Source organism: Tetrao urogallus (genome assembly GCF_951394365.1).
Source record: "Tetrao urogallus genome assembly, chromosome: 21".
Classification (NCBI taxonomy): Eukaryota; Metazoa; Chordata; class Aves; order Galliformes; family Phasianidae; genus Tetrao; species Tetrao urogallus.
This window is the reverse complement of record NC_136834.1, coordinates 104,296-174,480: the sequence shown is the minus strand read 5'-3', so window position 1 is coordinate 174,480 and position 70,185 is coordinate 104,296. Positions and strand designations below refer to the sequence as shown.

The 70,185-nt window shown below is 49.0% G+C and overlaps 2 protein-coding genes across 2 annotated transcripts; both read left to right on the top strand.

Moving 5' to 3' along the window:
• Window positions 1–9,585: 9,585 nt before the first annotated feature.
• On the top strand, window positions 9,586–14,952 carry DDOST (dolichyl-diphosphooligosaccharide--protein glycosyltransferase non-catalytic subunit; the record flags this gene model as incomplete). Its single annotated transcript, XM_079545576.1, has 11 exons — window positions 9,586–9,742; window positions 10,249–10,359; window positions 10,481–10,567; window positions 11,058–11,161; window positions 12,039–12,133; window positions 12,470–12,563; window positions 13,026–13,174; window positions 13,468–13,615; window positions 13,938–14,058; window positions 14,204–14,310; window positions 14,803–14,952. 11 exons carry the CDS (start codon window positions 9,586–9,588, stop codon window positions 14,950–14,952), a joined length of 1,323 nt encoding a protein of 440 aa, XP_079401702.1.
• Window positions 14,953–16,672: 1,720 nt separating this feature from the next.
• On the top strand, window positions 16,673–48,999 carry LOC306954428 (protein DDI1 homolog 2; the record flags this gene model as incomplete). Its single annotated transcript, XM_079545520.1, has 12 exons — window positions 16,673–16,810; window positions 20,685–20,814; window positions 22,158–22,388; window positions 24,708–24,834; window positions 26,805–26,932; window positions 27,543–27,671; window positions 28,312–28,415; window positions 28,833–29,022; window positions 45,353–45,430; window positions 45,753–45,809; window positions 46,745–46,813; window positions 48,749–48,999. 12 exons carry the CDS (start codon window positions 16,673–16,675, stop codon window positions 48,997–48,999), a joined length of 1,632 nt encoding a protein of 543 aa, XP_079401646.1.
• Between the last annotated feature and the right edge of the window lie 21,186 nt (window positions 49,000–70,185).

Genomic DNA, 70,185 nt, shown 5'->3' with positions numbered 1-70,185 from the left:
GGCAGTGCTCTGCTGCAAATGGTAAGCTCTGCAGTTAATAACCCACTGCTGTAACTGTAAGTGAAATACCCCAGGGCAGTGGGTTTCCTTTGTTTCTCATGCCTTTATTTCTCATTACAAACCTTTCCCCCGTGCATCAGATTATTCATTGTTTAGGTATCCTCCACATCCACATCCATAAGGTTTAATTCCTGATTAAATTCAAGGTGAGGTTTTGTAGAAGTTTGCCTAGAAGTGAGCAGACATGGTTCAAACTGTTCCCTGGTGCAAATTGGAGCTCGGAGCGCCGAAGGAGCAATTCCCTTGAACTCGGGATGCAATCATGAGGAATGATTGGGGCACAGGGATCTGAGTGCTGTGGACAATATGCCTGATTTGATGAAAGATGGGTATGAAGCTGAGTGTGGTAAGGAGCTGGTGAAATTGCAGGGTTCCTAAAGTGTCTGCCTTACTAACAGGAGACTTGTGGCATCACGTTAGTTCAAGGAACTAATTTGGATTTTGTGTTGAGGTTTAGTGAGAACTACTGGTGATGGGTGGATGGTTGGACTGGATGATCCTGTAGGTCTTTTCCAACCTTGGTGTTTCTGTGATTCTGTGATTAAGTGCCTTTTCTGGTTCCTGACCATTGAGATGCTGCTTCCTGAGTAGCGCCTAACTTGGAATGATTTTCTTGCAGATGAGAGAGGGCAGGACCACCTTAGGGCCGCAAAACTTAATGTAGTGAACCAGGCAGGAAGCAGGAGACAGTCAGAAACTGGAACTACAGGAGAGCAGAGCAAAGAGGCCACTAAAATCAGCGCTTCCCTCCCTCTGTGCTCTCAGTCCTCGCTGATGGCAGGTGCAGACACATCCCCACCACAACTCAAAGCTGACCAGGCTGCTGCAAGGCTCCCTGGGAGGGAATATGAGGCCCTGATGGTAGCATGCTTATCTCCAGCTGACAACAGCTATGATGAATGCCTCAGTCGTGTGCTACGCAAATCGAGTGAAAAACATCAAGAACAAGTCCTGTATCAGGGATGCTCTGCTGAGGGATATCAGGAGGAGATTAAGAAGCTGAAGGCCATTCTAGCTGAAGAAATGAATGTGAATAATTTGTCAGGTAAGAAAATCTCAGCCTTAGAGCTGTTTTATCTTTGACCAAAAAAAGTGGTTTTGCAAGTAAAATGCTCACCAGATCTCACCTCATCAATTGCAGGAAGAGGTGTCCATTCTGGTAATGTGCTCTTCTTTTAGTATTGTCAAAATGACCTTATTCCAGCAGTAAAGAACATATTAATTCTCTAATAGTTTCTCTAGTTTTCAATAATGACTAATTTTGTTAGAAAATGCTGATAGGATTCAAATCCTTGATTCTTATTGGTTAGTGTGGGTAGAATTTGGTCAACAGAAAAGGGATTTCAGTTGGCAGAGCAAAGGTGGTGGAGAAATAACAATGTAAAATTAAATACAATTAAATACAATTATACTTTTTTTTTTTTTTTTTTTTTCCTTAATTAGCATTCAGCTTCTGTTATCCTGAACTGTGAACTTTTGGCACTACAGGAAGTTTTTGCCTCGCTAACAGCATTCCTTACAGAATGCTCTGTCCTCTCGTCAAGGATTCACCCTCAGCAGACCCACTGTGCTGGGCAGCAGGAATAGGAAACCTGGGAGCAATCTTTAGGGACCTGATCATCTCTTGAGAGTTGTGACAAAGGTCAACTGTTATGAGAGGCTGAAGGATTTTTCTCTTTTCCCCTTTCTGCTGCCTTTCAAAAACAGCTGAGAAGACAGGAGGAATTTCCCTGCACTTTTTAATCTCCTTCCCAGTATATTTTATCTTCCAAATCTGTTAACATGGTTTGGGAAACAGATCTCCTGTTATTCTGACAGAGATCAGACATATTTGCTTTCATATACCTGAAGCTCCTGCTCTGCTCGGCGCTGATTCCTCTCCCCACACCTCTGGAGCTGGCGGCCAGTGGGCATTTTAGCAGCACAGATTCTGGCACATGAGTGCAGTGCAAAGGAGCACATGGATGGCGATATTCTTTGCTGGCAGCGAGCTCCTTTGTTCTGTTTCCAGGCAGTCCCACCCAGTAACTGTGCATGATTTTATTGCTGCTTTGCTTTGCAGGGCTTCCATCTGCCGAGGCTGCTCACTTGGAAGGGAAGCCAGCTCTCCTCCTGATGTTGAAGCAGAGAAGCAGCTGATCAGAGAAGTAAGGCAGCAGGGATTCAATCGTATGATATGTCCTACTGTCTTTGACTGAAGTTTGTGGATTTTTATAGTACATACTGCAAATAGGACGTAGAGGTGTGTGGTTCAGCTTTTCCAGTATATTTGTCATCACATTTTTTTTTTTTGTCCTTGGCTTGTTTCTTATGGCCTTATTTACAATATCATTTCCTCTCATTATTGTTCACTCCACTTCCACTCCAGACGAGTGGGGCTTTCCAGGATTTCCTTGAAGCACATATAACAAGAGTGAATTGCATGTGATGTTTAAATTAGTTCCATCAATGGAGGGGGGAAAGACATTAGGAACAGAAGGATGAGGAGGAGAGATGGAGCCAAGTGGAAGAATAAGGAGTTGGTAGAGAAGATAGAAGTAGAGGGACCAGAAGGAAGTGAACTTTGTCCTCACTTGTTACAAAGCCCTTTCCAGGGCACCACATCTGCCCAAAAAGCAGTTTGTAGGGCTAGCCTGTCACCTTTCATCAATGCTGCATCCATTTCAGCCACAGGAAAATGTCAATGAGTACAGTTTTACTGGGGTGGATGTAAGCTGTGACCTTGTGTACAGGCAGGAGCAGTGCTGCTGCACCAGGCTCTGCTGTGCCCAGGAGAAGGAAGAGATGCTGGCCCAGCTAAAGGCCAGCATGAAGTGAAGCAGAAGTCCCGTGCCTGCCTTGAATAAGGCATCATAACCTAAGGATCTGCTGTGGTCTCAAGCTGTCTGCCCTCGAGGAGAACCTCAGGAAGGAAGCAGATGTGGATTAGGCAGGGTGCAGAGCGCAGAGTGATGGTGCTGTTCAGACACACAGAGTGCACAGCACAGAGCCATGGTGCCCTGGTGCTGTTCAGACACTGCGGGGTTGCCTTTGGGAATGAGCTGAAACAGAAGGTTTCTTGCAAACTCTGATTTGTGGCAGCCACTGCAGCCTCTGAAGAGGCCCTGACAACTGCTGCAGCAAGCGTCGCAGCCCCTGCTCTACCTCTCCCGTATTGACAGCAGGAGTGTGACTGCCTTCTGAGCCATTTGCGAGACTCTGTCCCAGCTTCCCTATTTCCCTGACCTCTTTTCCATGTCAAGACCAGCCTGGCCCTGCCCTGCAAGCCCTAAGGCAACAAAATGGAATTTTGCCCATGCAGCTGTGAGTTCTCTCTGCCTTAGATCAGCATTCCTCTTGAACAGAGGTTTATGCTGCAGAGCTGTCTCAGCAGGCAGCAGCCTTGATCTGATTGGCTTCCCACAACCCACATGCCCCAGACAAGCAGGCTGCAGCAGTATCTTCCGTCGCATACAAATCTGATGCAGCTCTTGGTTTCCTGGTGGATTATCAACACCATCGCTTTGCTGCAGGGCAGGTATTCCTGTCACGCGCCTATAAAGAGTTGCCAGCTATCCAATTCATTATCATTTTTCATTTATACTCCCGCGGTGCCTCAGAGCATGTTTTGTAATGTGCTTACACAGCACGTTTTGTCCAATATTAATCCTTGCAACCATATTCTAAATTCTTGATGCTACCACTTTCTAAGGTGAAAGGTTTATTGTTTCCCCTCTGACTACAAGCGTGTACCCCCTGCACTTCTGAAATAGGTTTCTATGTGAATGTGAGGTTCAGGGTTTTCCCAGCCCTGTAAGATCTGTATTCCTTGCCTGACTTGCCCTCTAGGTCTCTGATGGTTTTTACTTACCAACCTAAGAAGGTAAATAACAAACAGACTTCTCCCAGCCAAACAAACAGCTTTCAGCTTTTCCGGAAGGTTTGGTGATGTTTTCACAGATTTATATTCTATGCAGAGCTCACTATTTACATTGCAGGTATTTGCTCTTTTATTCTTCAGCTGCTGTGAATTCTGAGACTAATCCTACTGAGACATCTTTGCCTGAAGACTCCTGCTGCAGCAGATGAAGAACTGACATCAGTCAAGGTTCCCTGCAGTCCACTTCTCCCTCCCAGGCTGAAGAAACCCAGGTGGGCAGTGTCACTCTTCGACTCTTCTAGGATTCACCCTGCATCTTTTCAGAGATGCAGCCTTTTGTTTCTTCTTGTCCTCAGGACTCAGCAGTGCCTCAAGCTGTGCGAGGCGCTGGCGATGGGAACGCCGGAGTGGAGGAGCTGTCATACCAGAAGGGACTTCAGCCCCTGTGGAGCAGCAGCAGGTACTTGCCAGCTCAGTGGCTGCTTCTGATAACTGCCTCCTGTTGCACACAGGCAACAAGCAATCACAGAATCACAGAATTGTAGGGGTTGGAAGGGTCCTCCAGAGATCATAGAGTCCAACCCCCCTGCCAAAGCAGGTTCCCTACTTTTGTCTTTCCATCCTGCTGGACCCTGCCAGCAGTCACTGCTGGCTGCCCTGAATCCTGCTTGCACAGCAGCATGACTGCTCAACTTCAGCTATGTGTTCTGTGCAGTGCAAAATCAAGCAGATGCACATTCTTTATCCCCAGATTAACTGTGTCCATTTGGAGCAGACAAATAGCTGCTAGGTGCAGTACTCTGATGCCTAATGCCATAATGATGAACTCTCATTGAGAGTTCTCCTGAGAGACTCTCCATTGTCACTGAGATCACTATCACTTCTGCCTTTAACTCATGCATCTGAGAGTACCTGCAAGACTTCAGCCAGAGCTGGCATTAAAATTGCCTGGGAACAAAATGTTATTGGCAGCATTAGACCCGGGGCCTGAATCTCATGGCTGGGGTGTGAGGGGTGCAGGGTCACATCTCCACGTCGCTGATCTCTGTCAGCTCCCATGACACACGCTCACTGTGATGGGCCTCTCCCACTGCAAAAGGAGCTATTAATAAATCTAGGATAGCACTGTCTGCAATTTGTGAGGAGTTGTGTCTGTTGATGGAGATGGCTCCAAAGAAACCATTTGTTTTGACGGTATATCAAATTTTAATAGTCTTAGTGCCTGAAGTTTTTCTTCCTGTGATAAGGGAGGAAAAATGCCAATTGCATTGTTAAAATCAGAGTTGGCTGCAGATTAGGCAGGAGGGTTTGATTCCACAGGTGTGGAATTTTCAAAGTCACCTTTTAAATGCTTTATACCACAGTGTGGCTGAGAGTCAGCAGAGCAGGATTCAGTCCTGCATTAAGCAAACAAAACTGAAAGCTTTGGCAACTGCAGGGAAGTAGAATAGCAGGTCATCTCTGGTGGAGAATGAGCTCTTTCTGATGGGTTTGAAGATCATTAAGAGGCTATTATCAGTAGAGGCTTTATCAGCAGTAGGATTTTCTCCAATCTGAGTCGGTGCTGGTGAGCCTGAGCTGTTTGCCTTGATACAGATGTCAGTGCAGACAAAGAGAGCAGCTAGCAGCTCAGGAGTTCAGTGTGCCTTGTCTGAAGAGGCACCAGCAGCACCAGGAAGGGGTGCCTGGAGTTGTTTGCCACACCAGTGCAGTGGCACAAGGGGCAAGCAGCCTGGGATCTGAATTCACACCAGAGATTAGCAGAATGCCTGCACTCAGCACTCTGTTGAATATTTATCTCCCTTCCAGGAGTTTTACTGCTGGTGTAAGATTGCCAGGACTAAATCACTTTTGCCCTTAAGAAGTCAGGCTGGTGCACACCCAGACTGGCATAAAGGGAACACTGCTACGTTTGTCGAAGAGTTTGCAGTGTTCCATTGTGCCTCAGGCTACCTACAAACCCCTTGCCTGCTTGGATAGTCACAGTGCTGGGAGAACAGCAGTCCTGGCTCCTGCAGGGCTTGCTTCACACCCATGTCAGTGTGTGGGGCTGTGCAGTGTGAGTGTGAGATAAGCTTGGTTTAAAACATGGGCCTGTGCCTGCACACAGGTGGCTATGCTGAGGTAGCCCACATCATTTAATCCATCTGATAGTACTGCTCCAAAGAAGAAACTATATTATCGCTTACAGCCTTACCACTGCAACTTCTGCCATTTGAAATATATTTGCATCATTTCAGCACCTCCTGTGCTTGCTCTGAGAGCCTTTCCAAACGAGAAATAATAATTGAAATATAAATTCCACATTGGAATTTATATATTGGAATTTATTAAAAACGTTGTTTTTTTTTTTAATAAAAAAAGCAATTCTGTGCATGTAGACACACTCTCAGTTGCACTTGTTATTCTGATCACCTTTGTCATCATGTTTCTGACATGTATACTCACACGGAGTTCATATATAGCAAACTGTTATGACACATGGAATTTGCCAGGATTACTCGGGACAGCAAATCTCCCAAGGAGTCGCTATTTCTGTATGGTGTTGTCTCAAGCATCGTTCAGGTACAGAAGTTCATCCTTCACAGCTACACAAATGCTTCCTTGTAATGCTCAGCAAACAGAAGCACCAGAACAAGTGGTAAGGGGGGAAGAGGCTGAAAACAAGGACCTCAAGGAGAAGCGTAACATTGGAAAAAGTTTGCAGATGAGCAGAGGATGCGGCTATGCTGCAGAAATTTGATGATGACAGCAGTGATTTGGTTCTTCTTAACGTCCAGGAGGAGGTTTGAGCCAAGAGCAAACTTCTGCAGAAGATGCAGAAGGTGAGCCTGCAAAAACAGTTCTCTGTTTCCAATTCGGGGAGCATTCACTGGGATTATTCTCAGGATGGCTTTTTCACTCCTTAGTTCCACACTTCCTCAACCATTTTCCCTTCTCTGCTTATCCGTTTTTTAATGTTAATGAGATACCTTAGGGTAGTATATTTACAGAATGATGGCACCTGTGTCTAACATGCCATGTGTGCATGCGTTAGTACCTACGATGTTGATTAGACCCAGAGAATTTCTGGAGTGGGAAGGGACCCACAGGGATCACCGAGTCCAGCTCCACTGCACGCATTTTTAGGAACTGCTGGAACAAACTTGCTCCACGACTCCAGCGTTCTCAAACTCCCCCCCTTCCCCAAGGGTTTTAAAAGCTGGCCTCCTTGTTGTGCAGCAGGACACCGAGAGGAGCTCGTCTGTTATGGGAGAGGATGCGACTCCCTCCACTGACTGACACTGCTCACTGCATCCTCGGCAGCACCCGTTCTGATCACCCAAGAAAATGAGCTGTGCAAATATATTAAAAAATATAAAAATCTCTATATAAACGCATATTGTTTTTATATACATAAGCAGCACCCTTACATCTTAGGCATGCTTGAAAATCACTTTTGCTCTGATTACATGAGGCAGAATCAGAGGAGTTTTGAAAACATGCGCCTATGCCTCAGAAATCTGCACGTTAAGAACTTGCTTAATTTAGGTTACCAAAGAAGTATGGCACCTTTTTCATCTGAAATAGGAATCCTGTGACTTTGTTAGCTCAGGACAGGGAACACATGGTGAAAATTTAAGCCCATTTGAAGCCTCAGTAATTTATGGGATGATGTGTCAAGTCTTCCATTTAAACAAATGTGGAATTCTCTTTCCAGATAAAATCTCATCCCAATTATTAATTATAAGTTAGAAAGCACTGAAGCTTTTGTTTTTAAGAGTGGGCGCTAACAGTAAGTGCTTATTAACTTCTTTATGTTTGAATTTTGCTAAATTGTTGGCTTCGGTTGAGTGTAAATCCAGATCATGGAACCCCTTTGGTGTTCTTGGTTTGCCACCATTGCTCTTCTATAAGCACCTTCTCACTCTCGCGCAGCGGACAATGAAAGTGTAAGCTGCTGATCTACTTTGGCCAAGCTTTGGTTTTATCACATACCTCTGAATAAACCCTCTGACTAATTCCTGTTTCTGCGTCTAACCAATGTCTGTGCTTGTAGTAACCCCCACTTCTCTCTCTGCCATAATCCCAGCTAGTCATTTTGTTGTTTTTATGACGCAGCTGCGAGCTGCTGGGACAGAAATCAAAGATCTGCAGTCAGTTTGAGCTGGAGAAGATCAGTTATCTCAGCAGCAACCACAGTCTGGAGCAAGACATGAGGCTCTCCCAGCAGCTGCTGGATCAGGTGCAGTCCCTCATCCAGCGAGACTGCAACTGCAGCAATGTGGGGGAAGATCAAGTGCAAGTCTGTCTGGGATGAGGAGTCTGGCTGCTGGAAAATTCTGTCAGAGCCTGACACTGCAAAAAAAACGCCTGCCTGCAGGTAAGAGGAGTGTCAGGGCCACAGTGCCATCCCATGGCTTCTCCTGGGCTCATCAGCAGGTCAATAAATGGCAATTGGACCGCACTCACTTGTGTCATCTGTGTACAGTGGAGGCTTCTGCCTTTCCACCAAGTCTAAATAACAACTTAATGAGGACAAAACTCGCTGGATCTACACAAAAATTTGGGCGAGTAGGTGATACAAACTGGAGAGCTGGCACAGGATTCCCTGCTAAGCTGTCAGTTTTCTGTGTGCCTTCACTAGAGAGTGAATTTCCGTTAGTGTTTAAACAAATCAGATGCCCTTTCTAAAGCTGTTTCTCCTAGGATCTCAGATCACTTTGATGTTAATGAAAAAGCCCTACAAAGGAGATATTACAGGGCTTGTTTAAAAGCTTGAGAAATTAAGGCAAGGCAGCATCTAGACTTGGGTGGGCTTTCCTGAGGCCTCACACCAAGCTTTGATTGGATTTTGGGTCCCTGTGTGATTCTCATCATCTGGAGCTGCCTCTGCCCGAGAGATACATTGCCCTCTATAAGACAAGACTCTCAAGGGCTCTTGTGACCGCTGTCTGATCCACATCCTCAGCTGCTGGAGGCAAATCACTGCACGGCTCCCCAAGGCTCCTGTCAGCCCAATCATTAGCGACTTGTTGGGATTGGGGAACACGTTACTACTGCAAAGAGGACAGCCCTTTAACGCTGTTTTGCCACAGCGCAACCCTGCCAGAAAGAGCTCTTTTGGCTGAGTGCAAAGAAGCAGCCCTGAGCTGTGCCCGTCCTGCCAGGGCTCTGAGTGCTGGGGACGTGGCAGGGTCAGGGCTGGGTGCTGTGTGCAGGCTGCTCGGGTATGTGCTCCACTGGTGCCAGCCGGCAGCTTTAGCAGAGGAGCCCCGAAGGCCTACGTCGAGCAGGAGCTGCCGCCTTTTAGACTTCCTAAAATCGCTCATTTTAGGCTATTCGGTTCCTTCCAGGTAGCAGAATGACTTATTGCTGTAAGTTTACATTATTCCCAGATGCTGATGAGGGCTTTACCCAAACGGGGCTGGGCTACATCCCTGCCACGCGGACGCTGCTATCGCGCTGTGCCCAGGACACGGTACTTTTCATCGCACGCTCGGGGGCCTGCGGGCTGCGGGGCGCCCGCCTCCATTTCCCGCAGCACCCCAACCCTGTGCGGGCGGCGTCACGTGACAACTTCGTTCCTTCCCGTTTCCAGCGGGGAGCTGGCCGTCGCTGATTGGATGGCCGGGGCGCTGCGGTGGAGCCCATTGGCTGATTCCTTGCCCCGCCTGTTTCCCAGGATGCCCCGCGCTGGCGAGAAAATGGCGGCGGCCGCGGTGCGGCTGTGGTGGCTGCTGGCGGCGGTGGCGGCGGCCGGGGCTGGGCCGCGCACCCTGGTGCTGCTGGAGAACGGCAACCTGCGGGACACGCACTCGCTCTTTTTCCGTAGCCTGGCGGGTAGGGTGGGGTGTCCTGAATGCTGTGTGCAGCGTTGGGGCCTTCGCTGCGAGAAGCACGGGAGCGGGTCTGGAGAGGGCAACGGAGCTGTGAGGGCTCTGGAGCGCAGCGCTGTGGGGAGCGGCTGAGGGATTTGGGATGGGTCAGTCTGGGTAAGAGGAGGCTCAGGGGAGATCTCATTGCTTTCTGTAACCCCAGAAAAGAGGCTATGTGAGGTGGGGATGGCCTCTATGCCCACTAACAGGAATAGGTCTGGAGGTGATGGCCTCAGGTTGTTCTAGGGAGGTTCTGGTTTGATAAAAGAAAACTTTTTTTTTTTTAGAATGAGTGGTGATGCTTTGGTACAGGCTGCCCGGGGAAGTGGTGGAGTCCCTGGAACTGTTCAGGAGCTGTGAAGATGTGGCACTGGGGGACATAGTGGGTGTTGTGGGGCGTGGGTTGGCTGTAGGACTGGATGATCTCGGTAGTGTTTTCCAAACTTATGATTCTGTATGTCATGGCTGCAGATAGGGGCTTTGAGCTCACTTTCCGGACCGCAGATGATGCTGGCCTCTCCTTGATCAAGTATGGGGAGTTCCTGTATGACAACCTGGTCATCTTCTCACCATCCATTGAGGGTATGAGCTGGGGAAGTGCTTCAGCAGTGATTCAGGGAGGGGCTTGGGGCCGTTTGGGGGTGGTTGTGAAAGACAAGGCTCTGGTATGGGACAGTCATGAGCTGTTGGTGTGCACTTGCAGATTTTGGAGGAAACATCAATGTGGAGACCATTACTGCTTTTATTGACGGTGGTGGCAGTGTCCTGGTGGCCGCCAGCTCAGACATTGGTGAGTGTGGTGCCTGTTGGGCTGTGGAGAACATCGCTACATGTCAACCATGTCGCACATACTTGCAGCAAACAGATCCTCTTCCTTGGAGCTCCTGAAAAATAAATGCAGTGGGAAAAACACAATACCTAATTAGCTCGTAGGTCAGTGTCCTTCAGCTTTGCACTTCCTAGATGTGCTGGAGAAATGCTTGAAAAGAGGTCTTTTCTGGTTATTTGTGGATGAGAGCCTTAAGTAGATGCACTTTGTGTGCAGTTATGAACCTCAAGATTTGTGCTTTGAGAAGATGAATGCTTGGCCTGGGGTGAGAAATGAAACCAGCCTTTATTTCCATTTTTGAATGGGAATTTAGCAGAGGGAAGTTGCAGTGCTCAGAGTTTGGCTGGTAGAGTGCTGAATGTGTCACTCTCAGCTAAACACATTTTGAGTGTTGAGACTGGGTTGCATTCTTCTGAGCCCTCTGCATTCTGGAATCTTGTTCTCCTTTCAGGTGACCCACTGCGGGAGTTGGGAAGTGAGTGTGGGATAGAGTTTGATGAAGAAAGGACAGCTGTCATTGACCATCACAGCTATGATATATCAGACCCAGGCCAGGTGAGCATCTTTATCTGCAGGTTTGGGGTTTTGTTAATGTGAACATGTATGTAAAGGTTGAGAGAAGAATCTTCTGTCCTTATTTTCCTTCCTTACTTCCATCCCTCCTCTGCTGTTCACAATAAAGTCCTACGTACTGTTGCTCAACAGCATTCAGTGTTGCAGCAGGCAGAGTGCTGGCACAGCACTGCAGCTCTGTGTGGGGAGTCTCTGCCCTGAGTCCATCTTTCTGAATTTGCTGGATTTGATCTTACTGCTACACTGGGGAGTGTCAGTGTCACTGCGTCTGTTTCATCCACTGAAGTGTGTGTCTGGTTAGTTTGTGGTAGGTTGAGAAGAAGAACTTTACAGGTGACACTTTGAGATGCAGGAAGGGTAACTTTTAGTGCTGGGTGCTATTGAGAGATCTTTGTGGAATTGCATATGTTTCCATGTTTTCTTTCCTCTTGTTAGTCAGTGCTTAAACATGAAAACCCTCTGTTAGGTCTGAACTTACTCTGATAGTTCTTATTTAAAAGAAACTGTTTAAGTTGTATGTGGATGCTGTCGTATCTTGAAGGTGAAAGCTACTCAGATAAGTCAACTACTGTAGTGTTTCCGGTTTTATCAAAAGGGAGTTTTATATTTCCTGATGTATCTTCATATTTGATTTACTGTAGTTAAACAAAAGAGCTGCTTTTCTGATTTTCTTTTTAATGAAGTTGTAACATTAATACAATGGCTGTTCAGTTTTGATGGCCTGTAAAAACAAAGTTGACTTTCAGATAGAAAGAGAAGCTGTTGCTTGCTGTTCTAAAACCTGACAATTACTGGAAGTGTATGTAAATACATTTGCCTGTGCAATGCATTTACACAGATCTCTCTTGTTTCCTCCAAGCACACGCTCATAGTAGCAGATGCTGAAAATCTCCTGAAGGCCCCCACCATCGTGGGGAAGAAGGCAATGAACCCCATTCTCTTCCGAGGAGTTGGGTAAGACCTGCCACAGCCAGGTGGCTGCTTTTGGGGAAGCAAAAACCTTGGTGCTGATGTGAGCTAGGGGCTGGGTTAGCCTAGTGTGAGCAACCTGCCTTCGTTTTGGATAGAACCAAAAGAAAATTTCCAAAACAACTTAGGTTTTGCCTCAGTGATGTTTCTTCATATAAATTAATGAAGTTTGACAGTGTATCTCAAGAAAGTAGTTCATTTCTGTAAGTGTGCAAATTCTGCAGCTTTATAACCACTTGCAAGGATAAGGAGGTTTGTGCAACTCAGTGCCTGCAGCTCCCTCTGGTTATTGATGCCACTCTTTGTGCCTCTCCCCACAAGGATGGTGGCTGATCCCGACAACCCGCTGGTGCTGGATATCCTGACTGGCTCTTCTACCTCATACTCCTTCTTCCCAGATAAACCCATAACTCAGGTACATTCCTTTTACTTTTTCTCTTCCTTAGTCAAGTCCCTTAGATTCCAGCAACTTTGAGAAATTGATATTTGCATGGTTAAACTCTTGGTTGATTTTGAAAGTCAGGCTTCCAGATGTCTCCTCGAGAATCTTCTTCCTTGCTTTGTTGGTGGGAAAATGTCCAGTGTGAGTGATACTTTGATATAGGCTGATACTTTTTCCAAAGTAAACTGCCTTTAAGCGACTTCATCCCAAGGAGAGTGTAGATGCAAAACATTGTAAATTCCATTCCTGGTTGTTCTGAGTAGTTAGCTGAGGTGCTTGGCTTCTGTTGAACTGCAAAGTGTGCTATACGTGGTCAGACTTCTCCATCTTAAAGCAAACTTGTGGTAGTAATGAAATCAAATAACTTGGAGACTGAACTCTTCTTTAATTACCTTTAAGTTGACTAAATGCTCTTTCAAATGTGCTTCTTTTCAGTATCCACATGCAGTTGGGAAGAACACCCTTCTGATCGCAGGGCTCCAAGCAAGGAACAACGCTCGCGTTGTTTTCAGTGGCTCTCTGGATTTCTTCAGCGATGCTTTCTTTAATTCTGCTGTGCAGAAAGCTACTCCTGGCTCCAAACGGTACACCAGCCTCCTGGCATCCCTTTGTGAGGCGTACCTGGGGGGCTGTGTGATCAAGGAAATAGGCCACAAATGTTCATGCTATTTGAAACAGCAAGAAGCTTGAATGCAAATAGTGCGTGATGGGTTCCTTTGGCTTTGAAGTGCTTTGGAAAGAAATTCTCTTAAACTCAGAATAGCTTTTTCTTGTTCTGGTTTTGCTTTTGGCATGTAGTTTTTTTTTGGGTTGTTTTTTTTGTTTTTTTTTTTTCCAGAGTGATTTTCATGTTTTCTTTGTCTTACCTCGTCTCCAGGTATTCACAGACTGGTAATTACGAGCTGGCTGTTGCCTTGTCTCGTTGGGTGTTCAAGGAAGAAGGTGTGCTGCGCGTTGGGGCCGTGTCTCACCACCGTGTGGGGGAGCTGGCACCTCCTAATGCTTACACCGTCACCGATCTGGTGGTGAGGCTCCACTTGGGGGGGCTTGCTTGGAATGTGCTCCTCTGTTGTGTGGGCAGGAGGCGACATGGAGCTGAAAAGTACAGCTGGATCCATTTTCATACTCATACATACTTTTCATACATAAGTATTCATACATACTTATTCTTTGACTTCTGAGAGCTGCTTTGATTACTGATACCAGAATGTGTTTACCAGAGGGGGAACTTAACTTACTGGGAGAATTCCTTAGTCTCTTTGAGCTGCTGTAGTCATATGCTGGGCTTGAGCTTTGTTTTTAGCCATCCCTGCTGCACCCTGTTGATGTGTTGTGGGTTTGTTCCAGGAATACAGCATTGTCATCGAAAAGCTTTCCAACGGAAAGTGGATCCCCTTTGATGGAGATGATATCCAGCTGGAGTTTGTCCGCATTGATCCATTTGTGAGAACTTTCTTGAAGAGAAATGGTAGGCTCCCCCTCACCTCTTATGCCTTGTGGTGGGATGCTTTCTCTCTTGGTGTGGTGGTTTTGTAGCAGGAAGACCTGTGAAAGCTTTCGCAGCTTCTCCCATTGCTTCTGTCAGCTCAGCTTTGTCACAATCTTTTCCATAGGTGGCAAGTACAGCGTGCAGTTCAAGCTCCCAGATGTCTATGGAGTGTTCCAGTTTAAAGTGGACTATAATCGCCTGGGTTACACTCACCTGTACTCCTCTACCCAGGTAAGGAATGGCAGGAATTAATTACGTAAGAAAAGAATGGGTTTTTTTATTACTGCTAAGTTGTGTTTTATCTGAACATACAATGAATTTCAGTACTTCTGATTTTTTTTTTTTTTTTTTTTTTTTTTTTTTTTTTCTTATCTTTTGATTTGCTTTTTGAGATTTGGAAACGAGCTTCACAAAAAACTGGTAGTGGTTTCTTCTTCCTTGAGCTGGTGTTACACATTTACAGTGAATGCCCACATAGAAATAATCTTACTGTTACAGTGGCTTGATCTGTGCATGTGGTTGGAGCTGTGGAAGTACATGGGACACTGAGAATGGTTTTCTGTTTTGGCTGAGGATGTGGTTTCATCCTGGAAATGAATCGTTCGCTTGCCTTTTCAATAATGTAACAGGTTCTGGGGATTGGAGGGAGTCAGCTGGATGCAGGACACTGTATCTGTCCTTGTGTACCACCAAACTCAGAAAGAATGCCTGCTTCTTCCTTAGGTGTCTGTGCGTCCCCTCCAGCACACGCAGTACGAACGTTTCATCCCCTCGGCGTACCCGTACTACGCCGGAGCCTTTTCCATGATGGTGGGCCTCTTCATGTTCAGCATTGTCTTCCTGCACATGAAAGAGAAGGAGAAATCCGACTGAGCTCCCTATGGGAGGAAGAGCCTTTTCCCTGTTGCCATGCACAGATGGGCAGCTCTCAGGGGCCTTACTGTAACTGAGGACTGGTAGGTGCAGCCCTGGTTTGGTCTTTTTTTTTTTTTTTTTTTCTTTTCTTTTTTTTTTTTTTAATCACATGGGTTGACTAATAATAGAGAAAATGAACCAGATATTTGCGGGGAATCTGTAGTCAGAATGTTTGCAAATGTGGAAATGTGTCAACTCTGGTGTCATTCCTGGATTAGCTCAGTGCTGCTGTTTTGTTTACATGGCCCCTTGGTTGGAATTATTTTGGTTTGAGATTAATTCCATTGTTGAAATAAAGTCTTAGTCCTCTCACTGTGCATTGAAGCAAGCTGATTATTGTGGTGCTCTGGCTGGAGGCCCCTCTGTGTGGTGAGGAGCAATAGGGGGGATCAGAAGTGAATGCTTTCTGTATGGAAAATGAGTGCCATGGGGAGAGGCGTACCACACAGAGCCCATCACTCCATCCACTGCTTTGCTTTTGGGGCTGGTGTTTTTCCATGACTCAACTCCGCTCCTGGAGTGGTGCATGTGCAGGGCAGGTGAGGATTTCACCACCACCCCCTGAGGTTAGCAGCCCTTTGCAACACACAGCCCTCATGCCCAGACACATGCACACTCCTCTGCAATAGCTTTGCCTTCCCATGCATCTCTCAAGCAAATTAAACACTGACATTTCACACTCTGGGGGTTGAAGAAACAACTTGACCTGGCAGCAATAGACTGTCAGCCTTTCTGGCTGGCCCTGCAGCCCTCTGGGAGGTGTGAGCAGGTTGGAACTTGGTAAGCTACAGAAACCTGGGGAATGCAAATCAAATTGTGCTGGGGGAATGCCTGTTGTTGCCTAGCTGCATCCTGGAGCTTGGGCTCTTTCCCCATGGCTCCATGGAATTTAGGCTTAAGGGCTAAACAACTGCTTTGTGAGCAGTATTGTGCCTTTGATGTGTTTTGTGGCTGTGGCTGACCTGGTGTTTTCTGGTTGTGAAATTTCACCTCTTGCCCACCTTTCCTTCAGCTGTTACAGTGGCTGATGCCTTGAGCTATTCAGGGCCTTTGTGTCTTCCCATGTTCCCAAAGCACCCCCCAGCATGGCATCAGGCAGCCCTTAAGTACATTTTTCCTGAATGCTGACCCCATGCTGCGCTCTTGAATGCCTCAAAAGGCAGCCAGAGGAGCGTGCAGCACCTGAAAAAGCACCAGGATTGCCGCTGTGCAAGCTGACTCTTGTCCCCATGGGCTGTAGGAGCTGCTAAAATGCATCTGGAGTGTTCTGGGACACCTTAAATGCACATGGATAAGTGCAGGATATCCCAGAAACCAACCCGGGGCGCTCTGGGTCTCTCAAAGCGGTGTCCGTGGAGCCCCAAAGGAGCTGGGCTGACAGACGGGCACAGAAGAGTAATGCGGGGTGTCCCACGTGCACGCCGCACTGAAGGCTGCACCAAACGGCGCTCCGATGGGCTCTGAGCATCCCCCGAATGCCTCACAAGCAAACGGGAGCGCTCAGGGAAAGCTCCCGAGAGCAGCGCAGTGCCCACAACGGAGCGGATGGGCGGGGTGCCGCCGGGCGCGGCTCCGCTCGGCGGTGGGGGCGGGACGTTTCGCGACGGCGACGCTTTGCGGCGGGCGCGTTGCGACGGCGGCGCTTTGCGGCGGGCGGCGGTTGTGGCGGCGGGCGGCCATGCTGCTCACCGTGTTCTGCCTGCGCCGCGACCGCAGCGAGCTCACCTTCTCCCTGCAGGTGGACGCCGATTTCGAGCTGCAGAACTTCCGCGCCCTCTGCGAACTCGAGTCCGGCATCCCGGCGGCCGAGAGTCAGGTCGGAGCCCGCTTCCCTCGCGCCGCCCTCTCTCGGGGGTGCGCGGCGTCCGCCCGAGGCCCGTCCTGCCTCTGGAGGGCGGCGGTTCCGCGGGGAGGAGCGCGTCCTTCGAGGCCTCGGATCCCGGGAGTGAGGAAGGCAGGGCCGGCTGCGGGCTCCTCGCCTCCTTCCCCTCTCTCCAGAGAACGTTTTGAGGCTTTCCCCCGTTTTCTGGGAGCTGTGGAGGCGGCTGTGGACAAAGCGCTGCTCCCACACGCGGGGAGCCGCATCGCGCCCGGTGCTGGGCTCACAGAGCTGCCCGGAGCCGGGCTGCGGCGTGCTGGGGGGACCCCGGAGGGAGTTTCTCAGTCTGCTCTCTGCCTTTTGTCACAGTTTGCTCGCAGGCGATGTGCAGCTGGACAAGGCAGTGTCAGCTCTGTCGCTTTATCTCGGCGTGCTTGGCAAAGTTTGTGAAGTTTTGTTTCCTGAAGTTTTTGCTTTGTGAGCCATTTCCCACTCTACATTAAGAAGGTGTTTTTCCAGTCAAGTGGATATTAGTCAGCGACGGAGGACTGTGAGACAGGAAAGCTGCGTGCCCTGCTGAGCAGGTTCCCAGTGCCTCACCTGGCTTCAGACTGCTTTCCTCTGCCCTCGTGAAGCTCTGATTTTGCTGCTTAGTGATGAGAGGCACAATGCTCTCTGGTTCTGAGATTGACATGCCGGTGTGTGGTGATTATTGTGCAGTAGAACCTGTGCTCAACACTGTGTGTGCCTGGAGCAGCTGTAGACAGTGGTTTGAGTTGGGAGACGCTCCTGAGAAAGTGTAAGGGGATGGTGTTGATGTAGCCTTTAACCCAAGAATGAAACCATTGCCTAACTTGTTTTCCAAAGCAGTAGAAAATCAAGATTATGTGGATCTTGCATTAGGAAAAAAGCTCTTTGCCTGTGAGAAGTAGAAAGGGAGCCACAGCGGTGTATATAGGGCTCCTGCCTTCTGGGCTTGCTTGCAATGCTGTGTTACAGCCGATGAGGCACCAGCATCTCTGATGACTCCTACAGCAGGTGACAGGGCCAGCCCCTGCTATGTGACAGGGACGTTCTCTGCCCTCCGGAAGCTATGAGCGCTTGGTAGCTCAGTGACCTTGTTTGCAAAGCTGCCCCTCTTGCATCACGGTGACCTGTCAGCTTTGCATCTATTTCAGGATAGCAAGGGCTCACGTACTTCTGTGCATGCTTTTGCTGGGAGTTCCCTTTGCATCTTTGCTCTGTTGCAATTAAACTGCCGCAGCTTTGTGATTACAGGGACTACAGGTAACATGGGTCAACTCTGCTTTTCAGGAGTGCTTCTGCTTGCTTTCTGTTCACCTGTCTGTTTATACATTATTCTGTTTCCTTTTAAAAAATTTTTTCCAAGTGTGAATTTATTGTTCCTTCCCCTGCTCTTTCTGTCTGGTGTTTGTGCAGTCTTCTTTGGATCTTCAGTAGAAAGAAGGCTACAAAACATAAATTATCAGCAAAGCAGTTCTGTCAAAAGATTTTGCATGCCTAAACTACCCCCAAAACCAGGGGACAGTGTGGGTCCTTGTGTTGCACCCATCAAATTTGGTTTTACTGCACATAACACTCATTGCCTTACGGTAACACTTACTGCTTCCTGGCAAAAAAAAGAAGATGCTTTTAGTAGCGAGGACCGTGCAGGGTCTGTAAACCACAGAGTGAGTCTGAGTCTTTATCATTTGGTGAAATTCATTCCGGGCACTGTAGTTTGGGGTGGAGATGACTGCTGAAGCCCACGGCTTTGAGGAGTGGAGGACTGGAGGGTGGCACAAGATAGTGTGTGAGCTGCAGCTGGGTTGTGCTGATAAGGGGAGGTATAGCAGGAAGAGCAGAGGGCAAGAAATTTGGCTCGCTGTTTTCTCTCTCGCATCGAGCAGATGCTTTTTGTGGAGAAGAAGAGGGAACCTGGAGTTAAAACTGACTTTTCTGTGTTGTTCTGGCAGTGGTGGTATATCCTTCCTCCCTCTATGTGTACGTTGGGTCGATTTGTAGCACTGTGGGCTTCTTTGAGAGAGGAATGTTCCTGGTGTATGAGCTTTATTTTGCTGACAACTGATTTCATGGGCTTTCTTGCTTCATGAAGATGTTCTCCCCGGTGCCACTGTGGAGAATCCACACTATGTGGTGTGGCTGCCTGCTTCCTGCCTGGGTTACCTCTGGATGAGCTCGTGCTGTGGCTGCCTGGCTGGCATACAGCTCTGAATGCTGCAAACTGCATAATTGGACTGAAATGAGAAATGAAATCAGTCCATTTTAGCAGCAAAGCGGAATGGGTCAAACGTGCTTTAAGCCTTGCTGCTGATGGATGTGGAGTGAGTGCTGAGCACTTACTGCACTGTCCGAGGCGTTAAGGCTGAATGTTTGTAAATCCAATCCTAGCAAGACGACAGGGGTAAAACCTCACCTAAACTGATTAGCTCATGTCTCTTAGAGCGTCTGCACAGAGAAACTGTCATTTAAGATTTGTGCGTGCAGCTGGGATTTGCTGCAAGCTTGCTTTCTCCACAGACAGCAGTGCTCAGAGTCAGGCCGTGTGTGTATGTGTGGTCATGTGAGAGGATGTGCCCATCACGAGCCAACCTTAATAATGCCAGTAACGCGTCTGCATGCCTTAGTGTAGTTTGCAGGTGGGTCTGTGTTCACTTTGAAGGGGACTCACAAGCCAGTTGAGTGCAGTACCGTTGATGCTGTAGTTACTGAGAGGGTAGAAACCTCATCTTTGTTGCTAATGGTGTGTGTTTTTCCTGTTCTGATAATTCTGGCACAGAAGCCGTAACGCTTAACAGATACGGTTACTGGGATGCCAAAGACACATCTTCAACAGAACTCCTGTTCTTTTAAGGAGAATGGCAGAGGTTTTGTGGAATCAGAAGCCCAGAATGTCATTCTGGTCATAGGCAAGTCTTGTGACGGTGCACATCTGCAGTAATTGCCTGTTGAAATTTCAAGGAAAGCATGGACATAATTTAGGACATCTGTAGGTATTACGGATCTAGTGTTAGTAGAAATGTTCCTACATAACGAGTAGAAATCTTTATGTTTCCATAACGATGGTTATTCATTTTTTATCTCAGTATGTTTTTATATTTGTTGAGTTAGATTAGAAAATCATAATAGAAAAGGGTGTGACTTTATGTATTATAGTCAGAAGAAATTGATTCCTTGATTCCTGCCACTCGTTGCAGTGATGTTTGGAGGCTGATGGGTCTGAGTTTGGGTCTGAGTGGACTTACATCGCTGAAGTAAAGCAAAAATGGCTGAGATAATCACAGAAGTCTCTGTGAAAAGCAGTTGTTGTGGGGAGCTGCGTTCTGGGTAATGGAAGAAATCGTTGCTCTGTAGATGATTCAATCCACTATCTGTCCTGATGGATACTGCCTGCATGTATACAGCTGAGTCTTTGGTTAGCAAATGCAGAGCTGGGTGAAGGTAACGCTATGGGAAGCAGTCACGACCTGGGTAATAACAGAGATGTGATTTTGGAAATGTGTGGCAAACAGGTCTGGTGTAAGCTGTTCTTTCCTTCAAAGATCTTGGCCTCTAATTAAGAGATGAGCCTTTCTCTGAGATGCTGAGCTTTGAGAAGTGGTTGCTGGCTTTGGATAGGAGAGATGCTGGGTACCTGCCCAACCGCTTCGTGTTGAGGTCTGCCTGTGCCTGAGGTCCAGGTGCTTGGGCAGGGCTTGTCTGTGCCTGTGCTCAGGGCTGCACGCCTGTTCTGAGGCTTGAGGTGGACCCACAGGAGTGGCTGAAACATGTTTCTAAAAAGAAAGTAAGTCATATCCTGATCTGCTTGGTCACACTTGTTGTTTTCTCCTTGCGTTCTCCCCGTGAGCAGATTGTCTATGCGGAGAGGCCTCTCACTGACAACAACAGATCCCTGGCCTCCTATGGCTTGAAAGATGGAGACGTGGTGATTTTACGACAGAAAGAGACCGTAGAGCCACGGCCCTCGATCCGTTTCCCAGGTGAGAAATGGTGCATTTGCTCTGAGCATCTGAAGGCTTTGCTGTTGTCTCATTAGTCTCTAACACCTTGCTAGGCAAAACTTCAGAGGAAGGGTAAGCTGTGGCTGGGGGACCTCCAGAATTAGCTGAAGGACTCATCATTTGGTGGTTCTAAGAAAGCAAAGAATGTTTCACCATTCTGGGGAAAGTTCAGAAACCCATGTAGCTTGCTCAGAACGGCGGTTTATGTAGAGGTGTGTGACTGTTCATATATGGCTGCTCCTTTCCTGTTCTGTGCAGTGGTGCAGGAATGTGTGCTCAGGGTGGCTCAGGCGCATTAAGGGGCTCTTGCAGTACATGCTCCCATCTGTATTCGGACAGATACACAGAGAAACTGCATCTTAACAAATGCAGGTACGCAGTCATGCACACAAGCAAGAGACTCCTTGAATATTGTGAGTGTGCTCCTGGTCTTACCTCTCTCCTGCCTTCTGCACCAATTCCTATCAAGTCCACTTCTTGAAAGGATTGCTGCCTGAGGAGGTCTTGGGTGAAGTTCTTGTCCTCCTGCTGTGGCTGGAGGGTTACCTGCAATGCACCTGCAGAAGTGTTGCTTTTTTTTTTTTTTTCCTTTCGCTTGAGTTTTTCTTTCTTTCTTTTTTTTTTTTTTTTTTTTTTTTTTTAATTTCCAGTCAGAGAGATTGAGAAGTGCCTTAGGCACTGGGTTTAGCCTTGTGTTCCTTCTGTGCTGTTCACATTTGTGAAGCTGGAAATAACTAGTGTGTGATTGAAAAAGTGCATTTCAGGGGACGCAGAGCAGGCCAGTTACATAAGGAAATGCCAGCTTCCCTCACCCAGTAATCTGGCTGTGTGGCAGCGTGCCTGTGTACTCAACACCTCTACAGAGTGGTGTGGTTAGGTTGGTATCTACAGATTATATAGCTAGAAACATTATCACGGTGGAGAGGGATAATCAGAAATAAATGAAAATGCTCACCATGTCCTAGGCTCACAGAAGAACTCCACAGGGAGTTATGTCCAGGAAGAGATCCTTCCTCAGTGGCAGACAGCCCTGACATGGGGTCCAGGAGAGGTGCAGCCAGGCTCTACCACTTCTGGTCACACAGCTGAATTGCCTTCACCTGTGCTCCCATGGCTGACTCTGTTTACCTCAGATCAATCAGAGGTTCAGGCCGTGATTCAACAGTTCCCATACAGCACCTGTTGCAAACTGCTGTTAAAAGGACCTGGTCTAAGAGCCTAGCATTAAGACTGACCTGTCCTTCCCATAGTTATTTTACTTACTTTTTTGAGCAGAACTGCAAATAAGAAGTGCTGATGTGTTTGCTCTCTTTTCCCTCCAGCCCTGCCGAGGATCGACTTCAGCAGCATTGCGGTTCCTGGGACGTCGGCTCAGCAGCGTCAGCCACCAGCACAGCGCCTTCGCCCGTCGCCTCCCGATGCGCCTTCGTTCCCTCAGGGTTTGGAAAACCCAGCATTGCTACGGGAGATGCTGCTGGCCAATCCCCACGAGCTGTCCCTGCTGAAGGAGCGCAATCCGCCCTTGGCAGAGGCGCTGCTCAGTGGAGACCTCGGTAGGTCGGGTTTTTCGCTGCAGAGGCGGTTCAGAATCTGTCTGCGCCCAGTTCCAATGCCAGTTACCATACCCCAGCTGCCTGGGGTCCTTGCTGCTGGCTTATTGATGGTGTTCATGCAAGGCGCTGGTTGGAAGCGCTGGTGGCAGAGTTCCTCCCTTTCTAGCAGTTTGGGTGTGTTTCTCCAGGTTGGGTTTTTGAACTGCTTGTGTCCCCTGCTTTGAAGTACATGCATGGATTAGCTGAGTTTCTGTGAGTGCAGGTGGCTCAACTCCTGATTTTTTTTTTATGCTGAGTCTCTGAATGCACTGCTTCCACTGCTGTGCTGTGTTTGCAGCACTCCAGAGGTCAGTGAGAGCTCAGCTGAGAGCAGTGTGCTCTGGGACCATCTCTCCTCATAGTGGTTAGCTGCTGAAGAAGCAGACATCAAAGAGAGAGTGAAAAAGGAACCAGTAGATGGTGTCTTTAGGGAGCGTTCCCATTAGGAATAGTCGTAAATGTTTACATCTCTCTTAATCTTGGAAGTGTAGTTTTGCAGTGGGCACTTCACATAGCATAGATGAATTGTAGTACAGCGTCCCTCATTTTCTCTGCAGCTGATTTTATTGTCTTATTCTTTGTCTGATTAAAGTTTTGATCTCTAGTCCCCTTTTAAGTACATAAAATGGTGTTTTGGGCATTGAATAATGTCCTTCTAAGCCTCTGCAAGTCTTTAGATAGGAAATAAATCTGGTTGAGCTTTGGGAAATGATTGAAGAGAAGAACCATGTAGCAGACTTGTTCCCTTTCAAGGTTACATGCTAGTGATTTATCTGTTAAAGAGGGGAGCTCACATGGATGTTGGTGACTACTGCATTGTTTACTTCGGACTTCTGCTCATATCCCTGTTAGTTGTGTTGTTCTCTGATGTTTTTTTATGCCTCCTTTGAGTGTTGCATCTGTAGTACAGAGCAGTTTTCTCATCAGCCGGAGAAGAATGTGCTGCAGCTGGCATGAGATGCAATGTCAAGCCAGGACACCCACATCTGGCTCACCTGCTGACCTGTTTTGTCTGTGGTGCACATAAGGCTTTACCTCAGGTGTGCGTCTTTAGTTCCAAATCGCTGCAGTGGGATGCCAGAGGGAAGTGCTTTTATCTGGTTGTACTCTCATTGTTTTGTACTGCTGCTATGAGTGTTTCTGTTCAAATTCTGATGTCCAAATGTATGAACAGATGTGTACCATGTGGCTGTGCTGGGTGCATTGTGGGCACATCAGAAAGCACGTGCTCTGTGGAAACTAATTAGATAAAAAAAACACTAGAACAGCCACCAAATGCTTTCCTGAGCATGTAATTGTCTCTGAGCCAGCAAGTTTTTTGATGGGAATTGCATTTCTTGAAGCAAAACCACAACCTTCTGTGTTTACAGAACTTAATTTATTGCCAGGTCTCTTTGACATATACTTGATCTGATCTAAACAGTAAAGAATAGTCAGAAGCCATCTGAAAAATGGAAATCTGAAAAACATGCAGCTAAACCTCCTTAAGCAAGTGCCTCTCCTCGCACTTCTTGACTGCAGAGTAGGCATTCACCTTTAGGGATAATAATACCTGTGTTGCTTGGGCTTAAAAGTAAGTTCTGTTCCTTTTTATGCCTTTGGATCTTGAGTTTGCTCTTTGCTGAATTTACAAACTTATTTTTCAGCGGATTGCTGAGTGGAAAACGTGGTAGATTTTGCAAGCTGTTCTTGTAGATGGGCTGTCTTGTTCAGAGCAGTGAAATCTCACTTCTCTGTCTGTTGGGAATTCTTCAAAATACACGTGCACAATTCAAAGAAGAAGCTTGAGGGAGAGTTCTGTATTCCTGATATCTGTTGCAGGTGTTTTTTTCCAGATTTTTGGAGTAGTTTGTAGGCAACCCTTCCTGCAAAAGAACAATGAGTTGCTGTTTCAGTAGCAGCTCTTACTTTTAAATACTGTCTCTTTTTTTCCCCCTGCCCCCACTGCCCTTTTTTTTTTTTTTTTTTTTTTTTTCCCTACAGAAGAGTGAGCACAAGAGAATTGAGTTTGTTTGTGCCCTACTGGCATTGCAGTGTTTGGGTAGCAGAACAAGGAGGACTGGCTCTGTGCAGTTCTTTTTCATCTCAGCAGATTCCCAGATTTGGCACCAACATTTGGGGTCCATCCATGCTGCCTTCAGATGAAGCCTCTTGTGCTTGTGCAGCTGATTCTATCTTTGATTGCACGTTGACACAAAAAGAAGCATTTGCTGTGGCAGAATATGATTTGTAAGAGTAATTACCAGTAAAAAGCATTCCTGTATGTCTTTATTACTGCAGATAAATTTACCAGGGTATTGCTGGAGCAACAGCAGGACCGAGCCCGACGGGAACAAGAGAGGATCCGACTGTATTCAGCTGACCCTTTTGATCTTGAGGCACAGGCCAAGATAGAAGAAGACATAAGGTAGCAAACCAAAGTCACTAGCAGGCTTTGGAGATCTTCATGGTGATTTTTTTTCCGGAGGGTGCTTCCCTCTGCCTTTGGGGTTATGCTTTGAGCCACCTTAGCAAGTGGTAGGATTGAGAACTGGGGACGTGTGGTTGTGCACAGATGAAGCAGCAGCACTGCTGTGTGTGTGAGGTCTCAAAACTGCCTAAGTTGGGCTTCTCTGAAACCAGTAAAGAGTTGTGGAAAGCAGTGAGCATATTCAGCTTTTTGCTGAATAGCTGCATCCTTCAGAGGTGGTACTTATGTGTCTTGGTTGTGTCTTGAACCTGAGGACCTGTGCTGGTCTTTGACCTGAGCTCTCTGCACAGCAGTGGTGTGTCTCCTCCCACGCCGGACTCTGCACCTCACTGCCATCAGAAGAGGTCTATAGAAACATGTTCTGCTCGTGAGCCCTTGCTCCCTCTGTCTGTCTTCCACGTGTAATTGCATGGGGGTGAGGCATGATTTCTTAAATGGAATGATGAATCCTTGAGCTGGAATGTGACTTGCAGTTTAGTCCTTGTTAAGGAAGTGTCCTTCTGACATGGGCTTACTGTTGATAATAGCAAAAGTTAATTTGTGAAGAGTCATTCTTGCATTATGACTGACAAGGTGTTGGTACTGGATAATGGCTTAGCATAGCAGTGCTGAAAAATACAGTGCGTGAATTTGTTGGTAAATCATTGCTTGGAGGCAAAGGAACACTTTCCTTGCTCAGTACATGAGGGAAAATTGGGGCAGATAAAGGGAATATGTCCAAGGTTGTGCAGCTATTGGGTAACACTTGGGCATCTAGCAGTCCCCAGGTTTCACAACCTGTTTAGTATCTCAGGTTACTGGAATTCTTGCTTAATCAGCTGTCCTCTGCCTGAGATTGATTGGGAGTTCCTGCAGGCATCCACAGTTTCTTGAGACACATCTGTCCTTCAGTGGAACATCAGGAACGGAGAAAACAGAATAATGGATTCAGCAAGAAAACTGAACCTGCAAATCAGCTGCACTATATCTGATTTAAATGGAATAGCAAAAGACAACATAATGTGAAGCTCTTTGTTTCACAGGCCACTAACAGCAGGGTAGCAGGGGGCTTTAGCTTCCACGTGAGCCAGGTCACTGTTAGTTGCTCTTAGCTGTTTTCCTCCCACACCAAAAAAACACATCTACCCATCCTGCTGTGGGAAGGCTACAGAAAATGCATGAGAGGAGCTTGGTTTTATCTTTGCTGTCTGAGGAGAAAACGTGAAATGGCATTAAAATGGGAAGCCCATGTCCTTTCTTAGATAAAGCTGTTTAAGATGTAGTCAGTGTGGATACCTGTTGCTTTCAAGGTTGCTGTCAGGGCCACAATGAGATTCTCAGTGTTTTTTTCTGTAGGCTTGAATTTGCAGCGAGGCATGTGCTTGTAGCAGTGTTCTCACTGCAGCTTCAGTTATAAGCCTCCTTTCCTTTGCCTGAGAGAGGCAAAATACCAGGGAAATGCTGGAGGATTTTAATGTTGAGCTGCGCTGTGGGATCCCAGTGTTGTAGCTACTGGCAGCATCTTCATCACATGCCCTGTTTCCTTCAGAGTGACTGATAAACTTGCTGGTGTTTGCTTACAAGTTCTCCATGTTAGCTCTGTGATGATGGGTTTCTTGCAGACAGGTCATCACGTGCAGGTGTGCTGCAGTGTGAGCTGTGCAAGGTGTGGGGAAGAGCAGTCCTCCTGGCTGCAAGGGAAGTGGCTTGGTATGTGTGAATTAAGCCAAGATCATTACTAGCAATCCCTCTGCTGAGAAGGCTGTGTTTAGCTAAGCAGTGTTTGTTGTGGTTTAGAAATGATGTTTGTAGCTAATGCAAACTGCAGCAGGTGGGGTTGTCAGGTCTGTAAATCAGAAGGATGCTCATAAGGGTTTGCTAATGAGAGAGGTCTGATTTTTTTTCTCTTTTTTCTCTGTTCAATTTAGGCAACAAAATATTGAAGAAAATATGACGATAGCAATGGAAGAGGCGCCCGAGAGCTTTGGCCAGGTGGTGATGCTTTATATTAACTGTAAAGTCAATGGACATCCAGTGAAAGCTTTTGTTGACTCAGGTGAATTACTCCTGCTTTCATCTCTTTCTCCATTCTCATTTCCCTCATTGAGGGAGAGAATAAACACTCAAAATTTTTGCCTGAAATATTTCTGCTTGTTATAAAGCACTGTTTTACAAGATTTTAAAGCACCTAATTAAAATCTCAGAACAATCTGGGCTTCAAGGCAAACTGCCAATTGTGGAGACTGTTTGTGGAGCAGCACAAATGAGTGGCTGAACACCCCAGGTCAAGGCTCCTGTGAGGATCTCTGGTGCCTCATGGCTGCAGTGCCAAAATGGTCACTGCTGGGCGTGTGCTTTATCTCAGTTTACAGATAGGGGAACTTTGCCAGCCTTAGTGCTGTACCTCCCATCCACCACGTTAAAGTACTCAGCTCTGCAGCAGTATGTACCTTACTGCCCACGCTCATCTGTGAGTGTATACATCGTAAATTCAAAGCTGTGGGTTTCATTAAAAAAAAACAAAAGCCTTTTATGCAGTGACACAGTTGCCTTGTGCAGGTGATGTGGTTTCCCTGCTACCGAGTCCAAGATCTTAAGCCCTTCCAGGAGAGTATTTTAATTTGTGATGCCCTGTCAAGACTTCACACAAATTCTGTTGCTGTTAGGTGCCCAGATGACCATTATGAGCCAAGCTTGTGCTGAAAGGTGCAACATAATGAGGCTGGTGGATCGGCGGTGGGCTGGCATTGCTAAAGGTGTAGGCACTCAGAAGATAATTGGCAGAGTGCACTTAGGTAAGTACTGCCATTCTTAGCTTTAGCAACACTTCTGACTTGAGCCTTCTGTCTCGTGTAATTCTTTTAGATGAGGGAACCTGCAGCTCCTGCAGTTGAGAAACTGTTCACTCCAACTGCAGAAGTGGGGTTGATTGGGTTCATTCCCAGCAGGGAATTTCCTGCTGGGGTGTGACTGTTGGGCAGTGTGAGTTGCACAGGAAGAGTTCTAAATTGGTGGAGCATTTGATCCTCTTCCAGGAGGAGAAATCTGCATGTGTGTGCAGGTTTTCTAGATGAGGGAAGGTTGTCCCTATTGTATGAAAAAGGTGATTCTTTTTGCTGTTCTTGCTTCTTAGGCTTGTGCTCTAATGAACTGTATGTAGCTCCTCTAGCTCTGGCTTGGAAGCTTAGATGAGCAGTACTTAAGGCTCTAAGGCCAGAACAGCTTTGATGATAATTCACTACCCAAGACCAATGTAGGCCTGATCATCCCTGTGTTTGCTCACAGCTGGGCTTTTGACCAAGGCTGTATATCAGAGTCCTGATGTCAGCTCTCCCCAGTGTGATTGTGCAAGCCTTTCCTAGGGGATTAAATAGCAGAACATAATGTGTTGCACTGTAGCTTGCAAGGTGATAACTCTTCTCCCTTGTGTTCCAGCTCAGGTTCAGATTGAAGGGGATTTCCTGGCGTGCTCTTTCTCCATCCTTGAAGAGCAGCCCATGGACATGCTTCTCGGACTGGATATGCTTAAGAGGCATCAGGTAGCCAAACCAGTTTTGAAATAGTTATTCAGTTTTTCAATCCCAAGGCACTAAGAACAGTGTAAGCACCATACCTGGGAATGGTGTAGGATTTTATGGGAAGAGAAAATAGTGGATTATTTTTCAACCAGTCATGAAAGGAGTATTTATGCGATGTGCATCACAGGTGTATGTATAGGGTGTCTGGCTGCTCCCTGAAGTTTTTTGCTCAGATCAAAGACACTCGAGCTTTTCAACTGAATGATTAAATACAAAACAAGTCAAGTGGAGGCCTCTGCTTACAGCTGATGCTTTCTGTCCATTTTGCATAATGCTATGAGCCGCTGCCATTGGAAATGGCTTGTTCAGCCTTGTCTCTTCTTCTGGGAACTGATGTGCTCTATGCAAGCCCCTGATGTCTCAGTGTCTCTTTCGCAGTGTTCCATTGATCTCAAGAAGAATGTGCTGGTGATTGGCACGACTGGCTCACAGACCACTTTCCTCCCAGAGGGTGAGCTCCCGGAGTGTGCCAGGCTGGCTTACGGGGCTGGGCGAGAAGATGTGCGGCCAGAGGAGATTGCAGACCAGGAACTAGCAGAAGCAATACAGAAGTCTGTAGAGGAAGCAGGTATTGTAATGAGCTCAGATGAAATATTAATCTGCTTGGTCTTCTTGTTGTGTGTCAGAATGCCTGTTGACAGTCACTGGAAGATCCCTTCTCCTTTTCTCAGTTTCTAATGCAGCATCAGTGAGCAAAAGGTGGAGAGAAAGGGGCCTTGTTCCTGGTTATTGCATCTAACTGCACCAATCTTTTCCTTTCTATATAGCAAAATCTGTCTGCACGAAGGCATTTGGGCATGCTTGCTGTTGAGTTTGTGCTCTTCTTGCAACATTTCTAGCAGCTCTGATACCTTGGTCTTCAAAGATAAGTGGTTGTCTCTGGCACCCATTCACCTGGTTTGAATTGCTGTGCAGCAGGTACACAACTCAGTTATGTTTGTTCTAGCAGCCTCGCATAAGGGCAGTACGGAGGTGACTTTCATCAATCTGATTCTTAACAGATACAGCACACAAAAACGAACGAGCCCTAGCAGTTAGTACAGATCTTAGTACATGAGGAATAGCAGTCTCAGCAACTACTCGAGTCTCACGTGTGCAGTGTCTGAGATTGCGTCAGTGTCTGATTGCTGCCCCTCTGCTGAGGAGCTGTAACGTAGCAGTGCTGTTAACTTGCAGCTTATGCCCACCAAGACAGCACAAGTTCACGGCAGTTTTTAGAAACATGCAAAACACTTTGCCATGCTTAAGCTGATAAAATTGGTTTCCTGAATGATTTTCTTGCTAATTTTTAACTGTAGCATGATTAAAAATCAAAGTCTGATAACTGTGTGTGCATGCACATAGTGAGAGAAACATAACAAAGTTATAGTGCACTGTTTTTTTTTTTTTTCTTTAACGCTTACCACTTGCTGCTTGATTGTCCAAAGTGTAATCAGTGATGTTTTCTTTTTTTTTTGCAAATAACCAGTTGGCTTACATAAGAAGAGCACACATCCTTTTGAATTATTTTCTTCTATTTTAGGCATGTAAGCTTCCCACAGATAGAAAAGCTCCAGAGGAAGGCCAGACTTGAGTATACCAGCAAGAAATGAGTTACGTTTTGACTTTCTAAGCCAGTCTTTGAATGCTTATTAATTTAACTTCCAGCAAGTAAAGAGGATAAATAGAAATTTGTCCTTTCTCTGCTGAGTTTTGACATCCCTAGAGGTCAGGCTCGTTGGATTGGGCTCATGTCTCTTCACATAACCTGGAAAATGTGGAGATCAGCTCTTCTCCAGTTAAAATTGCAGGCATTGTAGTTGGTTGGACTTAGTACTCTGGTGAAAGGATCAGTCAGAAAGCAGACCTCTTCATCTGAAACAATGTGTCTCTGTAATTACAGCATTTTAGGCGAGTGCTTTGAGATGATAAGTGTCTAAAATGACTTAAAGCTACTTATATACCAATACAGTTCTAAAAACAAAGAGACTTTTTGCTCAGGCTGATCAGCAGTCTACCATTTCCATTGCTAGAGAGCCCTGGAGAAACTTAAAAGGTTTATGACAATAGGAAATTGATTTTGTATGCTTACTTACCTGTGGAACAGTAATGCACAAAATTAAGGTAGGTCTTGTTTAGATGGACTATATGCAAGCCTTGGGCCTCTTACAAGCCTTTGGTTTGCAGGAATCTTGTTAGCTGTATTCTGAGATGTCAAAATGTGAACTCAGACCCTCTTGCTCTCTTCCAAAACTATTAACTGCTGCTAGATGGCACCAGAAAAAAGCGAGAGAAAGGCCTGTAAACAGGAGAGGGGTAGAAAGAGAGCAGCATCAAGGAACCTCAGCTTCCCGCATGGCCCGTGATCTTCCATAGCAGCTCAAGTGATACAGAAATCACTCTGTATGTCTGCAGGCGATCAGAGTTCTCAAGAGCTTATCCCATGTGCAGCTTCTCATCCAGGCAGCCTTGATGTAAGAAAGGCATTGCCTTTCGTGTGCGACTCAGACTTTTCCTGATACAGAGAGGAATCTATCCCTGATGATGCACTTTGTGGAGAGGAGTTTGTTCCTGGTGTTAGCTGGATGGTATCCTTGGTGAGGCTGGGATTCAGCTCCTTTGAGAAGAGGATGACAGTGAGTCTCAGCAAGAGCTGAGAAGTGCTTGGCAGCATACCAGCTGCTTCTACCATCAGAGCGGCTGTGACTCCCTGATGACCCTGAATACAGAGTGAAAAGACCATTCTGTTTCCTCTCTGAGGTACTGGCTTGGAAGAGAGCTCAAACATAGTACTGCTGCATAGAAAAAGATCTCTCTTGTTTTCATCTGTATTCTGTGTCTCAAGCCTCTTTGCCACCCATGTCAAAGATGAGCAGTCTGAAAATGTGCAGGATAATGCTGGATTTTAAATATGCCAACATTGTCAAGTTGTTGTAGCTTCATTAAAGTCAGACGTGCAACCAAGAGAAAAGATTGCTCTGGTACACAGTGCAGCAGCAGGCGCACAGCGTGTATCGATGGGAGGTGTGGTACCGCAGCATTCAGTACACTGTTTGTATCCCATGGAGAACAAAAGAAGCAAGTACCTGAGGTGAAAAAGGTTGACTTCTTCCGTGACACGGAACAGGAGGCACGTCCTGGCTGTACGTGAGCAGGGTTAGTGCTCTCCAGTACTCCTGGATATCTGTAAAAAGAGAAGGACTTGAGGTTAAGCGGTTGTATATGCTTGGGACCTTTGAGTTTGGAGACCTTTGGGAGGGAAGGGGAGCATATGCAACAAATCATCCAGCACAATCTGAACAGCTGTTTGAGTATACGACACAGAACAGAGTAGAACTTTAATAGAAGAACGGATGCTCAAGCAAAGGTCAAGTTGGTGATTTAACAACAACATGAGAGCTGATATGTTAGCAAGACTAGACCATTAGCAAGATACGCTCACTTCTTCAGTCTAGCTTGATGCCTAGACCCAGTGTGTAATGGTCTGTGGCAGTCTGCAATTAATCTGTCCTCCATGTGGAGTAGGAAGCAGTGAGCTTTTTGACTTCTGGCTGTCTATTTCTTTGCTTTGTTCTTCAGTGCCTCAGGAAGCAATTCCTTTTTGGGATTTCTGCCCTATGATCTTTGTTTCCAACTTGCAGCAAGCTGATGTTTGCTCATCTTCTCTTGCCTGTGCTGGCATGATCCCCTGCAGGGCAGTAGCAGCTGGGAGTGTGGTCTGAGATGCCATTTCATGTCTTGTTTCACTGAAGCATGTCTCCTGAATGTGGCTGTACAGGGAACAAACAAGCACACTGGACATCTTCCCTGTGCTGCAAATATGTTGTCAGGTGTGCGTGTCGCTCGCAGACCGCTCTGCAGTGTACGTAATGCAGAGCAACCTTTCAACTGTTCTTCAGCAGGGCTGTTTTTGACTTGATATAGAGAATTGCCTGGGCAGACCTGCTGTTGGAAGCTGGGGAACTTGAGGAGCCCCTGCTGCTCATGTGCTGTCTTCATGGATGGTTGGGAGGGGAGCTGCAATGTTGCAGGACTATAACCATGCATGTCTTGTGCTCTGAATGCTAACACAAGTTTGGTGTGTTTGTTTCCTAATCCAAACAGAACGTCAGAAGCCTTGATGCATGTAGTGTGTGTTTACTGCAGCTGGAGTGGGCCACAGACCAGGTATTTATAGACATCAGTTCATAAGCTTTCACTACAACGTTCACACTACTCGCAGCAAGACAATCCTCCCTCTGAGCTCCTAGGGAGAAACCCACGTGATGTGAAGTTACCAACCTGTTTAAGAGTGTGAGAGAACATCCTGCTTTGCTTGGCCAAAGGCAGCAAACCTGGGTTGCATGTATGAGGAAAGGCGGGGCCCTCTGCTCATGCAAAGGAGAGCCCTGTGACTCTGACCTTCCATCCCGTGCTTTCCAAGCAATGTTTGTTTCTTACCTAAAACACTTCTGTTGCCTCAGCCTCAGCCTCAGTTGAGCAGAGGCAATGAATTCTTTGACAGTTCAGGGAACTGATACGCAACACGTACACACATACACACAGAAACAAACCACTGGAAACTGCTCCAAAACTTATGTCCTAATATAAGTTTGCAGTGGATCTGATGAGCTTAAATACCACCGTGCTGTTAGATGGGTATTTGTGTACTGCTTTCTCGAAGCGGCGTACTGGTGAATGCAGCCATTATGTTACAGCTTCCCCAGGTAATTTCATATCCACAGTTTCAGTTCAAGCTGACATCATACGAACGATGTTTGCTGACCTCTGGATATTTTGTTTTCTAATCATCATGTGCCTTAACATGCTGGAGAAGAAAAACTGCTTCTCTGAATGCCTTTTGCTGCCATTGTTGCAGCTGCACTGATTAAGCAGATGTAAAAGTAATGAGGTTTTTAAGCCTATGGTCTTGATTTAAAGAGAAGGTTATGGCTAATAGAAATAGGCTAAAAGAAAACCTAAACTTATTTTTAGCTTGTGCAAGCCATCTATGAAGCACCCCTATGTAGTACTGTGCACAAGCATCCCATTGAAGCCTGCTCTCTATATTGCAAAGAGGAATTTAGATCTTGCTCTGCTATGAAAAATAAACAGGGATGTTGGGATTTCATCATCTTCTCAGTGATATAATTGCTCACTTTGAAGTTTAAATATCCCCTAATTGTGAGCTCTCTAATTACCCTAGAACTGGCTTTTTGTCTTTTGTTGTCAGTAATGAATTGTCTGCAGCTGGAATGTAGTTCTGGATTTACACTTGCTTATTCTCAGAGCACTCAGGACTGTCCAACAACTTCTTGCAGTAACTAGTGTTATAAATAGAGTGGTGCTCTGGTTAGTGATGCCCAAGTGGAGGTAATATGCCAAGCTGATATGTAAACTGTTGTTTTAGCTTCTATTCTAAAGGCATGGATACGTGAAAGCTGCTGTAGGGAGCCTATTTTGTAGGGGGTTGGACTTGATGATCTCTAGAGGTCCCTTCCAACCCTTACAGTTCTGTGATTCTGTGGAAATAGTGCTGCTTCTGTGTCCTAACTACTTTTTTTTTTTCTTTTTTTTCCCTATCTATGTATAGAGAATAGTGACAAAGAAACTACCTCACTGGAAATGCCCTCATTACCAGCTGCTGATGGGTTTCAAAATCCAGTCCAGTCTTCGGGACTAAGTTCTAAGATCTGTAATCCCACAAATCAATTACTTGATCGATCTGTCTTTGCCCCTGCTTCAACTTGCTTATCCAAACCTAGCCTCACAGAGCCCACCGATCCTGGAGCCGTCAAGTCAATTGAGTCTTCAACTGAATGCTGGATCACCCCAGAAAAAGATCATCCTCTTGTGTTACAGCATCTTTCCAATAACTCTTCCTTGGCAGATAATGACCGCTCTCTCCAGACAGAGGAGGTGAATTCTTGCAGTCCAGCTTGCCTTTCACAGAAAACACTTGAAGAAACATTTCTTGCTGACAGTCTAATGGAATGTAACACTATAGAACAGGGCTGTGGTGAGGAACCTCTTTTGAAAGTGACAAAAGAAAATAGTTTGACTGACAGCCCTACTAAGCTTGGGCAAATAGAAGATGCATCTCTGCCTTCAGAACTAAAGGAACCAAAACAGAAGAACGAGTTTGCCATAAACCATCAGATGTGCAAAGAGCCAGAGAAGTTTGAGCATCTGGAGAAACAAACTGACAAAACTGACCCAGAACATCCTGGCAACATTGGTGGGGTTGAGAAACCTGCTGTGGAAGAAGAGGGCCATACAGCCAGTCAGCCAGGAAGTCTTCCTGCAGAAATGAGAGAAGGTAGACTGGAGAAAGCAGATCTTTCCTGTGTGAAGGGGTGTATCCAAACATCCTGTCATGTGCACATGGAAGTGGATACAACTGAGCACTCTGTAGCTGAAGTGCACATCTCAGCAAGCAAGCAGAAGTGGCAAGCCAAAAATGGAAGGGCATCTGACCTGAACTCAGATGCCTCTTCTATGGAAGTGGAGTCACTGAAGTCTGCAACTTCCCTGAGTGATGCAGTTTCCACCTCTGATGTGTTGCAGTCTAAAAGCACCAGTGGAATCCCCACAAAGTGTAATGAGTTGTCCTGTTTAACAGCTGAACACAGTTCTTCCCCCTCCATCATTCATCAACAGGACACAGATCTGGGTAGACATTTAGAAGAGCCATGTTTCTCTCTTGCATCAGCCTTGAAAGAGCTTCACAAACTCCTGATCAGTTGTAAAGGAGAATGTAAACTTCTTACATCTGAAGTCTCTCAGCTGGAAATGGTTCACAAAGAGCAAGTACAACAGAATGGGTTTTCTGAAGATGAGTGGATAGTGTCAGATCCGAACGGCCAGCAACAGAGTAGTTCCTCCTTTAATGTGAGATATGAAGGTGGAAAAGCAGAGGGGAGCCAGCCTTGTGATTCTGGCACAGAAAACGTTAGTGTTGGGTCTGTCACTCACATGGAATCAGCTCCTGGAGAAGACGCCTCAGAAATTCCAGAGTTTTCAGTTAATAATGATTCGACTGCAGGGACATCTGACCAACAGGAGAGCTCTGAGCAGGCAAAGGTTTTGCCAGAATGGTTCCAGAGTCCGACTTTGGAACAGAACACTGTTTCCTCTAAGCCTGCTTTGGGTGAAGGTACATCTCAAGATACTCAGGCATCACTCACAAAAGCACCTGAGAGAAGCAGCAGTTCTGCTCCTGACGGCCCAGCACCATTGGGTGGCTGTGAGGAACCACTGCCTGGTCCACCTGCTGAGTCCACTGAACTTCCCTTGGTTGCTTCACCTCCTGCTTTCCCTGCAGCTGATGTTGATCGAATCCTTGGTGCTGGCTTTACCACGCGAGAAGCTCTGGAGGCCCTGGAACAAGCAGATGGGAATGCAGATCTTGCTCTTCTCATTTTGCTAGCCAAGAGTATTGTTGTTCCTACATAACTGTGGAAGAGTAGGTCTTAAGGCATATCTAAATTACACATTGTAACGTGCAAGCAGAATGTTGAGCCAGAGTTTTTAATTATTTGCAGCCAAAGTAACGTGTCTGTTCTGTTTCGCTTGTTAGATTTGGCCTTTTGAAAGAAAGAAAATGTCCTCGTATTGCGTGGATGGGACAGCTTTTAGTTATACATACTGGATTAAAATTCATGTTTTTATTTAAATGCAAAATTTTTGAATAAGCTCCAGTGTTACAAATAACAGAATGGCAGAAGCCATTGAGATCACCACCCTGCCCAGCACAGAGCAATTGTGACGTGAATTGAGTGTTGTACTGTGCAGCGGTGGCGAGGCGCACGCGGAGTTGTGCAGGCACTGAGTCTGCTGTGACACAGATGCAGAACTGCTCCAAATGGGCTTTTGGGGTTTGTGCTGTTTTCTCTCCCCTACACCTTACAACCAAATGTCTGTGATGCTAATGAAACAATTGTGGCAGGTCCTACAGGTGTGTAAAACTTTGCAGAAGGAATGGGAGGGTGTCAGGAGTTTTTGGAAGCGTGGGTTTGTGTTTGCGTAGGGAGAGCTGGTGCCTGCTTTTGACAAACCTTTCTGTGCTCCTGGGCTGTTGTGTTTAAGTTTACATTGTGGGGAGAGAGGATGGAGAGAAAAAGGGGAGGGAGAGAATTTGGTTCTAGAAAAACTAAGAGATGTACTGACTTACTTGAAGATGTGCTGGTATCAGTTGTAGGTGGGGAGGGGAAGTAGAAAGGGGAAAAGAGTATTTTACCCTTTTTTTTCCCTTAACATTGCCCATATCCTGCTCCTCTCTACAAAAGAACGAGCTCAACCACTTGAGGCAAAACCTTGATGATGAAACCTCATAACAAAGCAACTGCATGTCATGGCTTTTAATTGCATCTATCCTTGGAAAATGGTTTCTCTGTGTGCTGCACGGGGTTGTGATCAGCAGAATGAAGAAATCTGCTTTGCACTAGTTTATCTGGATGTTTGGGGATGATCAGCCTCTCAGAAACTGCAGAAGTCTGCAGTGCCTGATGGGCTGCTAATTGAATACCTCCTAAAGAGCGAGGGCTCCCAGGTGGGGCTTATGGAACACGCGCTGACATGGCACCCGTGTCACAGCATCGTGGCCTTCCAGGAGGTCCCTGGGGAGCAGCCTGCCTGATCAGGACGCGCTGAGGCTGTGCTGTAGGAAGCCGTTACCAGATGCTTTTTTCTCAAGTGAACGACTTCGGGGGGTTTGCAGAGCCTCAAAATACTCCTGGGGTTGGGAAAGGAAAGCATGTTGAAATATGATACCAAATTTTAAGTAGGAACTTTCACTTAATCTCACTCATGAAACTCTGGAGTGGCTCCCTGTGAAAGCTTAAACTTTCTGCTTTGGAGCTGAGCTGAAGTGACTGATGGGCAGTGCAGGAAACATGACTTGTCCGTCGTTCGGTTGTTGTTGTTGTCCCAGACCTCTCCCTGGTGTTTTGTTTTCCCTGCTCCTTAGCAGGTTTGCCTATGTGTATGCCAGGCTTTTCTTTCATGTAGGGTAGCGTTTAAAAACAGCACAAATTTGGTTTCATTTGTGGGCCTGCAGAGTTGTGTGTCTGAGTGGTGGTCATCAGATCCTTCTTAGGTGCTTGGGTAGCCAAGATATCCGTTATTTTCTGAAGAGCTGTAAGGCATTCCTCTGTTGGAAGCAGCTTTTGCTTGAGTTGTGGCTGTACCAGCGAGGCTCGCTGTCCCCAGACACACTTCACTTATATCCCACTGCTGGTGGTCTCAGCAGCAGGCACTGCTCTGCGCTTGCACTGGGAGCAGTGTTTGGCTCTTTGGGAACCCCTCTCCTGAGCAGCATCGGGTAATTCCTGCAGGCTCCCTTCAGGAGCTGTTAGTGAGGCAGGATCACAGCTGTGTGATCTCTGTGCCGTAGTGAGAGTTGGCCCCAGGTGAAGCTTGTTGGTACTCTGCAGTGAGCGCCCCAAATAATCGAGATCTTGTTCTGCACGGGGTAATGCTTGGACTGCTATAGGAGTGCAGACAGCGTCATCAGATCTCTCCAGAAGCTTTAGGAAATAAGATTTCAATATTAGGCCTATTCACATCTGATTCACTACCAAAAACTGTGAGTAGAGCTCAGCTTCAGAGCCTCCTCCCTGGAAGCCGTGTTTCTGCTCCTGATTCGTGCCGTGGGTCTCAGCGTGAGCCCCAGCTCTGACGTGTGCTCTGTGCACCACCAGCACAGCTGCAGGTGGGCCCTCCAGGATGCCTGCGGGTTCACTTGCTGCCAGATCCTTGAAGCATCAGTGTTAGCCATTCGATGTTACACCCTGCTCGTATTTACACGTTTATGTTTTTGGAAGCAATTGCTAATAGCTAGGTGAAGAACTGCTGCTTTGCACCAAATTGGTTAAAGTCTCTAGTTTTATGGCCATGTTTACTTAGACTGCATATACAGAATTTGTGCTGTAAAGGCTTTAGAGCATCGGCCAACTCACTTCAGTGCTCAGTTTTATTCTTTGTCAAATAAAGGTTTTGAAATCTGCCCTGCCAAAGCTGTACTGAAGCACTTATCAATACTGCTAGAATTTCTGCTGTAACTTTCTCTGAACTGCTAGAAACAAAACCTGACCCCCCCCAGCTGATGAATACTTTTTATCAAGTTGTTCTGAGCCCAGTGATCTAAATCTTTGCATTCCACAGAGCCTTGCTTTGAGCGAATGGCTGTGTGCTGCCAGATTAGATAGTGATTTTGGCTTTTCAGAAGCAGGATTTACATTAGAGAAAATCTGGGTGGAGTTGAGTATCTTAGTTAAAATTAAATACAAGAGCGATTGCTGTCTAGAAGCTGTCTTCTGTTTCAGTGTGTGTCCCCTGCTTTGTGCACGCATCGTTGGCCCAGCCTTTACCAACCCCTTCACCAGGCTCTCCTCTGGCCAGCAGAGTGTGAGTGCGTGTCTTTATTTGTGTGGTAGGCACAAACACTTTTTGGCTGGAGTAGGGGTAAGGATGTAATGCCAAGAGCTGCCCAGGTTTCGGAGCAGCTAAGTGAATGGACTCTGTGCTCAAATTGGGCTCTTTACGCTCTCTTCATTCATCAGAGCTCTGCACTAAGCTGTCACCTCAGCTTGGCAGAATGATTTCCCTACGAAGTGGTGACCACCCTGGGTCCGCTGAGCATGTTCTGGGTATTTCCTGCATGCCCTGTGGTTACATACTGAGCAATTGCTGAGAGGATAACCATTTCCTGAGAGACTGAGGGGATCTCCTGGGTCTCTTTGTGCGTACTCCTGTACGTGAGGCTGCAGGCAAGCTCAGAGGCAATGAGCACTGACATAATACTTGGCAGTCTCTGGGCACGGAGCGGTCTGGCAGGAGGGGACGTTTCCTGGCGGAGTGGAGCTGTGCTGTTATTGTGACAATCTCTGCTGCGTTGCTCGTTGTGCTTGACTTTCTGTGTGGACACTTGGGCTCAAGGACTGCTAACCTTGTGCCTCCAAGAGATGTTCCTTCTTTCTCCCTCTGTCCTCACCCCCTTGCTGTCTCCTTTCCTCAGAAGTAGCAATATTTCACTTGGTTAAGTTTTCTTTCAGACACTATGCCATTAATGATCAAACGAAGGAACACATCCCCGGGGTTTCTTCACCAGACTTGGACTGACTGCCACACGGCTCCACAGAAATCGAACATTAATTCAAAGAGGCCTTTTGCAATCCTCTCTTGGAGAGCAGCTTGGGGAATAGGGTCAGTTTGGTGTACATTGTTCCCTTCTGAAGCGTTCAACAGATTTCTTCCTGCACTGTGTAGATGTAGCTTAGTTGGTGATCCAAATGCACAGTGGTTTGGGTTACTCCTTGACTGATGCTTTTTAGCTTAAGACTTTTACAAACTCACGTAAGGAACTTGAGGGAATCAATTCTCAGGAATCCTACAGCTGGTTGCATTTGTGTCATTTACTGTTCTGGGCTGAACGTACTGCAGTTGTCCTTGCAGGTGGCTGAAGGGGAGCGTGCTTGTGTCATCAGGAAATGGGATGTGGTTCTGCCCAAAGTAATACACACTTGATTCTTTTTTTGATTTTTTTTTTTTTTTTTTTTTTAAATATTGAGGGTCTGTTTATCAACAAAATTGATGTGTAAAATAAATTTGATATTTAAATAAATAAACACTTTATGATAATGTTGTCTGATTGGTCTGTAAGTTGGCAAAGGGTGTGAGGAGCAGCTTGAGGTCCCTTGGGATGTTTGGCACAGAGCAGAGGAGGGTGAGGGGAAGCCCCATGGCGTCCCACTGCCCCTCACAGGGAGTGGAGGAGTGGAGGGGCAGTTCTGAGCTCTGCTCTCTGCTGGCAGCGACAACAGGGCCCGAGGGGACTGCATGGGGCTGCTTGGGGGGCTGAGGGGGGGGAGAGGTGGGGGGTTAGGGGCAGACTGTGCCCCAGAGGGCAGCAGGCACAGCACAGCCCCACACTGGAACCATAAGGTTTGGGGTTGAGCAGTGTTGTGTGCAGCCAGGGGTTGAGCTCAGGGATCTGTGTGGACCTAACTTCCAACTCGGCGTGTTCTGTGACTCAGATGATGAGCACAGGCTTTATCCCTCCAACCAGTGACACCAGGACCCCCGGCAGCCTCAGGAGCTGCCCCACGGGACACGGGCTGCCCCCCAGCCTGGCTCTGGGAGCTGCACTCCCTGTCACACACACAGCTCCGTCCCCTCACAGCTGCACGCATTCCTTGCGGCACTCAGAGCACAGTGTGACTCCATCCAGAGAGTAGGGGACAGATTTAAGGAGAACAGGAGAGGTGTGGACATTCCCCTTCCCCCTCCTTCCTGCTCCCCTTCCCTTGCACACCTTCAGACAAGAGCTGACTGCTGCCCTGCTCCCAGTCAGCCATTCCCCCTGTCCCCCCTCCACTGCATGCCATGCCATGGCCACGGTGCTTCCATGCCCAGACAGCAGGGCAACACAGAACCATAGAATGGCTGGGTTAGAAGGGACCAGTCCCAAGCTCTGCTGCGGGCTTGCTGCCCCCCACCAGCTCAGGCTGCCCAGGGCCCCAGCCGTGGCCTTGGGCACCCCCAGAGATGGAGCACCCACAGCTCTGGGCAGCAGCGCCAGGGGACACTGCCCTCTGACTGAAGAATTTCATCCTAACCTCTAACCCAGATCTCCCCTCTTTCAGTTGCAGCGACTCCTCCCTGTGCTGTCACTATCTGCCAGCCTCCTTTGCCAGGCTCTTCTGATCAATCTCTCTAAAGCAACCCTTCTTGTTATTATCCACATCCCTCACAGAGTTCAGTTCCATTTCAGCCTTGGCTTTCCTGGTCCCATCTCTACATGTCCAGATAGCACCCCCATATTCTTCTCAGGCCATCCATCCCTGCTTCCACTGACGATATGTTTCTTCCTTCCCCCCATTTGATCAGCAGGTCAAACCAGCCATGCTGGTTTCCTCTCTCCTCTGCTTCATTTCTTATATGTGGGAACAGAAAGGCATCCTGTAAGAGCTGCCAGCTCTATTCTACTCCTCCATCCCTACGACAGCTTCCCAGTGGGACAACTGTTGAAAATGCCTTGGAAGAGGATCTTTCTGCTCCCAAGGTGACGACCTTTGCTTCTGTAGCCTCAGACTGACCAAGCGAACTGCTTCTCAGCCCCTTTGCTTGAGCTGCCCAGAGGCGCCCAGGCTGTGGTTGCCAGGCCTGGTATCCTGAGCTGCTGCACACACACAGAGTGCAGGCAGAGCTGCTCCATGAAGCCTATGGCCGCTGCAGCTTCCCTGGGGAGCGGGGGCCAGGACCAGTGAGTGGGATGAGGGCTCTCTTTCCATTTCCACCTGTGAAGGATGTGGCAGCAGCTGTGAGGAACCATTCTCCACAAAGCTGCTTCTGCTTTTCCCTCAGGTGAGACAGAAGAGCACGAGCAAGCCACGAACCAAAGCTGTTCTGCTGTGTCTCGTCCTCTCATTGGCCAGCAGCAGTTCCGGCCCGTCCCCGGCCTCTCATCCCAAGCCCGTCACCCGCCTGTCGATCTCAATCTTTGCACAAGGCTGTGTGGTTTTGCACACATTTGCGTGCACGTGGATGCAGTGTGCACACAGGGCTGTGCAGGGATGTGCTTGCATGTGTGTGTGAACGCACAGCTGTGTGTGCAGGGAAGTCCTTGCACGTGGTGTGTGGTTCTGCACACTATGTGCACACAGCTCTGTGTGCAAGGGAGCAGCGGAGGTTCCTGGGAACAGATTTCTGGGAGAGGTGGAACTCACACGAGAGTGCTGGACAGCACAGGGCCGGCAGGCACAGCTCCGCAGCACTGCACTGTGCACAGCAGGATGCACAGCCTGCAGGATGGCACTGACGGAACCAGGACACGGCGCCACACCAGGCGCTGCAAAGGAAACACACACTTCCTCGACGGCACAGCCGGCTGCACGCCTCCTGGGTGTCCTCGCCTCTTTCCTCGAGACGGACTCGAGGCTTTCCTCTGCTGGCTGCAACGTCCATGCCCGGTAGCTGCCCTGAGCTCCTCCTCGGCACAACAATGAGCGCTTTCCCTTCCTCCAGAGAGATGTTTGTCCTCATTACGGCTGTGGACTCCTCCATGGGCGCTGGCTGACGAAGTGCATCTCTGCTGGAGGTGCAGCACACCCAGCAGCTGCCCTTTCCTCCTGCCAGCACAGATGCTGAGCTTTTGGCTGCACCACAGTCTCTCGTCACCTTTGCTTTGCCATCGAACTGAATCCTATTTCTTTGCTGTTCTGCTGGTTGGTTTCGGTTTTTTTTGTTTCTGTTTATTGTCTCTTTCTTCATTGGGTCACATTGGTTTGCTTTCCTTTGTTCACTTGGTTTCGTTTTCTTTACTGCTCTTTTGCTTTTCTCTCCAATGTTTGTTGCCCTTGTATATTGCTGCCTTTACTTCTTTTTTGTATTTCTCTTTTTTTTGTGTTTGCTTTGGATTTTTTTGTTTGTTCTTTTTTTGTATTTTTTGTATTTTATTATTGTTTTTCCTTTTAATCTTTTTTTTGTCTTATTGTGTCCTCCGTGGAGGATCGTAAACCTGTATGCAATGGTGTAGCGACCTTGTCAGGCCCAGTAACACGGTGTGCTGCCATCAGCCAGTCTCTTAATAATGGTTTTCATCCTGGTGTTGTATTTTTATGGTATCATAGGGATTGGATTTCAAAGGGGTTTGTCTCAGGTGGAGCTTTGAGATCCAACTTTGAAGCTTTGTTTTCTGAATCACCCAGGTCCATTGATTTAGGAGCCTGGGTATTTTCTAATGCAGCGTTCTGCACTTGTTTTATAGGGGGAAGTCAAGCTTGATTTCTTTCCTGCTAATATGCCGAGTTGCTGCTTTTGTTCTCTAAGGTATTGTTTGAAAGCTCTGCTTGATTGAAGGCAATTAGTGATGGCCATGGCACAGTGGATGCAGCCAGCTGTCGCTCTTTTGTGATCAAAATGTCTTTATCTAATCCATGGAAACAACCGGATGAGAGGGGGAATGAAGAGGGAGAGACACCAGGCACAGAAAACTGGATTGGTTAAAAGGCCAATTTGAGTTGGGACTGTGTAAGGATGGGGTTGTGGCAACTCATAAAAACTGTGGGATTGAGAGTAACAAGGTTCTTCTTCAGAGATGCTCACCTTGAGCCGTAAGTCTCAAGAACTGCAAATAAATGAGGGTAAAGGACAGACTGATCCACTGAAAGCAGAAGTCAAAGCTTGAACTGAGAATGTTGGAGGGGCAGCGGCATGATTCCTTCAGCACAAGGTGACAGGAGTGCCACTGCTGGAACGGTTTCTGGAGCCCTGGGTGGGAGCCTGCAGGTGCTGGCCATCAGAGCCCCTGCCCCAAAGCGTCCGGCTGCCAGCAGTGGGTGAGTTCACTGGGACTGTGGGGATGGGAGGTGCTAACCAGCGAGCCTTCAGTTTCCACTCCTAAATTCAGGCTTGGAAGCACGCTAAAAATGGGAAATATATCTGGTGTAGGAAGGGGATGTCCTCAGCCAAGGTCCTGGAAAACTGGAGGAAAATGGATGAAAGTGCAGATCTACCAACAAAACGGAAAGCACACGGCGCTTCCCACGGCGGGTTTGTGGGAAGGTCAGCCTCCCTGTGTTTATATTTCAGCCATCGTTCTCCATGCTGGAGAGGCTTTACCCATTGCACGTGCACGGACAACTTGTGCAATAGCATCCTTGATCCAGACCCCATTTCCGTACGGCATCTCTTTCTTAATGGCCCGTGGTGTCACGGGGGCCCCGAACTGGAAATAACGCCCTCGTGGTGTCACTGTAAAAGTTTGCCAAGCAAAGCTCTGGTTGCTCCATCCCTGGAGCTGTTCAAGGCCAGGCTGGGCAGCATGACCCAGTGGGAGGTATCCCTGCCCAGGGCATCAGGGTTGAGCTTCTAAGTTCTGTACCGTCCCTTCCAGCCCAACCCATTCCGCTGTTCTGCATTCCTGTGATGCAATCCCCCGCCCTGGTGCAGTGCACCACAAGCGGAGCAGCCCGCGGGGAGCCTCTGCCCGGCATCCCAGAGCTGTGAGGTCGCGGTGCCCTGTGCTCTGCTGTGCTGAGCTCTCAATGCCTGGCTGTGACGCCGTGCTGCAGGCTTCGCTCTGTGCGACTCACTGTGACTGTGGCGGTGGTGGTGGAAGCATGGTGCGAGTGTGGGGGGCCATGGCCCCTGCCTGCCTTGTCTTCCTCTTCCTCCTGATGGCCGTGTGCTTCAGGGAGATGTGCGCTGCTCCGTGGCGAGCACCGGGAGCAGGTGGGTGGGCAGAGACGGGACCAAACCTGAGCAGCACTGGGGCGAGAAGTCAGGCTGTGTCCCCACGGCCCTGTGCTGCTCTTCCCTGGGGCTGCCTTCCGGGGCAGGGGTTGGGGGTTTGGGCAGGGGGTGACAGGCTGCACCGCAGGAGCCGGGCAGGAGCCCGTGGCAGCGCTGCTCCCCAGGCCTGGCTCCAGCCATGCCGCCAGGTCGGGCCGTGGCTCTGCTGCTTGCTGGCTGGAGCACAGCCTTCATCCTGGGAGGGAGGCATCCTGGGGAGAGCTCAGAAGATGTGTGCTGGAGACGCACGAGCGTTTTCTGCCCCAGGCTTGTGGTACTCCCCATAGATGACTCCCAGTTTCCAACACAGAGCCCCGGCCCACAGCCCAGAGGAGGAGACAGATGTGCTTTCCTCCAGGGCTTCGGTGCAGCCTTCCTTTGTGTGCATCAGAGCCCTCTCAGTAAGAAAGCCCCGAGGGGCTGCATCTTCTTCCGTGTGGTCTGTGAAGGATGCGGCAAGTGGCCTGGAGGGAGTCTTGTGTGCCCTGCCAGGTGCCAGCCTGCAGCTCATCCTGGCCGCTCTGCAACTTCGGAAATCGGGACCCGAGTCCTTCTCCCAGCCTGTCCCACGACCCACATCCAGTTACTGCGGGGGAAGGAGATCACGCCGTGCAGTGGGTCCTTCTCTCATCTGTTCTTGATTCTAGATGATGAGCTCGGTGCTCTCTTTCTGGATGACCTCCTGGATCCAGATTTCACACCTGTGCCCGAGGCACAACCCAGAGGTAAGTTGTGTCTGTTTCCTAGAAGGCAGAAACACTCATGCCCTCGTAGTTTACTCAGGTGCAAGGTCTTCCAAGTCTGTCTGTGCCTTGAAGGGCTTGCACAGATGAACCTTGAGTGTTTCTTTGCTGGGAGAGCTGCCACATTTCAGTGGGAAGGTCACCACTGCCCCTCTTCAGCTGAGAGAGCCCAGAGCTTCGTATTTGGGCTGTGCCATTCCCTGACCCACCGACAGATCTTACAGGTCTGCCAGTGTTACAAAGGAGGCCCCCATGTGCAGTGGAAGCTCTCCTCACCTGTGTCTGATCACACTTGTGCCTGCAGGCTCTGCTGGCGAATCAGAACGGAATCCTGTCCATGAGCCTGAGGGGAATGCTGGAGGTAAGTCACCAGGCTTTGTTTCTTGATATTTGTTCATGTGTGGCTGATAGTTCAGCAAGGGTTCTGCTTTTCACCGGCCAGTGGGTTCTTCTCCACGGGAAGCATAGGGGGTTGTTGTTTCCTGGGTGCTCTGTGCTCTCGGCGTCGTGTTGGCTTTGCCTCTGTATCTCAGAGGTCTCCCAGTGAGACAATTGGAAGGAGCTGAATGCTGTTCTGGGAGGTCTCTGAGAATTGTTTCCCGTGGCCTGGGGAAAGTATTTTGAAAGCTGTGGAATACCAGCCGTCAGGTCACCGGGCCTCTCTGCAGCTTTGGGACTTTTGTCCTATGCCGTTAATTGAGCCCCTTCCATCACTGCATGTCAGTAAGGAAGAGAGGTGGGCACATGCCATGGGAATGTCTCTCAGCTGTCCTTGATTCCAGCCGTGTCTCCAGGCAGCGGCTGACCAAAGCCCAGGTTCAACCCGGTCCCTGAGACGCGGGGCGATCCCACAGCTGAGTCCCTGAGAGCTGTTAGTTTTCATTCAGGCTTTAATTTTCTTTCTGAGTGCCGTGTGACTTCCTGCTTCCTCTGTGGAAGAGAAGGGAAGGTTCGGGTCAGGCTGTGTGCAGAGTGCAGTGCCTGCCTTGCAAAGCCGTCTTTGCTGGCCATTCCAGCCCTGAGCTGCTCCCGGTGCCTTGTGCAGAGCCAGCGGGCACCACGCAGTCGAGCTGAGGGCTGAGCTCCAGGAGGGCGTTCCTCTGGGCAGCCCCACGCAGTGTAAGTTCTGTAGGATCGTGGTGCCCCTGCGTGTACCTGGGAACTGTTTCCGAGGTGCTCCTGTGTGGAAGGGAGAGAGCAGTGTCACGAAGGAATCCCCTGCTTTAATTGCATCCCGCATCGTTCCGACTGGGAGGATGTTTAATTAGAATTGCTCTGTGCTGCGTTTGTTTGCAGATGTGAGTGGAGGAGGTGATCCAGCTTCCCCTCTGAGCTCTGAGACCGAAACCCGGGCGGATGGCATGGGTAAGTCACGGCTCTGTAATTCCTTGGAGAGCTCTCACTGCCTGCTTTGGTGCCATTTCATGGCACTGCTTCCCCCGTACACTCCGCTGTTCAGCGATGCTGCTGTGCATGACTGAAACTTTTCATGGCTTGCAGAAGTGCGCCCAGGGAGGGCTTTGCTCAGTCGCTGGTTCGTTCCTGTGCTGGAGCCCAGGTGGATGCCCAGGGGTGGTGGTTTGTTTTACCGATGGCGTTGACTCAGCGCTGGTCTTCAAAACCTTGTGCTCATGGCATTTAACTTCATGTGTTCCATGCAGGTCTGGAAAGGGGAAAGGATGAATCCAACAGAGGAAAATTCTCCCAGGGGTCTTACCATCCGAGAGAGCTGCTGAAGGAAATGGACGTGGCAGCTCGTGGTGGGTATACTTCAGTCTGTTCACTGTGAGACTCGGGAAGCTGAGGCCTGATGTCTGTGTGCAGGAGGGCATTGCTCAGAGCCATGCTGCAGTGGTGTTCCACGGGATGCCTTGCAGGCACTGGGGAGTACCAGAGATGGTCTGCTGCCACTTCTGCATCCAGCCGAGACCCAGGGGCAGCTGCTCCCCCAGCACGACCATTACTTGTCAGAGCTGCTTTGTGGAGACCCAGATGGCAGCAAATGTCAAGTGTGGCGATTCTGTTAATACAAAGCCCTCCCTGCAACTGGGCTAGTTCAAGGCAGGATGAGCATCCCGAGCAGGGATGGCTGCCTTTGCTAATGCTGGAAACCATGTGAAGATGTCGATTCTGGAGGTGTTCCTGTTGGAGCTTGAATTTCAGCCTGCAAGGTCCCTGGCTGTGATGGTGGAATGTGATGGTTGGTGATGCTCACAGCACAGCGTGTGAGTGCCTTGCTTAGGAGTTGATTCCTCAGGAGGCGTGAGAGGGTAGGCACCCTGCAATTCGTGGGAGTGCCCAAATGCCCGTGGCAGCAGAGGAGGTCGCAGGCGGATTTGGGGGGTGGAGGCCAGCAGACTTGGCCTGAGCTCGAGGTTGGGTCAGCTCAGGTGTGCGATGTGAGAACACATCTCATCTGACTGTCCTATGTCTTTCTAAAGGGACGAACACAGGCAGCGCAAACCACTGGCATGACAGGAGATTTCTGTCCAGTGTCACCAGAGTCACTGGGTGCCAGCAGGCGCTCTCCTGCCTGCTCTCGCACATCAGGTCAGCAGCTGAACTTGAGCGTGTGAGCGCAGAGCACGTGTTGTAAAAGAGGCCAGGAGCAGCTCTCTGAAAATGGCTGAGCTCAGTGGGGTGTGGGGAGTTGTGCCAGCTGTGTGCCAGAGAAGGCCTGTGTGATGCTGCTCACCGCTTCCAGTTCCCAGAGGGCTGTGAGCTTTGTCCTTTTGGGAACGAAGCGGCCCGAGGGCAATGAGGTGAAGGTAAGGTGGGACGTTGTCGTTTCTTCCAGGGCTGAATGCAGGAAAAGCACACAAAGGCTGCTGTTGGCAGATCTGTGCGGCAGCGCCACGTGGCAGTGATGGTGCTGCTCTCAGCTGTGCTGCTGTCTGCGCTGGTGCTGGCCTGCGTCGCTGCATCGCGGACGTGGAACAAATGCCTGTGAGTTGTCTTTTTCCCCCAACCATTTCATTGCTGCATTTGGCAATGAAGTATTTGTGGTGCCAGGATCCTGGGCAGCTGAATCAGCTGCTGGCAGTACGCTGTCACGATTTATGTCGCAAGGTCTTCCAAGTTTGCCCTTATTTCCTGTCAGTGAGTAGGGCTTTCTGAAACTCATTTTCAGTGTGTGCAAGAGGGGAGAGAGAGCAGCAGAGCGAGCTCATCCTGACACCGGCTGGGAGGGAGTTCCAGCTGGAGATGAAGTGGAGAGTGGAGAGGCAACGAGAGAGATCCTTGCCCAAGCAAACAAGAACCTCAGCAATAGTTTCAGTCCGTTCCGTTCTGCCATCCCAGAGGCCAGAGGTGTTCAGACTCGTCTGGAAGACCTGGAGCGTGAACTCCAAGCCATGAAAGAGGTCCGTGGGAACAGTGGTGAGTGCTGCTTCCTGTCAGAGGATGGCCCTGAAAGTGAGAGCGGAGGATCAGTGGCAGAGCATTTGCCCTTCACCCTCCGTTCCCCAGGACGAGTTCGAAGATTGTTAGCTCGCCACAGCTACCGTCCTTTTGAGGGTCCTAATGAGGACCAGAAAGCGAGCTTCCTCTGACCGCCGGACAGCACGTTTATGTCTTTGGAGATGTGGATGAGGACGGATGGTTTCTGGAGAGCTGACGGATGGCACGAGAGGGCTGGTCCCTTCCAGTTTGGTTACAGAGGTTTCAGATGATGAGCTGGACACAACGATGCCTCCCGAGCTCTGTGATTTCCTGCTGGAAATGGATGATTAAGTCGATGCAAAGAGTCCATAATGCAGCCACATCCTGTCACAATTCTTGCCTCACTCCATCTGCAAGACGACCCCCCGCTCCACTTGATGTTCGAGTGAAGTGTGAGCAGGATGTGGATGAGCTCCTCATGGGACGATCTGAGATGACTGGCAGCGTGACTGCTTGGTTTTATCGTATATTAAAACAATAGTTTTAAAAACTAACAAGCAGCACTGTTCTTTTTCTTTTTGTTGAGGTGACACTTTTTTCTAGCTGAGATTTTGCAACGAGTCTTGAAGCAGATTTGAACTGGTAGAAGTTGGCCGTGTTTGCATTCCGTTTTTCCTTCTTTCCTTGCTGATCAGAGTCAAGCTGCCATGCATCCATTCCCCACCTCTGGCTGCCCTCCTTCACTGTGAAAAGAACCAAGAACTTCTGGCACAGAAGTTTGTCCATGTGCAAGGCTTAAACTTCGTGCTTCTTCCTTCTCTACTTGGTAAAACTCAGCGTTGGGCTCCTTTGGAGTCTGAGTGCTGGTTTCTGGGGCAGTCCTTAGCTAAAGGCTGGAGTGCCTGTATCAGCTGTGGCAGTGCAACTCCCACGCCCCATGTTCTCCCCTTCTGCCAGGCCTCCCAGTGCTTGGTGCATTTGGACAAAAGGTGGAGAACCAGTACGTGAAGGTTCTCCTTCTGTACCTCGCCCCTGCTTGCACCTGGGTAGCAAACAGCAGTGAATAAGGGCGTTAGGGGATGCCCTGATTGTCCCTGCTTTCTGCCTCGTGTCCCATTGCCCGGGGCCAATCCTGGAGTCAGTCGTCTCCTGGCAGCCTGGTACATCTGGACACAAATCACGGCCCATGGGGGTAGTTTGGAATGTGTGAGTTCAGCAAGTGCTCAGGTTTGTGCAGCTGGGGAAAGAACCAGGTTTGGCCATCCAAGGGGGCCAGTGTGGAAAAGCACCCAGCACATCTCCATCATCTCAGACCCTGCAATTAGAGATTCTTAGCGAGTGTTAACATTGACCAATACCTGAGGGCAGGTGGGAGGAACATGGATGAAGCCAGGCTCTTCTCGGTGGTGTGCAGCAGTGGGACAGCAAGCAGTGGCCTAGAACTTGATCTCGGGAAGTACCATGCAGGCATGTGGAAGACCTTTGTTATGGTAAGGGTGGGGGAGCACCGGGACGGGTTGCCCAGAGAGGTGGTGGAGGTTGTGATGGGCATCTCCTCTGGGTAGGGATGCCTCCCAGGTACTGCCAAATCCTCAAGGCTGTCCGCCAATGGAAGCCAGGGCAAAGTCACCCCACTGGAGTCAGCCTGGATTACGACCTGATGAGGAATGGCAGCCTGTTGTATTTGCTGTAAACAGGTGGAGGCAAACTGTAAGCAGAAGCCAGCTTGCTCTTCTTCCATCCACCTCCTTCCTTCCTTATCTGTTTTAATGACACGCATTCGTTTCACAGCAGTAGGTGCTGAGATAGTTCACTTGTCCACACTTGTTTTGCGTGTTTGCGTGTTTGCGTGTGTGTTCACGCGTGAGAGCATCTGCACTCTCATGGTTTGATATGGGATGTCCTGTCAGTGAGTGAGTGTGAATCTTGTCATCTGCAAATCTATCATCAGGTCCCTGCTTAATTTTTCGCCTATTTCTTAAACTGCTGCTAAACAGAACTGAGCAAAATAGATTTGCCGTTTCCTGCCATGCCAAACTAGCAGGGCGGCAGGATGATGAGCAAAGTCGCCCAATGCTTACAAAAACGTGATATCCAAACAAAGCCTGTGTTCCCTGAGGTTTTAGCTGCACATCTCACACCGCAGGGGTAACTCTGCAGACAGATGTCTCTACAGCATTCTGGCCCCATAGCCACTATAGCCCCATAACCACTACAACCCCATCTCATAGCAATCCCATCCCATATCCATCATATCCACCCCATAACCATCTTGAATCCATCCCATATCTATACCCCCACATCCTATCCCTATCTCCTACCCCATATCCATCCTAAATCCATATCCCCACATCCATTCCATATATTATCATACAATCAATGAATATACAGATGACACAGTACACCCGACAGCTCGGCTTATGCAGTAATACTAAAACAGAAAAGAAGGACACTCATCCTACCTAAGGCCCATCCCATATATATTCCAATTACTGATCTCCCATTCCATAACCATCCCATATCCCACATCCCAATCCTAAATTTCACATCCTAATCCCACATCCCATCCCCATCTCCCACCTGTCAATCCCAATCCCATCTCCCACCCCCTATAGCAATAGGGCGCACCCTGAAGTCCCGCCCCCATCACCGCCCCGCCCCATGCCACTGCTCCTCCTATCAACGGCCCCGCATCTCCCCGCCCCCGGGCTCTCATTGGTCCGGTGCAGCTCTGTCCTGCCCCCGGGCTCCCATTGGTCAGTGGCAGCGCCGCCGGCTCCCATTGGCTGAGGCGCGGCGCGCGGGAATGGCCGTTAGCAGCCGGGTCGGAGCCGCCCCGCTTTCCCCTCAGGCGCTGCTACTCCCGCAGCCCGGGTCGCCCCGCGCGGCACCGCTGCTGTGCGCCGGAGCTGTCCGGAAGCACCGAGATGGAACCGCGGCACGAGCGCCGCGGTGCTGAGGACAGAGGCGCCGGAGCTGGGGGAACGGTGAGCGGCACCGGGACAGGGGACACCTGGGCAGCCATAACCTGGCTTCATGCGGGGTGAGGGGCTGGGAGTGGGACTGGGATGCGGATGCAGACAGGATGGGATGTGGGGAAGTGGGATAAATACAGGACGGGCTGTGAATATGGGGTGGATATGAGGCTATAGGGAGCTATGGGAGAGATATAGGGGGATAATGGGGAAATAGAGGGGGGAGAGGGAGCTGTGGAGAGCTGGGGAGAGATATGGGGGAGTAGGGGCTACAGAAAGCTGTGAGGTATAGGGAGGCGTGTGGATATATTGTGGGCTGTGTTGGGGAATTGGGGTATATGGGGGATTTGGGGCAATAGAGGACTGTGAGGATGTTATGGGGAAACAGTGCTATGGGGAGCACTGGGGGGTTTGGGAGAGGCTATGGGGGAATGAATGGGGGTATAAGGTGGGCTATGGAGGGATGTGGGGCTAGAGGGTCCAGACATAGGCCCAAATACAGGGACTATAGGGAGTTGTAGGGGGAGATGGGGCAATATTGGTGGGATGTAGGGTTACAGGAAGGTTGTGAAGTGATACAGGGTGATAGTGGGCTACAGGGGTCTGGGGAGAGCTATGGGGAGGGATATAAAGGGCTGGGAGGAGGAAAAAAGAGAGTATGGTTCAATAAATATAGGGGGCAAATAGGTGGGATAGAAGGGGACTTGGGGCTGCAGGGAGATGGCTGTAGGTGTGATATGGAGAAAGAGGTGCGACAGGGGGCTGCGGAGGGGTGCTGTATGGGAACTGCTGAATCGCGGCCTGAGCCTCTGACTGCCCACCTGAGGCGAGCACCGAGTCAGCCCTGTAAGCACAGATGAAGGCAGTGCTCCTGTGCTGCTGGAAGGGGAGCCTGGCTGCACCTCTTCCAGACCCATTTAAGAGCTGACTGCTGGTGGGGAAGGATCTCTTCTGGAGATTGCTCCTCTTGGAGTCTTCTCAGTGAGTCTAGGACAAGGGCAAGCTTCCCATCCATTGTTCTTCGGTGTGGTAGCTTGTTTAGCCTAACTTCCCTCTGTATTTCTTAATTATAACAACTGTATATTTATTGATTTTACGGATATAAACAGATATAAGCATATAAAAGGCTGTGGGGGAGCTACAGAGTGCTTGCATAGGCTATAGGGAAATATAGGGTAATATGGGGCTATGGGGGGGCTATAGGGTAATGCAAGGAGAAAAGGCCCCTGGAGAGGAGCAGATAACAAGAAGATGAAAGGAATAAAAGGGGGTCAGTAGGTGGATGTAATGTAACTTCAGTGGGCTGGGAAATAAAGAAACGAAACAAAAAAAAAGAGAAAAAAAAAGAAAGAAAAAAAAAAAAAAGAGAGAGAAAAATGACAGATACTAAAAAATGAAAAAAACAAAACACAACCAAAAAGAGCAAAGTTGAAATAATGAAAAGAACAGAAAAAGAGATTAAAAAGCAAAAAGCAATGGATGGTGAGAAATGTAGAGAAAGCAAGCAGGGAAGCTAACCATTGCACAGCAAAGGAAGGCAAAGCAAGGCAAAGAATGAAAATGTTTCCTTTAGTGATAACTCAGCGCTCTCTGGCACGATCTGGAACACTGCATCTCTTTGCAAACGTTGGTGCCTGTATCCATGGGCCCTCCTTTTTTCTCTCCTCAGAAGCAGCGCCGTGCTGTTCCCCGTGCTAGGGAGCAGCAGCCAGCAGGCTGCCCCAATGCCAGCTGGGCCTTGCAGCGCGCAGAGGGACGCGATGGGGATGGACCATCCTTAGCACCATGCAAAAGTGAGTCTCTTCAGTCCTCTGTCATGAAGGATGGAAGAATGAGTGTTACTTCTGAGTTGGTGCAGTGCTGTAGGGATGTCCAGTAACCATTGTGGAAGCATTAGGGAGGCTGACAGTGACAGCTGATGGCAGCAGTAAGACAGAAGTCTGTGTGTAAATGGTGGCGCTCAGAGCTGAATGAATTCCCTGTAGAGACAAAAAAATCCATGTCTCAACTTCTGCAGTGTTTTGTAGCGTTTTATTTGCTGATGCAGCTTTGCTCTGCAGAATGCAAAGCTGTCAGGCAGACCTGGGTTCCTCTGCTGCCACCTGAGCAGGAATGAGAGCAGTAATGCTTTGTGTAAGCGCACTGCAGTTTAACCATCAGTTTCTGTTTTGGCTGTAGAACAGTGTTTTTTGGTTTTGGGGGTGGATGTGGGCTAACAGGACAGTGCTGCTCCTGGGAAACCAACACTCAATCTGTTGTTGTAGGGATGGAGCCTGCGCGTCCGTGGAATGGTGCTGGGCATGGGGGGAAATGGAAAGCCTCCCCAGGTAAGAAGCTCTTGTGAGCTGTGGTGTGGGTACTGCCTCTAAACAGGGCTGCGTGAAGGGGCGTGTGATGGAGGAGAGGGGAAAGGGCACTGCAGATCTCTGCTGACTGCAGAAATGGCGGACCATTGTAGCAGCAGAAGGGCAAACTGAAGAAACTACGCTTGAGGAGCAGAAGTTTGTGGTTGGCTGTGCTAAAATGTTCCTCCAAAGAGATGCTCTTCATATCTGTCTTGTTTCCTTTCTGTCAGGAGCTGATGAAAACAGGCTTTCAGGGAGGCAGGGGAGGAGCGAGGAGAGCGGCACAGCACCCAAGAGAGATACAACACACAGCAGGCATCTGGGTTTGGTGCCCTGTCTTTCTAGTTAGGCTTTCTGTCTGTCCTTTCCTGGGACTGCTGTCATTGCATGTTGCTTGAGGTCTTAATCCCTGGGGATTACAATTACCTTTCCTGTCCCAATTGAAAATGCAAGCCCACAGTTCACCCAAGATCCTAAGGTCCATTGCTGTGAACACTGGAGATGAGATTTCCTAGTATCATGGCCTATTTTGCAGACTGAATGTAGTGCTGGACTCATTAGATGTTGCTGCTTCCCCTTTCTTGTTTCTAACAGGGAGAGGTGCTGAGCCAAATGGCGAAATCTACATGAAAACTCCTCTCCAGGCTGGAGGGCTTCCTGAAACAGCAGGTCCCAGCAGAGGGGGAGCAGCTTCTCCTGCACTTGCCAACTGCTCCTTCTCCCATGGTTGCAAGAAAGCGCAAGGGAGTGGAAGAGGAGGAGCAGAAGGCAGAGCTGCGTCCTGCCAATGAACAAGTGAAAGTGGAGCACAATGGGGAGAAGGCTCAGAGCCCTCATCAGAGCAGAGGTGCTGTGCCAGCTCCAGCAGCACAGCCTGGGCCTGCCCCAGTGCAGACCAAGCGGTTCCGGACCTCAAAGCGAAGAGGTAAGAAGATGCTGCAGCTGCCCTGGTGAGGTGCTTCCCTTGTAAAGCACGTGGAGTTTGCTTGGGGTTTGCTTTGCTTTTTCTTCCCTTCTGCAGGGAGGGGAAAAGAGTAGAAGGCTACCAAGTCCAAAGGATGGGCCAGAATGTGTAATCCTATCTTTTCCCATGAAATCCATGATGGCCCTCTGCTCGTCCCACTGCAAATACCCGTTCCTGAGAGATTTCCCAGTCTGTTTTCATGGTACCCGTGTTTCCGTGGTTTTGCTATTGACAAACTGAATTTTTCTTCTCTTGCTCTATAGAAAGACGACGACGACAGAAAGAAAGGAGAGCAGAAATGAAGAAGGCTGCTCTCAGAGCTGCTGCTGCACATGCAGAGGTGAGTCCTTGGCAAGCACAGACACGGCTCTTGTTCTCTGTCTGTCAGACATGAAGGGGGTTGTGGAATACTGGGGGAAGCGGTGTCCTGTTTTGACACTTGCCTTGTTTCTTTCCAGTCCTCCGCAATCAACAGCCTTGTGGAGATGATGGAGAAGCTGCAGCTGAAGGAATGAGTGGAGGAGCATCAGCAGGCAGCGGCTTTGTGGCAGCAGCCCAACTTGGCACTCTGGTTGCAGTCCATCAATAAACAATTGGAGTTTTGTATTCACAAGGAGCGCACGGCCTGATTTGTCCAGCGGCACCCAGTGAGCTGCTGCACCACCTCCTCGTTATCGCACCACCTCCTCGTTATCGCACTCGCGGTGCTGGGTCAGAACTCCCACAGCTCCATCAGGGAATGCTGCAGGGTACAGAAGCAATGGACGCACTAATCCTGGGCCCTGCCCACAGACGCACTGTCTGAGCAGTTAGAGAGCAGCTCCATAGAGCCGTCTGACTTTCTTGGGGCAGCACTGAGCAAAGTGAGCGTGTGCCCCTCAGCCTGCAGGCGTCTCTGCTGGGGGAAGCGAGGCTCCGCTGGCCGCCTGATCCCGGAGGGCAGAGGTGTTCTCCTGACTTCTCTGCAGTGCTGCCTTCCTTCATCGTCCCCTCTTTCTTCAGATATTTTGATGCTACTTTTCACCCTTTTGGGCGGAGCTTGAGTGACTCTCATCATTGCATAGCTTTGTACTGAGCAGTGTGGAATTTTCTGGCTTTGTTTCTAAAAGCCTAGGCTGAAAACTGCAGCGTGCGTGCTAAATGGGAGTCATAGCGCTCTGGAAGTGGATAACTGTTGGGATGGAGCTGCTTTTGGTTTTCTAATGAGTGTACAATGAGCAAAGTTTGCCAACAGGATTGTATTTTCTCAACTAATGACTAGGAGCGATATGCAGAGGAAGATGGCAGTTGGCAGATGGAGCATGGCAAGAGCTGTTGTTTCTGTCCTGCAGCCGGGAATGCTCCACGCCGAGGGGTGCGGGCTGTGAGAGGAACATGTCTGTGGAAGCATGGCCGTTCCTCCCGTCTGATGGGGCAGAAGGCAGGGACAGGAGAGGAAAGCTGAACAGATCTGCATTTTCGTCATGGCTCTTACTGTGCGGGAAATGAGCTGTGCCACTGTGCTTCTTTGTGCTGGCTAGTTCTGGAGCTCTGCCTTCATCTTGATGCTCAGCTGCTCCTGTGTGTAATGCTCCACACTCGCAGAGCCCAAAGGCCTCCTTGGCTGCTGTCACTCACCTGGAGCTTGCAGGGTGCCGTGCATGCTGTATGTAGCTGCTTCCAGCTGTCATTTGCAAGATCGTGTAAGTGCACTGGGTTCAAACAGCAGTCAGATAACACAGATGAGAAAGAAGCACGAAAACTTTTTTACGTCCTAGGTTTTGATCTCCAACAAAGCCTGCTCTGCTGTGGAGAGCAGTGGAAGCTGTTCAGTTGCATGACCAAGGGGTGCAGCGTGGTTCCCCCCTCCCTAAGGGGGAGGCTCCTGGAAGGGCTGGCTGCCTGCAGGGAAGGAGCTCTGCTGTGTGGTGTTTTGTGTGCCCTGTTCCTCAGAATGGGGTACGCAGTTCTGTGGGGATTTACTAGGTTGAGTCCTTTGTGTTTCTCGGGTAACTTAAAGCCGTGTCTGCTCTTGCCTCTGTCTGCAACTGCCACGCCTCTGGCCTTGGCCCCCACAGAGGCCCCTCCTGGTTGTCAGTGGCAGCTGTTACCTTTGCGGTGCCAGCAGTCTGTAGAAATGGCAGCACTTGGGAGGACGACACAGTTTGCCTGATTTTATGCTTTATGGATGCGGTCAGGTGAGAAAGCGCTGTGCTTCGTGGCACAAATTCCTTGGCCAAAGGACGCTTTGGAGCAGAGGTTTGCTGTCAGGAGGCATGAAAGCATCGAAGGAAATGCTGCTGTGCACTGGGCCCAGAGACATCAGCTCCCAGCACGTCAGTGACTGCGGACGCCTGCAGCCTCTGTGTCTGTCGGGGATTGCTCCAAGGGCTCTGTAGTCAGCTGTCCGTGGCTGTTTTGCTTTGCTAGGGCATGGGCACAGATGACAACACGCCGATGGTGTCCTGCTTGGAAATGGATGCGCTGGATGGCAGAGGAGGATTCTGAGCCAAGTATGGGATCATCTTTGTTCCTTCGTGAAGGTGAGTTTTTAAAAGTGAAACACTTGAAGCTGGATTTGCAGGGTGCCTGGAAGGAGGTGACTCTCGCTTGATATCAGTTGGGTATTTCAGAGCAGCTGAGATTAAGGGGACGTTACAAATAAAGTTCTGAAAATGTTCCTGACCGTTCTTAGTTGTTAAATTGTCTAAAAGAACGCAAGCAATGCAGAAAAAACCAGAACAACCACCACATGTCCTGAAAAGAATCCAGCTTTAATAGAGACCGACAATTATTAACGTTCCTTTTTCTTCTTCTGTCAGTGACTGAATTTGCTCTCACCTCTTCTTTCTGCTCTCCTGCTCTCTGCACGTGACTTCCCACTTCTTCTATCTTTAGTTCTTCTGCGGTTGAACTTCTCTCTTGTTTATTTCTCCTCCTTTCTACCTTTGCAATCCCTTCCCTGAAACCCCTTCCCTCCCTTCTCTTTTCTGCCTTTTCTAACTTCTCCTCTCTGCTGCCTTCCTCTCTATTTTTTTTCCTGTACTTTTCTTTCTTTTCTCTGCACCATTATTTCTCTTCTTCCTCCTTCTGCACTTCTTGCTCCTCTGTTCCCTTCTCTCAGTTCTCCCCTGCCTGTTGCTGCTCTTTTCCTATTCTCCTCCTCACTCCTCCACCCTGTTTCTGCATTATTTCATCCTCCTGCTGCAGCGGCTCATCTACTCTGCAGTTCTCTCTTTGTGCTGTCCTCTGCTCTTTGAGTAATTCTTCCCTCTGTCCTTGCTCCTCTTCAGCTGGCTATTAATTCTCCACATCATGGCTCCTATTGTGCTATTTTTTCTTCTCCATATTCTCACTCTTCCTTCATCTGCACTCCTGCCGTTCTTTTTTTCTCTCTATGCTCTCTCCTCTTTCTTCCGCACTCTTCCTCTACTTCTCCTGTTCTTCATTCCTTGCCTTCTCACTCCTCTTTCCTCTGCATCAACACTGCTCTTCTGTTGTACTTTTTTCCGTTTTCCATACTTCTCGTTCTTCTGCATCTGCACTCCTTCAGCTGTTCTTTTCTCATTCTGTCCTCACTCCATTCTTCTGCATCTCCCCACTTCTTCTGATCTTCTTTACAGTCTCCTCACTTGTTTTTCATCTGCATCTGCACTCTTCTCCCGTTCATTTCTCTGTGCTTCCTCCCTGTCTTTCTTCTGCATCTGAACTCCTCTTCTGCTATTCTTTCTTCCTGCTAATCTTTCTTCCCTGCATAATCATTCCTTTTTCTTCTGCATCTGTCTCTGCATTCTTCTCCTGTTTTCTTCTCTTTTCTCTTTTTCTCCATTTGCACTCTTCTGCTTTTTTTCCCTGCCTTTTCTCTCTTTCATTTGCATCTGCACTACACTTCTGCTGTACTTTCTTCCCTCTATCCTCGCTTGTGCATCTGCACTCTTCTAAAGCTAATCCTTCTGCCTTGTATTCTCACTGCTCTTTCCCCTGCATTCTCACTCTCCTGTTTTTTTTTCCCTTGCATCCTCACACCTCTTTCTTCTACGTCCTCCCTCCTCTCCTGCTGTTCTTTCTTCCTTGTTTCCTCACTCCTCTTCTGCATATGCACTCCACATGTGCTGTTCATTCTTCTCTGTATCCTCACTGCTTTGTATTCTGCATCTGCTCTCCTCTTCTGCTGTTCTTTCCTTCCCTGTATCCTCACACATCTTCCTTCTCTGTTTGCTCTCCACTTTGCTGGAGGCTGTTCTTTCCTCCTTTAATCCTCACTCTTTCGTTTGCTGCTGTACTCCTCCTGTTCTGTCTTCTATTTATCCTCACTCATTTTTTTCCTTCTGCATTCACGCTCCCTTTCTGCAGTTCTTCCTTCCCCGAATCCTCAGTCCTCTTTCTTTTGCTGCTTTTTTTTCCAGTTTCTCACTGCTCTTTATTCTGCATCTGCAGTCATCATTTTCTCATACTTCTTCCCTGTCTTCTCTCCTGTCTTCTCCATCTGCACTCTTTTTCTGCTTTCCTTTCTTCCCTCCTTCCTCTTTCATCTGCATCTGAACCCCATTTCTGCTCTTCCTTCCTTCTCTCTCTCCACTCTCCGCTTTCTTCTGCATCTGTCCTTTCTCCCCTGTAGCCTCACTTCTCATTTTTCTGCATCACACTCATCATCTTTCATCCCTGTCTTCTCACTTCTCATTCACCTGCAGCTGCAGTCCTCTTCTGCTCTCCTTTCCTCCTTATATCCACGCTTGCCTGTTTTTCTGCATCTGCACTCCCCTTCTGCTTTGCTTTCTTTATCCTATCCCCACTCCTGTTTTGTCTGCATCCCATCTCCTTACTGCTCATTGCTGTGTCAGCGTTACTGTTCTGCTCTTTCTTCCCTCTCTCTTTTCTTTTGCATATGCACTCCAGTTCTTTCTTCCTCATATCCTCTCTGCTCTTTCACTTGTATCTGAACACCTATTCAGCTATTCTTTCTTCTCTGTTTAGTCATTCCTTTTTCTGCTGCATCTGCACTTCTCTTCTGCTGTTCAGTCTTCTATCTATCCTCATTGCTGTTTTGTTTGTATCCACACTCTTCTTCTGTTCTTTCTTCCTCGTGTCCTTTCTTCCTTTTCCCCTGCATTTTCTCTCCTCTTCTGCTGTTCTTTCTCCCCTGTATCCTCACTCCTCTTCCTTCTGCATATAAACTCCTTTCTTGGTCGTCTTTCTTTGTCTCCTCACTGTTTGTTCTGCATCTGCGCTCCTGTTCTGCTCTCATTTCTTCCCTGTAACCTCACTCCTCTTTCTTCTGCACCTGAACTCCTGTTCTGCTGTCCTTTCTTCTCTTTATCCTCACTATTTTTTTAACCTGCACTCCTTCTGCTGTTCTTTCTTCCCTTTCTCATACCTCCTCTTTCGTCTGCATCTGCATTCTGCTGTCTTCTTGCGTGTGAATTCACTTTCCGCTTGCATCTGCGTTCCCCTTCTGCAGCTCTTCCTTCCCTGTCTACTCTCTCCTTTTTCTTCCGTATCTGCACTCCTCCTCCTTTTCTGTCTTCAGTCAGTTCTCACTCCGCTTTGTTCTGCATCTGCCCTCCACTGTTGGTTTTCCCCTGTCCTTGTTGCACTTTCTTCCATCTGCACTCCCGTCCTGTAGCTTGTCTTTCCTGTCTACTCACTGCCCTTTCTTCTGAGTTGTGCTCCTCTACTGCTGTTCTGTCCTCACTACTCTTGCTTCTGCATCTGCAGTCCTCCTCTTCCTCCTCCTGTGTCCTCGCTCCTATTTCTCCATCTGCGCTCCTCTTCTGCTGTATTTTCCCTGCATCCTCACTCGTCTTCATCAGCTTTACTCTTCTGCTGTTCCTTCTTTCCTCTGTCCTCACCTCCTTCTGCGTATGCTCTCCACATCTGCTGTTCTTTCTTCTTTGTATGCATGCTGCTCTTTCTTGTGCACTTGCACTCCTCTTCTTCTGTTCTTACTTCCTTTTATTTTCACTGTTTTTTCTTCATCTGCTCTCCTCCTCTGTTGTGTTTTCTTCCCTATCTCCTTGCTTCTTTCTTCTATATCTGCTTTCCTCTTCTACTTTTTCTTCCCTCTCTCCTCTTGGTTCTGTCTGCATTCCTTTCTTCCCTGTGTTCACACACGTCTTCTTTCTGTGTCCGCTCTCCACTTTGGCTGCTCTTTCTTCCATTTATCCTCACTCTTTCATTTGCATCTGTAGTTCTGCTGTTTTCCTTGCATCCTCACTGCTCTTTTTTCTGCATTACTGCTCCTCTTCTGCTGTTCTTTATTCCTTTCCTCTTCAAACCTGTGCGACCTGGTGTAGGGAACCTGCTTTGGCAGGGGGTTGGTCTCGATGACCTCTAGAGGTCCCTTCCAACCCCTACGATTCTGTGATTCTGTGATTCATTTCTTTCTTCTGTATCTAAACTCCTCTGCTGTTTTCTTTGCCGTGAATTCGCTTCTTTCATCTGCACCTGCATTCCTGTTACGATGCTGCTTTTTTTGTTTCCTCACTGCTCTTTATTCTGCATCTACACTTGTGCTTTTGTGTCTGTCCTCACTACTCTTCCTTCTCTATCTGCGCTCCACTTCTGTTCTTCTTTCTTCTGTCTTCTCACTGCTCCTCATTCCTGCCTCTAAACTCCATTTCTGCTCTGCCTTCTTCCCAGTGTCCTCACTGCACTTTAGTCTGAAGGATGAGAAAATGGCCCCACAGTAGGAAGTGAAAGGTGAGAAAAAAACTTCACAGGGGCTGAGGATAGGGGTAGTTAGAGATAGCTTACAGAAGCAAGGATGTGGAGGTTGTTAGAAAAGTAAGGGATGGCAGACACTGGCTCTGGGATAGCGAGAGGGATGAAGGCCATGCAGATAAGGGTTTGAGAACAGCCTGAGGGCGTGTGGCAGGGAGGTGGGAGATGTGCACAGGGCCTGGGGGCTGCTCCTCCTGCAGGCTCAGAAGTTTGCAGCCAGGAAGACCAGGAGCCTTCATGATGAAAACCACAAATCTTCGCCCCACGGTGCAGGCGCAATGGGGGGAGGGTCTGCATGCTAATGAACTCTCAGGAACGTAATGAATATGGATCATGAATTAGTTCAGCCTGTATCTGTAGCACGCTTCTTGCTGATGGCGTGCAGCTCTGGGGGAGCTGTGCCCGTGGCACCAGGGTGGTTGTGCATCGCTGGTGGAACACACCTGCTCTGTGCTGGTCCAGCCTGCAGGGTTTGATTTCCACGTCTGTCTCTGCTCTGAATCTCCTGGTGGCTCAGAAGCAGTAGTCCTGCAGGCTGCCCAATCAGTGCCGACCTGGGAGAAACAGCGAGACGGACACACAGACACAGCCTGGCCTTCTGCCTCGCTTCCTCCTCCTGTCTGCTCCCAGAATCCTCACGTTTCCTTTGTTTTTTTCTTCTATGCTTTGCTGTGCTTTGCTGTATTTTCCTTTGCTATGCAATGGTTTTCTTTCCTATTTGCTTTTCTTTCTTTGTTGTTTTCTGTGTTTTATTTCTTTTTTCCTCGTCTTTGGTTTGCTTTTTCCTTTATGCTTCTTTGCTTTGCTTTGCTTGTCTGTTTGGTTTTGTTTTTTTTTTCCTTTTTTCCAACTGGTTTTCTTTGTTTTTCAGAGCTGTGCTTTGCTTTTTCTCCCACTGTTTTTTTGTTTTGTTTTTTACTTTTGTTTCTCAGCTTTGCTTTTGTCTGCTTTGCTTTGTGTTGCTCTCTCACTTCTTTTCTTTCTTTAAATTTGTTTTCCTTGTCTTTTATTTGCTTTGAATTTCCCTTATTTCATTTCTGTGTTTCCTTTGCACAGCTTTTAAGAATTACTTTTCCAACTCTTCCAGTAATTTCCCCCCTTTTCCCACCCTTCCCTATTTCTCTTCTTTTCCCTTGCTTTCCCATCATTTCCCATCTTTTTTCTTCCACCTCGTCCCATGCTTTCCCAATTTTTCTGACACTTTGCACGCCAGCATCACTTCCCCCGTCGCGTCACCACCCACCCCATCCCTGCCCCATAGCTGCTCTGCACCATACAGGCTCGTCTCGTCCTCTCATCGATCCCCTGAGACGAGCACTGAGTCAGCCTCGGGAGCGCAGGTGAAGGCAACTCAGCTGTGTGAGCAGAAGGGCTGCAGCCTGGCTGCGCCTCTCCTGGGCCCCACGGAAGGACCGACTGCCTCTGCGGAAGGATCTCTCTCTGGACGTCGCCCCTCTTGGAGTCTTTTCCTGCGAGCCCAGGTCACAGGTAAGCTCTCAGTTCATTTCTGATTATCCCTCTCTAATGCGGCGATCTTTCCAGCCTGACCTCTCTGTATCCGTACTGATTTACATCTGGGATCTGGTTGCTTATGTGCTTGGCGAGCCAGGCAGGCCAAAGGTACTGCCAGGAAAGGAAGAAGGGTGGCCGTGGTGGGCGACTCCCTTCTCGGAGGAATGCAGGGCCCCATCCGCAGACTGGACCCGAACCACGGGGAAGTGTGCTGCCTTTCTGGGTCAGGGACATAGCCAGGAAACTCCCCAGGTTGGTTAGGTCCACTGGTTCTTTTCCTTTACTCGTAGTTCAGCTTAGCAGTGAGGAAATTGCTCAGAGAAGCCTACAAATGATGACAAGAGATTTCAGTGGTTTCTGGGATGTGGGGCTTTTATGGGGTATTGGTCTAGGGTATGGGGCAGGAAGATGTGGACATAGGGGTAGAGATGTTGGGCTGTTATGGTGCAGAGCTTTGGAGCAGAGATGGGGGCTGGGCTGTGGGGCAGAGACATGGGGCAGGGATGACTTGCTGGGATGTGGGGTCTGATGTGGGTCACAAAGATGTGAGGCTGGGATGTTGGGCAGAAGTTGTTGGGCTGGGATGTGGGGCAGGGATTTCAGACAGGGATGTAGGCCTGGAATCTGGGGCTGGGGTTTGGGGCAGGGATGTGGGGTAAAAAGACGTGGGGCACAAATACGAGTGGCAGGGATGTGGGGCTGTCCTGAGGGGGCAGGATACAGTGGGCATCCTGTGAAGTGCTTATCTCTGTTCTCCTGGTTGTGATAACAGCAGTTACAGGTTATGTGGTTGCTGTTACCTCTGCTGTAAATGCGTGGTGCCGTGCGTCTGAATGAACACCATCAGAATATTGGATGTCCTGCGAGGAAATCAGAACGACGAACGAACTTGTGTTTTGGCCAAGCGGGTGCTGTGTGAGTGTGGGCAGAGTGAGGCGCAGCTGAGCTACGGAGCGGGAGCAGAGTCCTGATCCGCTGCTTCATTCTCCCACAGGGAAATGGGCAGAGATGGCTGTGCTCTGCGTCGTGTGTTCGTGCGTACGTGTTTTCTGCGTTGAAATGAGCTGAGATTGCAACGATGGTGGAATACAGAGGGAAGGTTGGGCCCTGGAGGGAGGCAGAGAGAGGAAGGAATTTCTCAGTTTAAGTGGTTATCGAGTTTCTCAGCAGAAAGCACAAATAACTCAGCAGCAAGTGACATTTTGGGATATGAGATTGCAGCTGGACTTCAAGCCTTCAGGACTGTCAGGAAAGAAGCCACCTGCCAAAGCCCTGAGCCACAGCCTGCCAAGGAACTCCGTGTGTTCCCAGAATGACAGTCATGCTGACTGTGGATATGCAGCTACGGAGTGATGGTAAAGCCAAATATTACATGAAATGGGGAGGCAAGGTGGGCATTCTGCCTAGACTTCAGCAGAGCCTTTGACACTGTCACCCACAGCATTCTCCTGCAGAAGCTGGCAGCCCGAGGCTTGGATGGGTGCACTCTTGGCGGGGTGAGGAGCTGGCTGGAGGGCCGGGCTCAGAGAGTGGTGGTGAATGGAGTGAAATCCAGCTGGCAACCGGTCGTGAGTGGTGTTCCCCAGGGCTCGGTGCTGGGGCCTGTCCTCTTCAATATCTCTATTGATGAGCTGGATGAGGGCATCGAGTGCACCCTCAGTACAATCGCAGATGGCACCAAATGGGCTGGAAGTGTGGATCTGCCTGGGGGTAGTGAGGCCCTACAGAGGGATCTGGACAGGCAGGAGAGCTGGGCTGAAGCCAACGGGATGAGTTTCAACAAGGCCAAATGCCGGGTCCTGCACTTTGGCTGCAACAACCCCAGGCGACGCTACAGGCTTGGGGCGGTGTGGCTGGAGGACGGCGTAGAGGAAATGGACCTGGGGGTATTGATTGATGCTCGGCTGAACATGAGCCAGCAGTGTGCCCAGGTGGCCAAGAAGGCCAAGGGCAGCCTGGCCTGCATCAGAAACAGTGCTGCAAACAGGAGCAGAGAGGTGATTGTGCCCCTGTACTCAGCTCTAGTAAGGCCGCACCTCGAGTGCTGTGTCCAGTTTTGGGCCCCTCGCTGCAAGAAAGATATTGAGGCCCTGGAACGTGTTCAGAGGAGGGCAACAAAGCTGGTGAGGGGTCTGGAACACAGGCCATATGAGGAGAGGCTGAAGGAGCTGGGAATGTTCAGCCTGGAGAAGAGGAGCTCAGGACCTCATTGCTCTCTATGACTGCCTGAAGGGAGGCTGCAGTGAGCTGGGGGTCGGCCTCTGCTCTCATGTCGTTAGTGACAGCAGCAGAGGGAATGGCTTCAAGCTGCGGCAGGGGAGATTCAGGCTGGACATTAGGAAGTATTACTTTTCAGAAAGGGTGGTCAGGCACTGCAATGGATGCCCATGGAGGTGGTGTAGTCACCGACCCTGGGGGTGTTGAAGGAAAGGCTGGATGTGGTGTTGAGGGACATGGTTTAGTGGGAGCTGTTGGTAAGAGGTGAACGGTTGGACTGGATGATCTTTGAGGTCTGTTCCAACCTTGGTGATTCTTTGATTCTATGTGTCCCTGTGGCATCGCCATGTGTCCCTATGGAGTCTCCATAGGGATGGCAACCCTGTCTTGTTGTGTTGAGGGATGTGGTTCAGTGGGAGCTACTGGTAATGGGTGAACGGTTGGACTGGGTGAGCTTTGAGGTCTTTTCCAACCTTGGTGATTCTATGATTCTATGACCAAAAGTAGACCAAATCCATGCAGTTGTGACTGGGAATCCTACTGCCATTAAAATGGCTGTAAGTTTCAACTGTGGTGCCCGTGGTCAGGACGCACTGAGGCAGATCTGGGCCCCAGTGGCGAAGGAAATGATTGAGGACAAATCGCTCGACATCAGAACGGATCCAGTGGATATTTACAAGTCCCGGGTTAACCAGATGGGATCTCAGACTGGTGAGGCCAGGTATGGAAGCTGTTGCTGCTGTTTCTTTCTACAAGTTGCTCGGCTGCTCTGCATTGCTCTGTTCATCATTCCAAACCATTCATTGTGTGCATCTGACCAATTGATACCAGCTTTTTTCCATCACCTTGAGATGGCTTTCTTCTGAAATGTATAAAGATCATCTTGTGACGGGGTGTAGAGATATGAGAAGGGGATCTCATTAGGAGACAGGCCAGAAAACAAACCCCAAAGCATTTCTTCTGTGTTAACTCATAGATACAGGTAATAATTGATTCGTCTTCTAAGCTAGCAGGTATCACGTAGAGAGAAAGTACCCAGGGATCAGTTCCATGCCAAACTGTGTGCAGTCTTTTTCCATTTTGTGTGTAGCCAGGACTGAGGTTCTATTGGCAAGAGAACAAAACCTGGAGAACAAGCATGACGTTGCAGTTTCTTTTGGTCCTCGTCTTCTCACCTTCATCATTCAACCCTCTCTCTATTCGTGGGAACCAAGTCTTCCATTTCTCCTTTAGGCAGGGCTCACGTTTTCCCTGCTTTTCCTTTTATCACCGCTGTGAACTTACAGAAGCTTTTCTTATTGCCCTCCATATCCCTGTCCATTTCCATCAGATCAGGGCTCTGCCTTTCCTGAGGCCACCCCTGGCTTCTCGGACTCTTTCTCTGTATCACTTCCAGGCTTGCTGTTCTTATGTCTGCAGTGTTTTATAAACTCTTGATCGGCTCCCATCCGTCCCCAGTCAGAGTTCTGTGTTTCTTCCAGTGCTGGATGTTCACCAGATTTTGAGGGTTCTGTTGTTGGTTGCTTTTGGTTTGTTTTTAACGCACTGCAAAGGAAGTGGAGGAAAAGAAATGACAGGGATCTCTTGGAAAGAGGCCACGAAGATGGTGAGGGGCCTGGAGCATCTGTGCTATAGGGAAAGGCTGAGTGAGCTGGGTCTGTTCACCCTGGAGAAAAGGAGGCTGAGGGGGGACCTGATCCAGGTCTGTGAATATCTGAGGTGTGGGGGCAGCATGGCGAGGCCGGACTCTGTTCAGTGGGGAGTGGAGACAGGACGAGGGGAAACGACTGGAAACTGCAGCACAGGAAGTTGTGCACCAATGTGCGAAGGAGCTGCTGTGCAGTGAGGGCCGTGGTTCAGTGGGAGCTGTTGGCGATGGCTGAGCGGTTGGACTGGGTGAGATTGGAGCTCTGTTCCAACCTCAGTAATTCCATGATTCTATGATCAGTGACCCATAGAGCCCCACAAGTGACCTGTGACCCACAAGTACCACCCCGGTGCCCCACAACTGACAACTCAGGGTCCCACAGTTGCCCCACAGCGACGCACAAGTGACACAAAGAGCCCCCCTAGTGATCTGTGACCCACAAGTGCAACCCCAGTGCCCCACAAGTGGCACAGCAGCGACCCACAAGTACCCCACAAGTACCCCAGAGCGCCCTACAAGTGACCTGTGACCCACAAGTGGCCCCAAGTGCCCCACAAGTACCCTTCAAGTGCCACTGCAGTGACCCACAAGTGACGCATAGAGCCCCACAACTGAACTGTGCCCCACAAGTGACCCCAGCACCCCACAAGGGACCCAGAGTGCCCCACAAGGGACCCCCTGTGCCCCACAAGTGATGCATACAGCCCCACAGTTGACCTGTGCCCCACAACTGCCCCACAAGTGACACATCTGCACCCCACAACTGACCCCCACGTGACACTCAAGTGCCCCATCAGAGCCCCACAAGTGACCCATAGAGACCCACAAGTGCCCCATTAGTGACAAATCAGTGCCCCATAACTGACCTACAGGTGACCCCCAAGTGGCATCACAGGGACCCACCAGTGCCCCACAAGTGACCCATAGAGCCCCACAAGAGACCTGTCACCCACAAGTGCCCCCCCACTGCCCCACAAGTGCCTCACAAGTGACCCAGAGTGCCCCGCAAGTGACCTGTGACCCACAAGTACCGCCCCGCTGCCCCACCACTGACCCACAAGTGACCCACAAGTGGCACAGCAGGGACCCACAAGTGCCTCCCAAATGACACATCAATGCCCCAGAAGTGACCCACAAGTGACAACTCACGGTCCCACACTTGCCCCACAGCCACCCACAAGTGACACAAAGAGCCCCCCTAGTGATCTGTGACCCACAAGTGCAACCGCAGTGCCCCACAAGTGCCCCACAAGTGGCACAGCAGCAACCCGCAAGTACCCTTCAAGTGCCACCGCACTGACCCACAAGTGACGCATAGCGCCCCACAAGTGACACATCTGCACCTCATCACTGACCCATCAGTGCCCCATGAGTGCCCCCCAACTGACCCACAAGTGACCCAAAACGCCCCACAAGTGACCTGTGACCCACAAGTGGTTCCCCAGTGCCCCAAAAGTGACCTACAAGTGCCCCATAAGTGACACATCAGCGCCCAACAAGTCACCCAGAAGTGACCCGAAACACCCCACAACTGACCTGTGACCCACAAGTGCCCCACAAGTGTCCCTTAAGTGGGACACCAGCAGCCCCTTGCAGACCCACAAGTGACCCACAAGGGGCACAGCAGGGACCCACAAGTGCCTCCCAAGTGACACATCAATGCCCCAGAAGTGACCCACAAGTGACAACTCACGGTCCCACACTTGCCCCACAGCCACCCACAAGTGACACAAAGAGCCCCCCTAGTGATCTGTGACCCACAAGTATAACCCCAGTGCCCCACAAGTGGCACAGCAGCGACCCACAAGTACCCCACAAGTGCCCCAGAGCGCCCTACAAGTGACCTGTGACCCACAAGTGGCCCCAAGTGCCCCACAAGTACCCTTCAAGTGCCACCGCAGTGACCCACAAGTGACGCATAGAGCCCCACAACTGAACTGTGCCCCACAAGTGACCCCAGCGCCCCACAAGGGACCCACAAGGGACCCACAAGTGCCCCACAAGGGACCTGTGACCCACAAGTGCCCCACAAGTGACCCATAGAGCCCAACAGTGACCTGTGACCCACAAGTGCCCCCCTGTGCCCCACAAGTATAAGGTTCCAGGAATAAGATTCCTAGCACTGTGCTCTAACTACTATTCCAGACAACTGCTAGGCTCAGGTTCGAGTATTACTTGGTAGGTACCATTCAAAATAATGACTTCATCAATTTGAAAGCCAACAATTCAGAAAACGTTGCTGATCTTAGTCATATCAGGAAACACTGGTGAGTGATAAAATAGCTCTCAACTTTTCCCCACAGTACCACTGACAGTTGCATCAGGAGAATTGACAGAGTCCTCCCACCTTCATATATACGCTCACCTCTTGATATTCCCCTAAGGGAGTCAGGTATTGAAGAATGAGCCTCTGCTCTATGGCAGGAGTCAAAGGGTAAAGTGTATAATTAGTGCCAATCACCCATGGGGACATTTCTGACCAGCTGCTGTTGGACAGTTCAACAAATATCCGCTCTGGTTCTGAAGCAGAGAAGCCCAGTTTTTGCTTGGCCTTCTGGAAGCCATCTCTTTCATGCTGTTTCCCTGATTTGCTTTTTCTTAATCCGCCATCATCTAGCTTTGTAGAAGAGTTGACTCTGCTACTGGTCTTGTGACTTGAATCAAGATGAAAGGAGATCTCCATATCCCCAGCCACTTCTTCTTGCTCTCCATCCACTGCCGTCTCCCCATAATCCATATCCACAGCCTCTTCATCCAAAGGCAGCAGAGAATCTGATAGCACTTTCCGAGGACTGGGACGCTTGTTTTCTTGTTTTGTGGTCATTTCAGTAACCTGTAACTCCCGCAGCCGTCGAAGCACCAAAGCCACCTGTTTCACAAAAGCAGCATGCATAAGAACACATTTCCTTTCCTCGCACTGGCTCTTACCTCTGCTCTTATCACATAAAGAAGTCTATTCCACAAAATACCAGGCATGCCGAAGTACACACTTCCCC